This window comes from Quercus suber, unplaced genomic scaffold (assembly GCF_002906115.3).
Source record: "Quercus suber isolate HL8 unplaced genomic scaffold, Cork oak 2.0 scaffold_337, whole genome shotgun sequence".
Classification (NCBI taxonomy): Eukaryota; Viridiplantae; Streptophyta; class Magnoliopsida; order Fagales; family Fagaceae; genus Quercus; species Quercus suber.
In genome coordinates, this window is record NW_027069789.1 from 43,262 (window position 1) to 115,350 (window position 72,089).

Sequence of the window (72,089 nt, forward strand, 5' to 3'; positions counted from 1 at the left end):
TTGGAGATCAAAGAAACAAGATATAGTATCTAGATCTTTTGCGGAGGCAGAGTACAGATCCATGGCTACAACTACATGTGAGCTGACTTGGATATTGTATTTGTTAAGAGATTTATGTGTTCCACATCACAAACCAGTGCTACTTTACTGTGATAACCAGGCAGCACTACATATATCAGCCAATCCAGTGTTTCATGAGCGATCAAAGCACATTGAAGCTGATTGTCACATAGTAAGGAATAAAATCTTGAATGGAACAATTAAAACTTTCTATGTTTCATCAAGATCACAATTGGCTGACATTTTTACTAAAGCACTAGGTGTTGAGAATTTTCTAAGGCTGGTTAACAAGTTGGGAGTTATTAACATTTTTAGTCATCATATTCAGTTTCCTAATACTGCAAAGGAAGCTGATGAAAGTAAAGAAAATCAACCAAGAGCTTTGCTCTTGAGGGGGAGTGTTAAAGCTGTGAGTCCAACACAGCAACAGAGTACAGGGCGTGTGGCATGCACCAGTCATCAGGACAAGCAGCAATCAAGTGCAGCATAGAGTGCACTACATCATCAGGGCAGTGTGCTGTCATGTACAACACAAGGACAGATGCAATCCAGTGCAGCACAACCTATATTGCATCATCAGGAAGAGACTAAAAGGGTGGTTACAACAGGATTGACATGTGGGATTATAGAGGATGTGATAGAATCAATTCCACACTATGATCAGATTATTAGTTCTATGGTTTGATCCATGTACACGTGTAATAATAAGTGGGAAGTAGATTGTAACAACTTTACCTGATGATACGGAAATAGTTATTTTTCTGTTTTTTAGCTTTAACTTGTATATAAGCTACGATTAGAAGAAAATTGTATTTCATTCATTCATTATCAATAAAGCACAGTTTCTATTTAGAGAGAGAGTTCATCTTTTATAGAAAAGAAACTAGCAACATTTACATATATGTTCTTCTTGAATGGGTGTTACAGAGGTCCAAGGACAAAAACAAGACTGTACGCAGTATGTAGGCACATACTTTTAATCATATTTTTCAAGAAAAGGGGGATGCGGAGCTATAAAACAAGTAAAAAGTCTGTAGGCACATGAATGTGAGTGCACTTTTTGTGTTGTGGCTGGTTCCAATGAAGTGTGTGTGAGTGATAGAGAGTTAGTAACTTTTTTTAATAATTATTTTAGTGAAAAATTCAATGTAAATATAGTAAACCTTTATAATTTTTGAAAAATTTGAAGGAAAGTACATGATAAGAAACTACTCATATTCTGCTATGTAATGGAATCTCTCTCTCTCTCTGAAAAATTTAGTACATATGTTTTGTTTACCTCCAGTAGATATACAACTCCAGTAGATATACAAATTACATTGTATTGATGCACGAGTTTGGTTTACCTTCACTCTTTTTTTTAACTAAAATCTCTTTTATTTTTTTTTTAACTAAAATCTCTTTTTATTTTGATAAGAAACTATCATATTATCCACTAACTAAATAGTGTAGATTAAACCAACTACCACTTGTCATTTTACATTTCAAATAAAAGAAAATATCCAGTAAAAAAAATACTGAAAGTAAGCTAAAACCTTGATGCATAGCTTCATTATAATTATTATTATTATTATTATTATTATTAAACCAACTACCACTCTATTATGTAGTGGCTTGAATTGTACCCCACGGACTGACCATAGACATTCTTTGAATTGTTTCCTAGACTCAGAACAACATAGCTTGAGCTCAGACCTGAACTTTGATAGTAGCATTCCAATAATGTTGAGGTACGTGGTTTTCACTCATGAATAGAATAAATAGATTTTGCCATTTCAAAACAGCAATGAGAGAGTGATCACCCTAACCTCCCTAACCTCCCAACCAATAAATTGTTCTTATTTATGCAAATATGTCATCACCTGATTATTTTAATTTTTTATTTGTTGTGCTGATTGGGAAGTTCACTCACACATTTGCATAAATAGCATTATCTTATTTATTGGGAGGACCATATTGGCGGTCCGTAGACCTAATAATTTCTCCAATGAGAGTCTGTGTGTATTGGTTTGTGTAAATCCTAATCATTAAGATGGCAACATTCTCTATGCGTGAGTACTTAATATTAACTTAGCATCGATTGCTAGAGAACAAAAAGAAATTTTTTTTAAAAAAAAAAAGTGCAATGCAATGTGATCATTATTGAAAGCTTCTTTTCATAAAATAATAATAATAATAATAATAACAGCAACAAAATAAAAGCTTCTGCCTTCGCAATTTCTGTGGCAAGAAGCAAGCATGTCTAAAAGCTACTAGGCTAGTTCCTGAAGAAAGGTTGAAAAAAATAAATGGTAGTTTTAAGATTAATGGGGTCTTAGGATATTTATTAATGGACTATTTAAAATAATAAATATAATAAATTTTTTTTATAAAATATTTTAAAAAATATTTCATAGAAAAAAATAAATGGTAGTTTTAAGATTAATAGGATCTTAGGATATTTATTAATGGACTATTTAAAATAATAAATATAATAAATTTTTATTATAAAATATTTTAAAAAATATTTCATAAACCAATGATCTTTGGATATTTGTTAACTTTTTCTCTTAAGATTAATAACATACCTGGAGCATGAACAACAAGTTTTCTTCCTGCATGTTCACTATTTCCTTGAGCTAATTTCCAATTGCCAAGAATACCAATTACCAAAACACCGACAACCCATGCTCTTAGAACCGAAAATTATTCTAAGGCATCATCCATGCTGGTCTTTATTAATGGCGTATCATGCTCTACTCAGAAGGAAGATAAATAGCACTCTAGGACAAACAACTTCTCATAAATCAATTTCAATTGCCGTTCGTTCAGTTATATGGGCTGGACTTTTAAAAATTACTATTCTAAGTAACCTTTAACTAAAACAGAGTCATACACTAATTTTAATAACATATAAGTAATCAAAAACCATACACACAGCTTACTCAATGCTAAAATAACAACAACAAGATAATCAACTAAAACCATAATAGCATGATATAATTAACTAAAATCACAATAGTATAATCAATCAATAGGATGATCAACAAACAAATTTACAATCTTTGAACCCTTCAAACAAAATCAAACAGCATAGAAAAGAAAAATCAAATATTAGTGAACTCAAAAACAAAAGTTATAAATAGTATGAGAAAATACCCAGGAACTCTTTAAGCCTTTTGAGATTTAGTCCTTTACTAGGCTAAAGCTGAATCTCTTAAATTACCCCTGAAATTACAAGAAAATAATGCAAAAAATAAATAAATAAATAAATAGAAGCAACAAGAAACATTTAGTGAATTCAAAATAAAACCAAAAAAAATTAGGGGTTACGGTTACCAAAGACAGAATTATATAATGGCAGAGTCACGGTGGAGAACGAAGATGATTAAGGAGACTGACTGAGAGAAAAGTCTTTCTTTGTGAAAGAGAGACTAAGAATCAGAGACAAGTCTTGATGAGAGTGAGACTGAGAGCTTGTGTTCTTAAAGAGTAGAACGTTAGGTCATAGGTGGGACTGGGAGCCTAAGATTGAGAATTTGAGAGGGAAAAACTATAGATTTCTTGGCGGGATTAGGGCATGGGAAAAAAATTATGTAACTGAGGGCAAAAGATTAGAGAAAAATGGTTAGGTGGGAGCATGTGAATCTAAGATTGAGAGGGAAACTTTACCATTTGTTTGGCAGGATTAAGGGTTGGAAGAAAATGAATGTGACTGAGCTGAGTGATTGAGTGAGTTGAGCTAGAGAGCAAAAGCCTAAAAAAGAGAGAAAGAGACAAGTTAGAGTCTAAACTCAGTCAGGGTACGTTTTGTTACACAGTGACTTAACACTAACCAAATACGGCATCGTTTTGTTTTTCTTTTCTTTTTTTTTCTTTTTTTTTAACTATAATGGTAGAAGTACATTAATCAAGGGTTAACCACAGAACTTTTTTTACTTTTTGCTGACACAATTTTTGTCTTTTTTTTAATAATTCATGTGATTTTTTTCAGTTTTGCTGGTACTATTCAGAATTTTTTTGGCATGTTCTAACAAATTTTTTTTTTGTCTTTTCTGCACTTAACCAGCACCAAACGGTGCTGGTTAACATTCTTCATTAATCAAAAGGAAAAACAAAGTATAGCCCGGCCCAAGAGCTTTACAAGCAAAGGACGGCCATGAGAAAAACAATGGACCTATAGCTCCAGAAACCTCCAAGGCTTACTTTTTCTTGTTCTTTTTTCTATTTTAAATGCCAGACAGCTTAGACGAGACTTGAGTGAGACTATTCTGACTTTAGGACTGACACACGCTAACATTTTTTGATTTTTGAAAGGCACACTAACGTTATATTTTTTTGACTTCGCATGCGGGTGAGATTGTGAGAAACTAAGCCTATTGAGAGACACATTGTCTCGGCGGTGTGCATATCTCGGCGCCGACTCAAAACCGAAATTCTAGCTGCCAGTTGAGTGCCAGGTGAAATGGCTGAAAGGAACTAAGAGCATTAGCATCAGAAAATTCTAATTCAACTGCATTTTACCATTCCAAAAAGCCACTTTATCATTATACCATACTATTTTACCATTCTTCTAACATCCCAAAACTCTATTTTTATTAAAATATTATTTCTTTCCAACCCACCCTTAACGTTTACCTTCATACACAGCTTTCTCCGTATAATGCCAAAACTCAATTCCGAACTCACACTCGAAGAGAGAGAAAGCGTTAGAAGAAAGAGATACCCAAGACCAAGAGACCCATCTTCAAGCTTCAAACCAAACCCAAATCACTCTGCCTCGCTCCCATCCACGTGCCGGTGAGTTCTCCCTTGCTTCCTCTCTTTCCTCTCTTCTTCCTCATCTCCTCTTCTCTTCCATTTCCGACCTCTTCTCCTTCGTCACTCTCAAACCCAAGCCCAGACCCAGTTAACTTTTTTTAATCATATTTTGTGTGGGTGGTGGTGGGTTGTGCTTGTCCTTGTTGGTGGCTGGTGGCTGGCTTGAGCTTTGCAACTACAAGTGAGTAATGGCTCACAAACTCTGTTCCCGTCTTTTCCATTTCCATTTGCAGCAATCGTCTGTTTCTCCAAGGTCTCTGCAGTGGATCATGGATCATTTTTCAGTGAGTTTTAATTTTTTTGGGTTTTGATTGATTTTGGTGGGATTTGATTTTTGTGGTTGGGTTCGTGGGTTGATTGGAGTGGCTTTAGGTGCTGGTTGTGGATGGGTATGGGTTATGGTGTTGGTAGTGGACTGATTTTGGGTTGGGGTTTGATTTTTGTGGTTGGGTTCATGGGTTAATCAGAGTGGCTTTAGGTGCTGGTTGTGGATGGGTATGGGTTATGGTGTTGGTGGCAGATTGATTTTGGGTTAGGGTTCACGGTGATGGAAGGTAGGTGGGTGAGTGGGTTTTGGTTGATGGTGGGTATGGTTTGTGGTGGTGGTGGCTAGTGGTGGGTTAAGAAGGAAGAGAGCAGATGGGAAACAGGAAGGAAGAGAGGGAAGATTTTGTGCGAAAAAACATAATAAAATATTATTATTATTTTTACAATACTGCTACAGTACAATTCAATCTTTAGAATTGTACTGTAGCAGAATGCCAAAAAAATTTGCAATTCTTACCTTTAGCATTCCCTGATGCAATAGATTTTGAAGCTTAAAATTCTAAATACACCTTACATATGGCATTAGCATTCTCCAATGCTAATGCTCTAATTGTGGCAATAATTTGCCGATATTGTACAGGAGTGAGGGGAGACAAAATAAGAATTGTGGCAACTAAATTGTTGAAAATAGGAGGAAAAGACAAAATTGTGACAACCATTTGTTGAAAACTTGGGAAGAAATTTAATATGCAAAAATAAAAATATACCAAAAAGAGTTGGAATTGCATGAAATAATATTAGGAAAAATTGGTGATGAAAATAATCATAATAATATTCAAATTTCAAAAATATAATATAACAATTCTTGATTGTATAAAAATATTAATTATTCTTTCTAAAATGCATATGTATTTTTTTGCGTTGACAATTCGATATATTTGATTCTCAAAAATAAAAATATAAAACTTGATATATTTAAATTATCTTTTTATTAAATTTTGTTTAGTTAAAATTTCTTAATGATCATCTTAAAAAAAAATTAAGAGTCACCGCTAAATAGAACCAATGGTGTTAATGATGTGTGAAAATAGAAAGACAGTTAAAATATTAAGAAATTTTAATGTTTTAATAAAATAATAAAATCTAGTAAATACATTATTATACATGCAGGTACATCCGCATGAGAAGACAAAAAGAAAGGATTTCATTAACCTTGCAATTGATGTATTGAATGAAGCTAGGAAGTGAAGATGCATGTTGTGGAGTCGACTTCATGGTTATTTCAAAGACTCTTTGACAAAATACTATATAGAATCCTATCCACGAAGATAGCAATAATTTGTATAATGGCATTTCTTGTTTGGCTGAGCTGCTTTTTAATCTGTCATCAATGAGATTGAGCGTGATGCACAAGTAATCAGGCAAATATTTTTTACTCTTCTGCTCTCCTCGCCCGCATATTTCCCTCCCTGTTTTGGAAAAAAAAAAAAAAACACACTTAAAACACTTGTTAGGTTCTAAAGATTTTGAAATTTATGTATTTAGAACTCTAATGTGTAATGTTGGCAAATCATAATCAAAACAATATGTTTAGTCTTGTTTAGACTTGCTCAAAGTTGTGTCTTTCATGTAAAGTTGGAATCGAAAGGTTGCAGATGCATTGGTGCATTTCGGCCTGGCTCGATCGATCGAAAGAAAGACTTGATTGATCGAATCTCAGGCAGAATTTGTTTTGCAAAATATTCCAGCTCAGCCCTAACTCATTAAACGTTTTGGGTTTTCTGTTTTTACCCTAGGTATATAAAGAAAAACCCTAGCCACGTTTTTAGAGTTGCTCTAGTTGTGTTATTGCTCATACTTTTATGTTTTGTGTAAATCTCTTGTGAGATCTAGAGGATTTTTCCTTTGCACAAAGCTTAAGGTTTTCTAGGTAGAGATTACTTCAACACCTTGATTATCAACTCGGTTGCTGCCATTGGAGCTTAAAGAATAACAAGCGTGGGTGCTTGTAGCTTAGTGGAGAATCCAAGAAAGAAGAAGTCTGTGGATTCGGAGCTTGCACGTGATTGTGTCAATAAGTTCTACTGGTGGGTAGCATTAGGAAGTCAAGCGGGGAGCTTGTAAGTCCTTTTTTATGAACTTCAATTCTTTCGCATAGTGGATTCAGGTTTACCTTGAGAATAGTTAGGTCAAATCCTCCCCAGGTTTTTTACCGGTTTGGTTTTCCTGAGTGATCATATCTTGTGTTATTTATTATTCCGCTGCTTTATACTTTTGATATAATTTTATGTTTGCGATAACATAGAATTGCTTAAATTGACTAAGTTAATCACTTGGCTAATTTACTAGGTTAATCTGGTTGGTTTTAAGGGTCTAAAACTGTTCAAGTGGTATCAGAGTGGGTAGCTCTCTTGTTGGGGATTTTTTTATCTCTGAGCTAATCCTTGACCCCTGTGGTCGTGGAGCATAGACACTCTCTCGTTGTTCCTCCTCACTTTAATGAGAATAACTATGCTTATTAGAAAATAAGGATGAGAGTATTCCTGAAATTCATTGATAAGAGAGTTTGAAATTCCGTTGAGTACGGATGGGAGAAGCCCACTACTCCTATGAGTGAGTGGCAAACTTCTCAAAAAGGAGCAGTTGGTTTTAATAGCAAGGCTATGAATACCATCTTTAATGCTGTTTTCATGGAGGAATTTAAGAGAATCTCTAATGTTAAGGTTGCTCATACTGCTTGGAAAATCCTTCAGATTGTGCATGAAGGCACAAAGGCAGTTAAGATTAAAAAGCTGCAGCAATTAACTTCTAGATTTGAAAACATTAGAATGTCTGATGATGAATCTTTTGATGAATTCTTTGCTAAATTGAATGATATTGTTAATTCTACTTTTAATATGGATGAAATCTATGATCAACCTAAAATTGTTAGGAAGATTCTTAGATCTTTAACTGAAGATTTTAGACCCAAAGTAACTGCCATTACTGAGAGTAAGGATGTGGACTCCATCTCTGTTGATGAGCTTGTAGGATCTCTTCAGTCCTATGAGTCTGACCTACCCAAAACTTCCAAATCCAAATCAATGGCTCTTAAGTCTGTTGATGATGTTGAGGTTGGTGGATTTGATGATGAGCTCTCTGCTACAGAGATTGCGTACCTTGCCAAGAACTTTAGAAACTTTCTTAGGAATAACAACAAAAAGGCAAGAGGTACAAACACTGCTGAACCTAGAAATTTTAGGAAGAATGATCCCACTAAGGTTAATAACTTTGAAAAATCTAGAGATAAAGTTGGTCAATTTTCAAACAATTCTTTGGATGCTCAGTGTTTTGGCTGTCAAGGGTATGGTCATGTTAAATCTGAATGTCCTACTTTCTTGAGGTCTAAGGATAAAGCTATGACTGTAACCCTTAGTGATAATGAGGTTTCTGATGATGAGTCTGGATGTGACGAGGATGGAAATTTCATTACTTTCACTGCTACTACTGTAGTCAATGAAAGTATATCTGTTGAAGAGAACACTTCTAATGGGGAACTCTCTGAGGATGCAAATCTTCAAGAAACCTATAATAAACTTTGCAAAACTGCTACAAAGGATGTTATGAATGTTAAACTTGGCCTGAAGAAAATTGATTCTCTTGAGCTTGAAAAGAAAATTTTGCTTGTTAAATTATTTGATGCTAATGATCTTCTGAATCATGTGAAATCTGAGAACATGCTTTTACTTGATAAATTTAAAACTTTGGAACATGATTTATCTGTTGCTAGATCTGTTAGTTCTAAACTTGATCAAATGTTGAATGTTCAAAAGTATCCTTCTAACAAATCTAGTTTAGGATATGTTGAAAGCACCTCTGTGTCTGCACCTACTTTCACGAACTTTGTTCCTTCATCTTCTTCTGAACCTTCCGTGAGTGAGGTTGTGAGTGAAACTATTAAATCCCCTGTGAGTGAAACTGTTAAATCCCCTGTGAGTGAGGTTGTCCAACCTGTAGATGTTTCACCCCTTAGGAAGATTAGGGTTGATCTAGGAGAGTCCAAACCTAAAGATTCTACCCTTTCTAAGGACAAGATGCATGGTAAACCTGCTTGGGTTTGTCATTATTGTGGAAAGTTTGGATACATTCGTCCTAATTGTTTCAAGCTTCAAGCTACTAAGAGAGCAAAAAAACCAAAAGTGCCTATGCCTCAAGCACAAGATCCTATGACACTCATTGGTGAATTGGTAAAGGTTTTGAACCTTTATTCCAATCCTGGAGTTGGAAATCACTCGAATGTGAATAAGAACTCCAATACTCGTGGTGCATCTAAAAGGTTTTGGATGCAAAAAAGTCGATCTAATTGAGTATTTCTGACATGGTCCTTGTGCTTCATTGCTCATTCTTTTGTGACCATTGTTCTTTGGTTTTTGTGTTTTTGTATTTTTGTTCTAGGACTTGCATTGCATTACATTCATGCATTTCATTCTAGGATTTATTTGTTTTCTCCTTTTAAAATAAATTAAAAAAAAGGGGGGAGAAAAGCAAAATATGTTTGGCACTATTTTTCTTGATCTTTGAAAACAAGGTTTGTCAATTTATTTACACATAACATGTCTTATGTACCTTGTTTATCTTTGATGAGATTATTTATTACACTTAACTAGTTGAAACTTTGTAGTGCATGTTGCGTGAGAAAGATGTTTATGGTGTTTATCACTTTGTCTTGATCTTGAAGTCACATGTTATTTGACTGTCAGACTTGATCCTTTTGAGAAAGGCATAAATAACCATCTCACCACTGTTCACTAGCCAATCATGAACACCTTAATGCATATCATAAGATTTTGTACTCGAGAAAGTGTAGCACATGCACAAAAAAAACATAAGGTGTAGCCTCGATTAATTGTTTAATGCTTAAAATTGGTGTGTACTATTAGCTTGATGTCATTTCACATAATTAAAATTGGTGTGTACTATTAGGCTTGATGCCAATCCACAAAATAATGAGGAAAAATTCAAGAAACTTACATGATTGCAAGCTTATGTTCTAGGAGATGCGGGAGTTATATGATATAACTCTTTAAGTGATAATCTCTTTTAAATTCTATGTGATGAATTTTGTAGACTTTGTGATTGATTTCTATTCACATATCACCTCACATGCATCTTAAGTTTTTGCTAGTTGCACACACTACACAATTACTCTTTGCTAAATACTGTACATGTTATTGTGTGTGTTTTTGGTCTGACCAACCAAGTTTGAAAATACCTTGAGTATTATGCAAAACATTTTGTTTGCTTGAGAACTTAAAGGAAGAATGGCTGAAACTTTCTTTGAAGAAACTGGGATTAAAATTTGGGTTTTTGCAAAAGCATTCCATTACATCTCATACTAATGCATTTTGTTTAATGCTTTGAGGAGTTATTTTCAAAAACTGATTTGAGTTTCTCAAAACTATAATTTTTCTCAAAATACTGTGAACTGCTGCCTATTTCGATCAATCCAAGCTGTTTTTCGATCGATTGAAAATTTTTAAAATTCTTTAAAAAAATCTCGGATTGATTCGATCGATTGAATGTGGTTTTCGATCAATCGAAAGTCACGAATTAGGTTTTTTAAACACTGTTCTTGACTGATTCAAACACTTTTTCAAAAAGTTTTTTCGAACTTTTCTTCTCTCTCCGACTAGGCAAGCTCTACAGTCAAATTTTTTGTCGTTTTCCTCTGATTTTTTTGCAAAGATTCTCTTTCCTCAAGTCGGTAAGACTCTTTTGCCCTTCCTTTTGAGTTTATTTTCATATTTTCATGCATTTTTCATACATTTTACACTCAAATTTTTGGACCTTGCAAAATTGCGATTTTTGTTGATTCTAGCCCTATTTTGTGCAATTGATCAATGGGTTTTTATGGGAACATGATATAAACTTGTTCTTAATGGTTTAATTTGATCAATTTTGTGAATTATGGAAAATTGAATTTTCTAGGGTTTACATTGAATTCGAATTAAGGATTTTGTTCAATTAGGTTGAAATGATGAAATTGGCTTGTTGTTTTGATGTAATTAAGCATTATAATATGTGTGTTGTGTTATGTAATACTCAATTCATCAATCTGTTTCAAAATTTTCAAGTGGTTTTTAAAATTTTTGGGGTTTTTGTTAGAAACTCTATGCTCAAGCCAGTTTTGTGTAATTGAACTTAATTTTAACTTTGCTTACTGCATTAGTACATGCATCACGACATTGTGGTTGTTCATGCATTATATAGATTTTTGTTCTATCTCTTTTTGTGCTAACTTGCAGTCTACCCTTGGTCTTTGTGTTATTTTTGGTTTTCTCTTTGTATCTCTGTCCTTTCCTCAACACTATACCTAGGAAGACTAGGGCTCTAGGTCTGTCCCCTCGCCTACTCCTTCCCCTCCTTCCTTTGACCGATAGAGGTTTTCGAGTGAGAAAAATCAAGAAACTTATGAGAAGCTGAACCTTAAGAGAAAGATTTGGTCTGAGCGTTCTGTCATCTTAGATGAGCTTGATCCTACCATTGGGGCAAACTTTGAGCGTCGGGCTGGTTACCTCTATTGGATGTTTTTGATCCTCCTCCTCCAACTACCCTGATTAGAGAGTTCTTCTCGAACATCTCTATCCGCGTCTATGATTCCAACACTTTAGTAAAGAGTTGGATACGAGGTGTAGAGTACTCCATTACCCCTACGGTAGTGGCAATGCTCTTGGGGTACCCTTGGTCCAGCACCCTGTCTATCCTTATGATGAGTCTCCTGTTTTGAGTGATGTCATGCCTTACATCACTAGGTCTTCTATTCAGTGGGGTTTTGATCCTAGGATCACCTCGGCTGAGCTTTCTGAGTCACATTATATCTTCTTTAGGATAGCATGTCACTCTATTTGGCCCATTTCTCATCTTCACACAATTCCTCTCGAGCGGTGTGTATTTTTATATGCTCTTGTCACTAATGCTCCTATCAGTTTTCCTCATTTGTTTCTTCGTTCTTTGAACGAAGTTTATAGGAGTTCATCTTCTTCACATGCTCTTATTCATTCTATTTTTATTCATAGGATTTTACTTTATCTTGATCTCAGTGGTTTCCCTTCCTCTGAGCCTGTTCATGTGATTGCTCCTATTGGTACGTCTTTTCTTAAGTAGGGGGCTGCTCACTTTCGAGCTGGCTCTAAACACCCTAGGTCTGAGCCATCTGGTTCCGCACCTCCTCCCTCCTCTTCTACAGGTCCTGCTAGTGAGGTTGTTCCTGATCCTGATGTTGCTGCTACTGCTGATGTTCCTCCACCTCCATCGGATGACTTTGATATTTGTCGTACTTTGGAGACTGTCATGACCGTTCAGGCGGCTCATAGTCAGATTTTGGTGGACTTGCTTGACAAGATTCGTGCTCTACGTGCCATCGTAGCACATCTTCGTTCACCCTCTCTACCACCTTTTGATGATGGATTGTGATTGCTCTTGGCATTCTGTCACAAAAAGAGGGAGTAGACTTTGTAGAGAAGTTTTTGTAGTTAGGGGGAGAGTTTTTTTGTTTTGAGGAGCTAGTGGAGATATTAGATTGTATCTAGGCGTTTCATTTTGTATATCATTTTTTTTTTTGGGATATTCATGTTAGGGGGAGTAACATGGTTTTTTGATACATGATATATACATGATTTTTGTGTCTTTGGATTCACTGTTTATTAATTTATATTTATGAGATTATTCATTGGTATATGTTTCTATGTGAATCATACAAGAATGTTATACTTATTTATTTACTATTTTCTGTCACACATGCGTTTATGCGTTTGTTGAGTGTTTCAGGAATATACAGGTTGATTCAATTGAGCTGCTGTCTACACTTGCAACCGATGGATAGTAGTTAGGATTGAATTTTTTTTTTTATGGGCATTATTTATGTAAAGGGCTTTCATTTGTAAACTTTGAGCTTTTAGTTTGTGTTTTGTCATGGATTGCCAAAGGGGGAGTTTGTTAGGTTCTAAAGATTTAGGAATTTATGTATTTAGAACTCTAATGTGTAATGTTGGCAAACCATGATTAAAACAATATGTTTAGTCCTGTTTAGGCTTGCTCAAAGTTGTGTCTTTCATGTAAAGTTGGAATCGAGAGGCTACAGATGCATTGGTGCATTTCGTCCTGACTTGATCGATCGAAAGAAAGACTCGATCGATCGAATCTTAGGCAGAATGTTTTTCTATAGAATATTCCAGCTTAGCCCTAACTCATTAAACGTTTTGAGTTTTCTGTTTTTACCCTAGGTATATAAAGAAAAACCCTAGCCACGTTTTTAGAGTTGCTCCAGTTGTGTTGTTGCCCATACTTTTTTGTTTTGTGTAAATCTCTTGTGAGATCTAGAGGAGCTTTCCTTTACACAAAGCTTAAGGTTTTCTAGGTAGAGATTACTTCAACACCTTGATGATCAACTCGGTAGCTGCCATTAGAGCTTAAAGAATAACAAGCGTGGATGCTTGTAGCTGATTGGAGAATCCAAGAAAGAAGGAGTCCGTGGATTCGGAGTTTGCACGTGGTCATGTCAGTAAATTCTATTGGTGGGTAGCATTAGGAAGTTAAGCGGTGAGCTTGTAAGTCCTTTTGTATGAACTTCGATTCTTTCACATAGTGGATTCAGGTATACCTTGAGGATAGCTAGGTCAAATCCTCCCCAAGTTTTTTACCGGTTTGGTTTTCCTAGGTGATCATATCTTGTGTTATTTATTATTCCGCTGCTTTATACTTTTGATATGATTGTATGTTTGTGATAACCTAGAATTGCTTAAATTGACTAAGTTAATCACTTGGCTAATTTACTAGGTTAATTTGGTTGGTTTAAAGAGTCTAAAACTGTTCAACACTTATGTGACAAGAAATGACATAGCTCATTCATTGAGCTCTTGAGTCTTTGACAAAAACGTGTGCTAGAATTCAAAGTTCTGGTTTTTTCACATGAAATCTTTTACTGTTTAGTTTTGTGCTTTACTGTCTACATTTACGTCATTCTCAGCCGTGAAGTATGACAGTTTTTATTGAAAGAACAAGGAAATTACTTAGTCTTTTGGCTAAATATTGAAAAAAAATTGAGTTTATTTGTAATATATACGAGTACTGTTTAAAGTTATTTGGAAGATTGAGGAAAGCATTTTTAATCATATGTTTTCAGTTTTTAAACAACATTACACATATTTCTATACACTTTTTCACCTACACATATATCAAAAAAATACAAATAACATTACTCAAACTCTTCTACCAAACGGGCCCTGCCGAAATTCTAACAAAAAGTATGAGAAAGAAAAGTTTGAATTTCAATAATTTCATTACCGAAATTCTTACTCCCCAAAATTACTGCCCAGCTGCCAAGTGAGTGTCAGGTGAAGTGCCCAAAAGAGAAGTGGCTAAAAGGAAACCAATTGTGGCAACCAAGTTGCTAAAATTGTAGGGAGATGAGGAGAGAGAAAATAGGAATTGTGGCAACCAAATTGCCAAAACCTTGAGAAGAAATTTTATATGCAAAAATAAAAATATATCAAAAAGAGTTGGAAGGGCATGAAATAATATTAGGGAAAAATGGCGATGAAAATAATCATAATAATATTCGAACTTCAAAAATATAATATAAAAATTCTTGATTACATAAAAATATTAATCATTCTTTTTAAAATGAACATATATTTTTTTGTGTTGACAACTCGATATATTTAAAAATCTTTTTATTAAATTTTTTTTAGTTAAAATTTTTTAATGATCATCTTAAAAATATTTCTAGAGTCATCACTAAATAGAATGGATAGTGTTAATGATGTGTGAAATAGAAAGACAGCTAAAATATTAAGAAATTTTAATATTTTAATAAAATGGACAATGACGAATATCGGCAAAAGGGTCGTCCATATGAAAGACGATCCTAGCCATGTTCATGACAAAAGCTGAGAACAAGATTCCATCGACGTAAATCGCCTTCATGGACAAAGGAGACCACTACTCATTAAAGAATGGATAAATGCCCACAAGATAGCTACTAACCAATAACTGCACCGGAACAGTTACCAAACGTAATGATTGCCCAACGGCTATCCGTTACACGATTAAGGAAATCATCAGTGTCAATCAATGCTACATTACTCTTAGGAGAAAAACGTCTGGAAACAACATTAACAAACATAATTGCACCCATCCGTAACAAGCTATAAAAGGGAAAGGAGAACTCAGATAAAAGGGCATGTTACAAATTCTGAGCATTGATTCATAATAGCTTTGGGGGAATTAGAAACAATTTTTGCTAGCTTAAGCATCAAAGTATCTTTGATTAGCGCCACGCTGAGAAGATCCCCATTGCTTTCTTTTCTTTATAACAGGTAATGAAGGTCGTCCATTGGCATAGACGAGGAGCATACTGACAAGGTTCATTTTTGGCTTCATTAGTTTGGCGTCATTTGTAGGAAACGCAGCAAGTTAACTCTTACTCAAACCATCGTACTCCTACTGATAAAGTTCCTGTCTCAAGATGGACAATGAAGCAGCAATGCCTCTAGACCCCATGGTGATGGCTCAACAAATCCAAGCCTTGACGGCAAATGTGCAGGAGTTAATGAGGCAAAACGAAGAGCTAAAACGACAAGCTCATCTAAAGGGCAGTAACACTTCGCATCATCGGCGGAGTCATAGCGAGGAAGCCAGTAGCCCTGGAAAGCAAGGGAAAAGATGCAACAGAGTATACTGGACAGTCTACACCCGACAACGACTATGTGATGCAAAACCCGCAAAAAGAGCTTGACAAAGTAAAGAACACCATGAAGGGGAAGACAACAATGAACTTGGATGGCATGCTTAAGCGAACAGATTCGCCTTTCACACCTAGTGTCTTGGAGTGCCCCCTACCTCCAAAATTCCTCCTGCCGCAGCTAAAGGTCTATGATGGTACGAAGGATCCCCTTGACCATATAGGGACATTCAAGACCATTTTGAACCTGCAACAAACCCCATATGAGGTTATCTGTAGATCATTCCCTGCCACCCTTAGAGGAGCTGCAAGGGTTTGGTTTAGCAAATTGCTAGCGTCTTCCATCGCAAATTTCAAGCAACTCAGTGACTCGTTCGTTCACCATTTTATTGGAGGACAGCGTCACAAAAAGCCAACCTCTTACTTGTTAACAGTAAGGCAACAGTAAGGAGAGAGCTTGAGGGATTATGTGAAGTGGTTCAACAAAGCAATATTGGAGATCGATGAAGCTGATGATCAAGTCATCATGATGACCTTCCAGGCGGGGCTCAATAATCCCAACCTCATCTTTTCATTAGATAAGATACCGCCAACTTCCATGATGGATCTATTGTTCAAAGCCTAGAAGTATATGAATGGGGAAGACGCCCTTACGACCAAGGGACTAATGGGAAAACGGAAGAAGGAAGAGACCGGCAAGTCTCATGGTAAGAAGAAGGATCGCAAGGACTCATACTCAGAGACTAAAGCCAGCAAGAGTAGTTCTGATGCCTCGAAGAAATAGATGAACTTCACTCCGTTAGTTATGCCTGCAGATAAGATCCTGATGCAAATAAAAGATGAACTGAGGTTGAAATGGCCTAAGCCATTGAGCACATCCTCGAGGAAACGTGACCCAAAGAAGTACTACCGTTTTCATAAGGATCACGGCCATTATACTGATGAGTGCCGCGATCTGAAGGAAAAGATAGAAGAATTGATCCAACGAGGAAAGCTCCAAAAATTCGTTAAGAAGGACCACCAGCCTCGATCAAAGGCTAAGGATAAAAACCATGACGATGCGAAGGACGATGGATAGGACCTTCCAAAGCAAGTTCTAGGAGAGATACGGATGATAGTAGGAGGACCCATATCTGGAGGGTCATACAAGTCTTTGAAGAAGACGTATTACAAGCAGATCAATAGTGTCCATATGAGACATCCATCCTTGAAGTATCAACGGATAGACAATGACGATATCACATTTTCTGAATAAGATGCAAGTGAGATAAAGCAACCCCATGATAACCCACTCGTCATTTCATTAGGAATAGAAGGATTCACTACGAGGAGAGTATTAGTTGATAATGAGAGCTTGGCGAATATAATGTACATGACGACCTATCAGCAGTTGAGAATGGATCCCAAAAATCTCAAACCCTTTAATTCTCCACTGCTCAGTTTTAGTAGGGATAGAATTTATCCAAAAGGAATTGTCACATTATCCGTCACCACAGGAATGCAACCGGCGCAAGTGACGATTCAAGTTGATATTCTGGTCATCGATTGCCCATCATCCTACAATGTCATTTTAGGACGACCTACTTTAAATAGGCTCAAGGCAGTAACACCGACTTATTGCCTAAAAATGAAGTTCTCAATTCCAAACCTGGTAGGCCAGATATGTGGAGATCAGCTCCTGGCCAGGGAATGCTATCAAGTTGTCTTGGCTTCGAGGGAAAATCATGCATGGGTAGTAGAATAGGAACCAAAGAAGCTATCCCAAGAGCTGGAAGAGGTGAACCTCATGGAGGGAGACACGACAAAGGTAACAAAAGTGGAGACGGGACTCAGCCCCATCTTGAAGAGTAGGATTGTGGAGTTCCTCAAGCAAAATCTGGATGTCTTTGCTTGGACTCACGAAGATATGCCAGGAATAGACAATGAGGTGATAGAACATAAGTTAAATGTCGACCCTACCAAGAAGCCCGTTTAGTAGAAACGACAAGTTTTCACCCATGAACGGAATAAGGCTGTTATGGAGGAAGTAAAGAAGCTTCTAACTGCTAGGTTTATCCGGGAAGTCCATTATCCTGAATGGTTGGCCAACGTCATCATGGTCAAGAAGTCCAACGAAAAATGGCGCATATGTGTAGATTTTACAGATCTTAACCGAGCTTGCCCTAAGGACAGCTTCCCACTTCCTAGGATTGATCAGTTGGTGGACTCAACAACTGGCCATGAATTGTTGACTTTCATGCATACATTTTCAGGCTATAATCAAATTCGCATGAACAAGGAGGACCAGGAGAAGACTGCATTTGTCACTAGTCAGGGGCTATACTACTACAAGGTCATGCCTTTCAGCCTGAAAAATGCAGGAGCCACTTTCCAGAGGTTAGTAAATCTGATGTTCTACAGACAGCTTGGAAGGAACGTGAAGGTTTATGTAGACGACAAGCTCGTGAAGAGCAAAAAAGTAGAGCAGCATCTAGATGACCTCAATGAGGCTTTCAACGTGCTGAGGAAGTATCAAATGAGGTTGAACCCTGCTAAATGTGTATTCGGAGTATTATCCAGCAAGTTCTTGGGTTTCATGGTCTCGCAGAGAGGTATAGAGGCTAACCAGAGAAAGTCAAAGCTATATTGGATATGACATCCCTGAGGAGTGTGAAAGAGGTTCAAAGACTGATGGGGCGCATTGCAACCTTGAACAGGTTTGTGTCCAAAGCGATGGACAAGTGCCTCCCATTCTTCAAAACGTTGAGGCAAGCTTTCCACTGGACAGACAAGTGCGAAGCAACTTTCCAAGCTCTCAAGAGTTACTTGTCCAAACCACTATTGTTGAGCCCGTCCGTCGAAGGGGAGGATTTATTCCTATACTTAGCCGTCTCTCAAATAGCAGTAAACTTAGCACTCATCAGAGAAGAACTCCAGGTTCAAAGGCCAGTTTACTATACAAGCCAAGCTTTCTAGGGGGCAGAAGCAAGGTACCCTAGGATAGAAAAGCTGGTCTTTGCCTTGATTGTTGCATCAAGAAAACTCCGTCCTTACTTTTGGACACACACGATACTAGTAATGACAGACCAACCATTGCGAGAGGCCATGGGTAGGCCAGACGTAGCAAGAAGAATGGTTCAATAGGTAGTAGAGTTAAGCCAGTTCGATGTTGATTACAAGCCTAGGACAGCAATCAAGGCTCAAGCATTGGCAAATTTTGTCGTTGAATTCATTACGGCTTAGCAAGATCCAGAATCAGGATACTGGACAATGTATACAGATGGCTCAGCAGTGTTTGGCATAGGCAGAGTAGGGGTGATTCTTTTTTCCCCTGAAAAAGAAATTCCCAGCGACGAATAATGAGGCAGAATATGAAGTTGTTTTGACGGGTCTATGACTGGCAAAGGCTCTGGGGGTGAGGAACCTAAAATTGAACTTTGATTCAAAACTCGTGACCGGACAAATGGACAATGAGTACGAGGCTAAGGAGGATAGAATGAAGAGGTACTTCGCATTGACTAATCAGTTAATTTCTAGCTTTGATGATGTCAAGATTACCCAGGTACCCCGAGAAGAGAATTCTGAAGCAAACGAGGTTGCCAGACTAGCGTTGTCAGAAACAAGCGAAAGATGACCTAATTTGTTAATGGAAGTGCAGTATCTCCCAAGCATTGAAGGACTTGAGGTGAGTTGTGTGCAGTCAGGAGAAAGCTAGATGGATCCAATAGTCACTTATATCAAGACTGGCAATCTCCCATCAGATCTGACCGAAGCAAGAAAGATGAAGATCAAGGCGTACAGATTTACGATCTTGAATGACAAAACTTTATAAAAGGAGATTTTCCCAACCCTACTTAAAGTGCCTTGGCCCAAGAGATGTTGAATATGTTCTAAAGGAGATTCATGAAGGATTATGTGGGAATTATTTTGGCCCACGTTCGCTCGTTAGACAGGTTATTCGTGCAGGATACTTCTGGCCAACTATTCAAAAGGATACAACTCAGGTCATCCAGAAGTGCGACAAATGCCAACAATTCAGAAATGTGCAACATGTGCCAGCAGAGCACTTGACGAGCATAACTTCACCTTGGTCATTCTCCACGTGGGGAATAGACATAATGGGCCCCTTACCTCGTGGTAAGAAGCAGGTAAAATTCCTAGTCGTTGCTATTGATTATTTCACAAAATGGGTAGAGGTAGAACCTCTTGCAGTCATAATAGAGTCTAAGATATAGCACTTTGTATGGAAGAACCTTGTTTGTTGATTTGGCGTACGACGGGTCATCATCTCTGACAATGGACGACAATTTGACAGTCACAAGTTCAGGGATTTCTGCAAGGAGTTGGGGATAAAGAACCATTATTCTTCACCTGGTCATCCACAGGCCAATGGCCAAACAAAGGTCTCAAATCAAACTTTACTTAAGCTAATCAAAACATGACTTGAGGGGGCAAATGGGGCATGGCCTGAGGAGCTCTTAGATGTGCTTTGGGCTTACAGAACGATGGTGAGAACCCCAACAGGTGAAACACCCTTCAAAATGGTGTTTGGGACGAAAGCAATGATTCCTGTGGAAATTGAAGTGTCGAGCATTAAGAGGGCACAGTATGGCGAGAAAAAAAATGACGAGGGTCTTAAGTTGGCCCTAGACTGTCTACCCGAAGTCAGAGACGATGCAGCCCAAAGAATGGCAGTATACCAGGAGAGGATGACGAGGTATTACAATCAGAGGGTCAAGCTAAAGCGCTTCAATCCTGGAGATCCGGTTCTGCGAAAGGTTTCACAAGCCACCAAAGATCCAATTAAAGGGAAACTAGGCCCCAACTGGGAAGGCCCATACAAGATCGTCCGTTATTCAAGAAGAGGTAGTTACTATTTAGAAGATGAGAAGGGAAAACCTTTGCCTCATCCATGGAATGTAGAACACCTCAAGAAGCATTTTCAGTAAGGAGAACGAAGATTCAACCCTAATAAGTTTCAAGATTCGGAACATCTTGTTTATTCACATACAGATAAGCGAGAAATCGGTTTTTCATTATGTACTTGTTTTATTTCCTATTTAGTATTGTTTTACTTCTTATTCAGTACTTTATATGTAACACTTTTGTGTTTCCATAAGTTTACATCCTTGTAACCCATCTTTATAAGCAAGGACGAATAAAATAGACCGGATGTTTACAGAACTGCTTTCATTGTATATAATGGCAAACACCTCAAGGCGAACAACTTCCTTTAAACTGGAAAGAGGAGGAAAGGATAAAAACCTTCATCAGAACAAATGACAAGGTTAAAAATCCCAACACAGTGATAAAACTCATGAGTTTAAATCACAAAGATAAAAACCTTCATTAGAATGACTGACAAGGTTAAACATCCCAATACAGTGATAAAAACTCACAAGTTTAAATCACAAGGGTAAAAACCTCTGTCAGAACAAATGACGAGGTTAAAAATCCCAATATAGTGATAAAAACTCATAAGTTTAAATCACAATGATAAAAGTCTCGTCAATACAAATGACGAAGTAAATACCCACCGAAAATGATAAGTTTGAATCATAAGGGTAAAGACCTATGTCAGAATGACGAGGCCCACACTTAGTGATAAAACTCGTCTTATGTGACGAGATTAAAACAAACGATAGGAGTGCTAAGTCTACGATAAGGACCAAGCTCAGGCCTTGATCAGTATCAAAAACATTACAGAGATGAAAGATTCAGCAAGAGAAGTTATAGCATATAATTGTTTGAACAAAGTAATAAATAGTTTGTTGGATGGCCCCAAATCCTAGGGGAAACCCAGCACTTTCAAAAGAAAGAACTACCTTAAAACCAGAGATAACTAGTGTTTGTTAACAAAGGAAAGAAATCCCAAAATACAGAAGAGGAAAACCTATTGTTTTCAAAAAAAAAAAAATTATGAAGGAAAGGTTGAAGATTCGTCAACCACTTTATCTCCAGCTGCTTTATCTTTCTTTGGTGCTCCAAATTCAACTTCTTCCAATTCCTTCGCTTCATCCTCCAAAACCTTAGTGTCAGTTTTTTCGAAATCCAGACTAGAAAAATCTACAGCCAGGCTGTGGTGTTTCATGGTCCAACGACGCAGAAGTTCGAAGCCCTTGAAGTATTGCATGAATTGGAGGTCTAAGAATTCTTTTGATTGCTTGAACTTTTGAATAACCTTCTCCCTCTCGTCATTAGTCTTCAGTAGGGCAGCTTGGATCTTCTCGTCCTTTTGAATAACGAGGGCCCCGCAAAGATTCAGTAAGCTCTTTCACTTTCTGGTTTGCTTCATTCCTCTCATTCATCACAACAATTAGATCTTTCTTCAATTGAGAACATTCAGCCTCAACGGACTCTGCTTTTGATGTGGCCATCACGACCTTTTCCTCCACATTCAAGTAGTCCGTTGTAATGCGCAATGACTCCCCAAGTACCTAAAAAAAAAAACAAAAAAACAAAAAAGAGAGAGAAGAGTCATACACATCCACATGTACAAGTAAATTGAGAAAGAAACATGAGAAGATCAAAATGACATACTTGCACCAGCTTGTGAATGTGTCGACTGACGAGTTCGTGCAAAGGAATGGATGACAAACCCTTCAGTTTGTCACTAGTGATGACATTATGCGCACGGCCTAAGGCTGTAGTAGGGTCGTCCCATACACTTATCCCTATTTTACTCTTACCCCTTGCGTGAGTCACCGAAGGAGTAGCAGTAGTCACTTCCAAAGAAGGAGTTGGAGAAGGAGAGGTGACATGGGCAGACAGGTTTGGAATTGAAGCTTCAACTTTGTCGTCACCTAGCTTTCTCTTCTTTGAGTCAGAAGTCAAGTTGGCTAAGGGTTCGTTCTTCAAGTTCTTAATGTGGGTGTATTTGTCTTTGTTGTACCGGGTGGCCATTTTTGCTAAAAGAGAAAGACGAAAAGAAAAGAAGTCACCCCAATTAGACAATAGAAAAAGACAAGAGAAATAAAGTCATTGACAGACAAACTTACTTTTCTCTTCTCGACGAATTTTTTCCAGAACGTATTTTGAGGGTTCAGGGCCTAAGAAACAATCGTATAAATGACGAGGGTCAACTAGGTCGTCAAAATCCTCTATCTCGCGAGCATAAGAAAGGGCAGCTCGAACTCGATGGAGATATTGATCTTCAAGGATAGGACGATCAAGATCTGCAAACCAGAATAAAAACATTGTCAGACGAATAATCAAGGCACGAAAAAGAACAGAAGGAGATCACAGAAATACGCCCCAAGCGCTAGAACTTCCCATTTTTGTAGCAATCTCAAGACTTCCCCCTAAAAATCGTCAAACAAGGTTTCCCAACCCAATCCGGAGACAAAAAAGTACCGTGATTTCCAATCATAGAAGGACGAAGGGAAACCCTTCACAATCCTGGATTTCCTATCCCAGGGTAGGAGCTCAAAACACCTATAATGGGTAGAAGACTTTAGACGATACAAAAATAAGAACTCGTTTACTGTGATCATCTCTCCATCACAGGCAGACACCCAAATAACCATACAGCTTATGACTGTCCTCCAAGCATTGGGGATGAGCTGACCAAGAGCAATCTGAAGTTTGTTCAAAAGATGTAAAATGAACGGATGAACAGGGAATCAAAGGCCACATAAAAATTGAGCCTCATAGAAACAGACTTTCTCGTGAGCAAAGTTGCAAGCATTCTCACCTAGGCGAGGCAACCTAGCAGAAGTGTTTTTAGGAAACTGAAATCTCTTCCTAGAACCCTTCAAATGACTCTCTTTTAGGCAACAAGACACAGAAAGGGCATGCAAAGGATGTGAGGAAGAAGATAAGGGCAATTTAGAAACTTTCATATCAACCACTTGGTTCAAAGACTCAGCATTGGAAGACAACCCCGTCTCCAACTCACTGGACCTAACGTCACCTGTCCTATACTCAATAGGATTTATCTTAGAGTGATACCTAACAAGAGATTGATGAATTAAAGGATAAAGGGTGAACAGAACAGGCCTAAGTGCTAAATAACGAGACACAAATAGACCCACTTGGGGACGGCGACCTGAGGAATACTCTAAGAAAACTCTTGATTAAGCAAAGAAAAAAGAGACCAAGGGGCACTCTTGGCGAAGAAAATCAAAACCAACCATGAAAGTGCAAAAAGGTAGAACCTTACCAGAGACTTTTTAAAGAAGAAGATCACTTGGCGCTTCAAAAATCAGAACAAATAGGGCGGAGGAAGGGGAACGATTTTCTCTAAAAGGGAAAACCCAAAAAGTGCGCCAAAATCTAGGTAGCCTCACACGCACTGTAAACAAGAAACCAACATGCGCCCCTTCCTTGAAGAGCAGTCACCTCTCATTTAAAGCGAGATACCAAAATTTACCAAAATTTCAGAAATTGCAAAGCCCCGAGACCATTCACATTCCAAAGATCATTCGAAGGCATGATAACCATGGAATGAGGGGGCAACTGATGAATATCGGCACAAGGGTCGTCCATATGAAAGACGATCCCAGCCATGTTCATGACAAAAGCTGAGAACAAGATTCCATCGATGTAAATTGCCTTCATGGACGAAGGAGACCACTACTCATTAAAGAGCAGATAAATGCCTACAAGACAGCTGCTACCCAATAATTGCGCCGAAACAGTTACCAAACATAATGATTGCCCAACGGCTATCTGGTACACGATTAAGGAAATCATCAGTGTCAATTAATGCTATGTTACTCTCAGGAGAAAAACGTCTGGAAACAGCATTAATAGACATAACTACACCCATCTGTAACAAGCTATAAAAGGGAAAGGAGAACTCAAGTAAAGGGGCATGTTACAAATTCTGAGCATTGATTCATAATAGCTTTGGGGGCATTAGAAACAATTTTTGCTAACTTAAGCATTGGAGTATCTTTGATTGGCACCACGCCGAGAAGATCCCCATTGCTTTCTTTTCTTTATAATAGGTACCAGAGGTTGTCTATTGGCATAGACGAGAAGCATACTGACGATGTTCATTTTTGGCTTCATTAGACAATATAATAAATAATGGTTATGTAAATTTTTTTTAAAAAGTAAGTTCTTATCTATGTTTTTGTTCAAGCTAATAGAAATGTTCTTAGCAATAAATTCATATTTATTAATTTTTAAAGAAAATTATAAAATCTAGTAAATACATTATTTTACATGTAGGTACATCCGCATGAGAAGACAAAAAGAAAGGATTTCATTAACCTCACAATTGATGAATTGAATGAAGCTTGGAAGTGAAGGTGCATGCTGTGGAGTCGACTTCATGGTTATTTCAAAGATTCTCTGTCCCTCCGTATATAAACATTTGTGATCACCAATTCTCATTATTTAGCGCCCTCGAAAGCTGTTAAGAAATGTCATTTTTCATTGATTGGTAGGTATGCCAGTCTGTAGCAAACGCCAATGGGTTATTTCAAGGATTCTGACGCTGCTCTAAAACAAGAAGATAGCAATAATTTGTACGACGTTGGGACGGTGAGGTGGGCATTTTCTGTTTGGCTGAGCTGTACGTTCAGATCGACTATGAGATTGAGCGTGATGCACAAGTAATAAGGTCTGATCTTTTTTATTCGTTTGATCTCGCCCACACATTTGAAGATTTTCTGTTATTTTCGTCAAACTTCCGAGTTTTCACCCTATCGGTCATCTTCTCACTGAAAATTTGTCGGTTCATGTGATAATAAATTGTTATTTATAGTTTCTTGATGATATAATGAGTTATTCGTAGTAAAAATTCATAAAATTTTGAAGAAGTGAAATGTTTTAGTCATAATTTTACAACATTAGGAAGAATAAACTAATAATTGTATCAAATTATCTAAGCTTTCAAAATTTGTTTTGTGAAAATACTTTCAAAGAATGCTTATTTTATTTTATTTTTAAAATATAAAACCTGTAATAATTAGGTAATTTATTTGTCTTTTAATATTTTATTTCATATATTAAGAGACAAAGAAATTATGTAATTTTTTTTGCATCACTAGACTTTTCCTTTTTACACTTTTGCTCCCGGCCACATATTTGATTCGAATGTGAATCATGTGATTTAACTAAATGTAGTTTTTCTATTATATTTCTTTAAACTTCCCCAATTTTTACAGAAGTCTTTGCCCATTAATATGTAATAAGTAATCAGTTTTGTAATATTTTTATTACTTTCTTAATTTATTAGAGATAATAAAAATATTACAAATTTGATTACAAACAAATAATGACAACTGTATAAAAATAAAAATGTTATATAAATATAACAAAATAAAATAGTCACATCTACCTACATTGATAACATATAATGACAAATGATAATGAATTATTTTGTAATATAAAAACTTGTAGAATGAAATTATAAAACTTAATGTAATTACTTTTTTTTCTTTTTTTTGTGTTAACAACTCAATATATTCAAAAAAAAATTTATTAAATTTTGTTTAATTAAAATTTCTTAATGATCATCTTTAAAAAAAATTCTAGTCACCACTAAATAGAGTGGATGGTGTTAATTATGTGTGAAGATAGATAAACAGCTAAAATATCAAGAAATTTTAATATTTTAATAAAATGGACAATATAATAGATAATGGTTATGTAAAATTAAAAAAAAAAAAGTAAATTTTTATCTAAAATAAAAATAAATTTTGGACAAGTTAATACAAATGTTCTTAGAGATGAATCCATATTTATTCATTTTTAAAGAAAATAATAAAATCTAGTAAATACATTATTATACATGCAGGTACATCCGCATGAGAAGACAAAAAGAAAGGATTTCATTAACCTCACAATTGATGAATTAAATGAAACTAGGAAGTGAAGGTGCATGCTGTGGAATCGACTTCATGGTTATTTCAAAGATTCTCTGACAAAATGCTATAAAATCCTATCCACGAAGATAGCAATAATTTGTATAATGGCATTTCTTGTTTGGCTGAGCTGCTTTTTAATCGGTCATCAATGAGATTGAGCGTGATGCACAAGTAATCAGGTCTGATATTTTTGGCATTTTTGCTCTGCCCTTGGCAGTGGAATGTGAACAGTGCATTTATTGCTGAAGAGTGTTGGTAAAAAAGAAATAAATGATGTTGTGATGTGGCCTTGTATCGTACCATTAGATTTTGTAGATGTCACCATTTACCTGTTTCAAAACAGGAGAAAACATGAGCCACTAAAACCAGAGAGGAGCCGGCCCCTTGTCTTTTTTTTTTGAAAGGAAACTTTGATATATTTCACCAGAGAAACTGAAATTGAATTATAACAAAGAGAAAGTCAAAGAAACAAGAAATCCCAAAGGGAACATTAACACTTAGACCGATCAAGCAGAAGTGCTTGCTGCAGAAAAGGAGGGTCCGTCCCAACCCATGTTTGAGAGGTTTCTGCAGATCTGGTTACCTTGGCTAAATCGTGCGCAGCTCTGTTGTAGTCCTTTTCAGATGTCTTGCATTCCAGCTACTGAAGGAACCTAACATTGCAAGAGAGCCTTGTATAATGGGGCCAATGTCTTCAAAGCCTGATTTTGAAACTAAGGCTTGGACAACAGCAGTAGAGACAGACTCTAAAATTACATTTGACAGCTTCAATTCACAAAAGCCAACGCAACCCCTTCTTAAATGGCAAAAGCTTCAGTTACTTCCGCTGAGAAGGTAGCCGGTAGAATTTTCCCCCTTGCTGCAACAACACAACCTCTGCAGTCCCTGATTACAACTCCAACACTAGAAGGCTTTCCATTCTCTTATGTTGCTCCATCTACATTAATAAAGAAAGAATTTTGAGTTTGAATTGAATATAGTCGGCTACGAGGAAAGAAAGTATTTAATTATTTATTTATTACGAAAGTATTGGGTTGGTTCCAGAGTTGGTGACTTTCTTAGAACTTGAAAGTTAATTCAAGCGCAGGTCGCGACCGTGTCTTGACTTGACGAGAAAATCAATTCAAACTTCAAAGTCCCAAATCAAAGCTTCTGAGAAGTTGTCATCAGGGTTCTGATCGAGTTCCGACTATATAATCAGTTACCGGTAGATGTCTTTCGGATTCGTTCATATGTTGGTTTGAGTTTCACACCTTGTGTTTACAGTTATTTCTTTTCTATATACATTTTACTGATGCAGAGGTCAAGAGCCTCGGCCTTCAATTTGGTGTATCCATATCTTTTACTTCTAGCTAACAAAACCCTTCAAACGACTTCATTTGCAGCAGCCCCTGCCCCTCCAGTTTCAAGGACGTCTTGTCTTGGTAAGTCTTATCTTCTTTCTGCTTCATATATATAGGATTTTAGTGCCCCACAATAATATACCATATTTTGAAAAAAAAAAAAAAAATCTAAAAACGAATTTATTAATGTATGCCCTATATATATATGTCTGTCTTTAAGCTGTTTCTTTAAGGGGTATTACCCAGGCCATAGTTTTAAAGTCCTTTGGAATGAGTCGAATGACATTATTATTATTTGTTTAAGTAGGATTTGGATTGCTGTATAACTTAACAATAATGTAGAAAGCGCTAACAAATAAGGTAAAAAAGCTCAACGAAAAAAATAAAATAAATTAACATATGTCACAAACTTAAATTCACGTGTCATGATTCAGTTAAATAAATTAACATACATCACAAACTTATGAGAAATGTTAAGTTCACAGTATTTTCACAATAAATTTTATATGACATATTGTTACAACTTGTTATTAATAGAATAAAAAAAAATCTTATTAGAAAAAATAGAGTAAAAAAATTATTTAAAAAAAAAAAAAAAAAAAACACTATCTAACTAGCTAGTGGAGGCAGCCAGTCAAAACAACCCATAAAGAATGGCATCATAGGAATTAATAGTCTTTATTTATTAATTTTTTTTCTTTGGGGAACCGTGGCCCCTACCCTTAAATGTGGCTTGGCCAATAATTATAATTATTTTTATTATTATTTTTCTCTTGTATTAGTTCATTATTTTCTAACTCCTATATATTACTTTTTTTTTTTTATGTTCATTTGTGAGATTTTTATCTAAATATTTTGTGTGTGTGTGTTTTTTTTTTTTATTTCTAGTAAAAAATTTATCTAGAGATTTTATTTAAAATTAAATTATTTTTTCTATTTTTTAAAATTTACTAGTAGATATTTATAATTTAAAATATTTACAAATAAAGAAACAATGTCTATAATACATAAGTATAATATAAAAAATAAACTAAAATAAAATTTAAAGAACAATAAAATATGGGCCAATCTGTGATTCACCATTTTTTTGCAGGCTAACCCGACCCAACTAACTTGTGACCCAACCCTTTTTTTTCTAACATTTGTTTCCTTAAAAAAATATTTAGCTTACATGTCTAGGTGCTAGGTGCATAGATATAAAAGCACAAAGCATAACACTGTCATTAACTAGCCATTTAGTAGCTATTAAAAAAAAAGAGTAAAGTTAATTAAAAAAAAGTGTTAATTAAAAGAAAAAAATAATACAAAGGGCAAAAACATCTATAACTACACGTTTACACTACTAAATGTCTAATACTAAGTTCAATACTAAGACTAAAGGTCTGTTTGAATGGAGGGGTGAAGGAGGGGGAGTGGAGGGGAGTAAAGTAGAGTTAGTTAAAAATAAGCTAATTTTGTACTAAATTTACTCTACTCTACTTCCCCTCCCTTTCCCTCAATCCAAACCGACTATAAGTTATTAACATAGTCTAACTAGCACCAAATAAAACTAAAATAAAAAAATAAAAATTAAAGGCCAAAAATGTCACGCCCCAAACCCGATACTTGGATTTGTGACCATGACCGGCATGCTAATATTAAGCCTAAACCTAATATTAACAAGAACCAACTTAAATTTTTTTTCAAAACTTTTACAAAAGATTTCCTCTTTCTTTTCATCCTTGTTTCTTTTCTTCTTTATATAACTTTTCACTTGACATTCAAAGCATCTACACTATACTCAAAGAATAATATAATCCACTAGTTACTGAAATTCTAAATCTCACATAATATATCTCTTAATATTGTAAGATACACAACTTTCTTTAGATCCTCAAAATACACAATACTACAAAACTAAACATCGAATTACTAATTTGTGATCTATACTTTTACAACTAAAACCAGCTCCTTCCAAAACTCGACTAATGCTCCCTTTGTTCCAAAATAAAACCTGCTAACTGAAGGAGTGGAAGGGATGAGCTACACAGCTCAGTAAAGGTAAGATATATAAGAATTCAATAAGGATGTATGTAAATCAATTCATTTCATTTTACAATTATTCAGATAGGAGAACCTTTTTTCATGCATAGTATTTTTATACTATTTATAATAATAACTTATACGCTCTTCGTAAAAATAATTGTTATCCCTTTTCTTATAAGAATAATATTATCAAAGCCTTTCGGATTGAATTTCTTTCATTTCTTACAAAGTTACCGTATATATATATTTTCATTACAAAAATGATCATTTTAACTTAAAATCAAATAATCGGTAACTTTATCTTAAACTGGAAACATCTTAAAGAATAATAAAACTTTCCTTCATAAACTTTTTCTCGTAAAATATTATAACTTTCATAATTTTAAACTTAATGTTTCATAAAGAAAATAGATATCTGATAACTTCTTCACATAAACTTGTACTTTCATCAGAAACTTTATCTTTATAGCACAGCAGAACTTCAGAAACATTTATCTTTAATGAACAGCTTTCTTTTCATCAGAAACTTTTTTTCATGAGAGCTTTTAACTTTCCACAATGCATTTAACAAAATAATTCTCTCATCATTAATAACATAACATCGTTGTTCATAAATAACTTATTGGTTAGTCCATAGATGATAAGTCTGTACATATTTGGGAGGCTTCTAGCACCACGGTACTCGGCATCCAGCATTCCCCACAATGCCAGGTATTCTTGAGATCATATCATAATACATATCTTCCAACCATAGGGGTAGGTTGGCTTCCCCCACAAGTTGGCCGTAACCAACAAGGGGCGGGTACAGTAGAGCCAGTCCCACTTATAATGGCCAATTAGATAACGTTTTCCATGAAAAACTAGTAATTAACTCCTATTAGCAGAGTTTAGATCACCAGAGAACATAACCTGAAAATATTTCATACTTTACATTATATTGAAATTTCTTATTTTGCATAATATCTTATAATAATAGCATTTCCATTCTTTTATTTAAACATTATGTTCGTGGAATTAGTAATAGCATCAATATGCTTAAATCATATACATAAGGTTTCGAAAGCTCACGAACATATCGTTGTCAAAATAATGATTATATGTCATATCTCTAATCAAAACCTTTTAATGTATCATATACTTTAAAATAACCTCATGACTTACCAAATGCCCGTATAACTTATCCTTTACCTGAAAACAGAGGAACCGAGAGCCTAAAGTCGAAGGAGCTTAGACCTGGCAACTGTTAACACTTAAACCATAATCAAAGCTTATTACTATCAAATATTTCCTTAACATAAACTTACACATTCATCTCAAAGCCTATCTCTTAGAATCACGGAAATCCTAATTCCCACCTCAAAGAGGTTCCCACAAACATATAATGCACACATCAACAAATGATGTACCAACTTAAAGAAATGCCATCATTCTCATATTTATCTCATAACTCTAGAAGAGCCAGCTTCATTTCAAAGGGTACTTTGAGCTTAGGACAATAATGCATGCATAAATATACATTGTTTTAAGCATTGTCATGTAATCATATACACTCTTAAGGAAACATACAGCATGCTGAATAAAACATCTTCATAAATACAACCGTCGAATGGTTTAGAACCCCTCCTTTGAGTACTAAACCTTGAACCAAGGTATACAAAATTTAGTTATGATCCAAACATACCAAATGATGAGCATAATAAATTATAGCTCAAATCATTCACCCTAACTTTAGAATTAAATCCTCAAAGCTAGGCATGTTCCTTACTGTTCACTGTTTTATTCTAGCAGCATATGCCTCATTTGTAAAATACAAACGGGCTACCAAAACACATCCAAAATTCATGAAATTTTACAGAGAAACTCCACTGTATGTCTATTACATACCATAAAAATTTCATAGTCACAGCATAAAACCATAATTTATTACAAATCATACAAGGAAGCATGCACGAATTTGTCCTGACAGAATTTCTTGCAACTTAGAAATTAAACCATTATTTTTATATTGATCCAAATGCTGTGAGACCAATTCCATAACAACCGTATATGTCTTAGCTTTCATAGAAAATAACCCTAGCATCCAAATTCACAGAGTATGATTTAATACATATTTGTCTTTTTGTAAACATCAAATCTGTCACAGAGACAGCTTCAGTACATAATCTTACAAAATCATCAACAAATAGAAATAGGCCTTAATTTCATTTAGGTATTTTTATACCTATACAATACATATTAAAATACCCTAATAAGCATCCAATAGACCATAACACCATCACTCTTTCAACTTACAAAAACAGAATCACAAGTTCAGTCTCACAAATCAGAACAGAGGATAAAGAATGAAAAAAAACAAACAATTATACTATCCAAATACACAAAATCAGATGAGGTTTAATTTACTTACCCACACACTTTGAAGATGAAACCTTAGTGTTTAGGCTCTTAATTTCTTCTTAGAGAAACTAGAATTTTCAGTGAGAGAGTGAGAGCTTTTGGTAAGATGGTGTTGCCGTGTGAGAGGGGAAGAAGAAATAAACAAGAATAAAGAAATAGAGAAAGAGGGGCAGAACTTTCTGTCTCAGCAAAAGAAAAGATAAGAAAGAAGACTTTTGGAGCAGCAAAAGAAGATAAGGAAAGTGGACATTTGGGGTGTTAACCGGGGTTTGAGAGAAATGACCCAAGAGAGCTTCCTAGCTCTTTCCTTATGAGAAAAGTGAGTAAAGTGTGATGAATTTTCTGATTTGTGTGTGTGTACCCGTGGAAAATAGATGGGGAGATAGCTTCTTGGATGTTCTAGTGTCTTAAGAAAGTCAAGGAAGAAGTGAGGTGGCTCTTGGTGATTGCATGGCCAAGTCTTAGTCTTTGGGGTTTGTCATCATACATGAAACTTTGGCATTGTGTGTTTTGAATTTCCATTGGTTGCATGTGGGTGGAATTTCTACTATACTATCTCATGCATCATGCCTAATTCAAACATCAACTATGTATTTAATAACTTAAACCAATTAATATAGTTTGGTACATACTTATACCTAGTATATATTTATAATACAAATAGCCATTTCATTATTTGTTTTCTTTACAATTCTTATTCAAAGGTATTATAAAATAATATACTTATTAAATACGCTTATATTAATTTTAGAAAGTAAGTGACTTAAAATAATAATTAACTATTTAAACAGATAGTTTAACTATTAATTTGGGGTCGGGATGTTACAAAAAGGTCATATCATTAGTAGTGAACTTTGAATCTGAAATGTGTAAACTTAAAATATATACATTTTTGTGCTCCTTAGAATCTATCTCTCTCTCAAGTTGTAAATTCGTAATTAAAAGCATTTTAGCTGTGAGTTATTAACATTGAAGATTTTGTTATCATGACTATCAAAATTTGAAGGATATGGAAATCTCTGTGTGTGTGTGTGTGTGTGTTTTTTTTTTTTTTTTTTCATTCACATGTATAATAGTAACACAAATAGTGGGTTCCAGTTAGCTCAACTGGTAAAGTCTCTGATGATTGTATAAGAGATTTGGATTTCAATTCTCGTCTACACCAAAAAATGATTGATGTCTTGGTTTGATAATAAAGACCTATCTTCAAGAGCGAATGTCATAGGTTGAAACTCTCTAAAAAAAATTAATACATAGTCTAATAATAGTAGGTGCCCACATAATAGAAGAGAAAAAAAATAAAATAAAACAAAAAACAAAAACAAACAAACAAACAAACGACAAAGGCAGTAGGTGCGCACTTAAAATGTGAGAGACTTTACCATGTAATCATGTACAAATATTATGGCTTGTTTGGAAGTTTAGAGAGGGAGGAGAGTAGAGGGGAGTAGAGTAATGGGGAAGAGAGTAGAGAAGAATGATTTCCCTCCACCTTATTTGGATTTTTTTAAAATTAGTAAGAGGGAAGGGAGTAATTAGCCCTTCCTCTTGTATAATTTTGTTAATATAATAAGGGTAAATTAGGTAATTTACTTGGTCAATAGTTTATGTACTTTACTCCCCTTCCAAATCTCTCCAATTTGGAAGAATTAAAAATAGGAGGCTAGAAGGAGTTGAAACCCCTCCAAACTCTTCCAAACCTCTCCCCTTCTTTCATTAAAAAACTTCCAAATAAGGTAATTAGATTACTCTCCCTCCTATTTCTCAAAAAAAAAAAGATTACTCTCCCTCCTACTCTACTCCCCCTCATTTTTTAAACATCCAAACAGGCCATTAAAGTCTTATTCCGCTATTAAGAGGAAAGTGAAAATTAATGTTGATTTTGTACACGCCTAACATTATTATTATTATGTAAAACAGGTTTCAATTGACTACGTATTGTTTTCAATATTTGGTAATATTTGTTCAACTACGTTTGCGATAAGTTGTTTACTTCTGGATGAACTCTTCAGCACAACAAGGTGCATGATTCCTTTCTTTTTTGTTATTTGTTCAGGAGATAGATTTTCATTCTTGGTCAGAAACAGGACGCTTTCAACAAGTTCCATGTCAATAGAGAAACAAGTCATGTGTCAACAAAGAGTTCAACAAGTCGAGCTACTAAGTTCTGTAAATGATTTATATGGAGGAGTTGTAGTGAACATTGAGAAGCCTATGGATTCTGAGGTCTTTCCTCCTTTGCTTAGAGCTTCAATGTCACACTGGAGGCAACAGGTATATATTATTTTAATCTTATCGGTTTATTTTATGAAGTTGCTCTGCTCCTGTAATTTTATGAAGTTGGGATGTAATTTGCAGGGGAAGAGAGCTGTATGGATCAAATTGCCCATCGAACATGTAAATCTTGTAGAAGCTGCAGTTAAGGTAAGTATAAGTTTCCAATGTTTATAAACTGAATTATGAACATTCTTAGAATGTAAAACTAGTTGGCATGTTCCCTCCCAAGATACAATGGTTCAACTAAATTAAACTTTTAATATTTTATAAGGAAAGTCAAACAAATACACGATATAATTCTTTTTTAATATTCATGAGACATCTCTTTCTGTGTCTCTCTCTTCTCCAAGCAAAAACACCCAACCCACCCCTCTTGGCCACCACCAACCACCATCCACTCAATGTCACCACCCAAGCCAGCACGCACAACAAACCCACAACCAATCACCCAATCGATCAACCATGGCAACAACATGGCCTCAACCCACGGCACAACTCACAACAACCAACCACCAAATCAGTCAACCCATGCCCATAAGCCAAATCCACCCCAATCAACTCACACCCACGACCATAAAACCACTCAAGGATGCCAAAATCCACCCACAACCCAGATCCGATTCTACAACCCAGATCTGATTCTACGACCCAAACCAGATCAACCCATACCCACAACAACAAAACCACAAAATAACTCAGCCGTTGTAATCGTGGTGGACAACCTCACCTTCTTTACCCGTTGTTGGGTTATTGTGGATTGATGGGTTGAGAAACATAACTAGGGATTTATTTTTTTTCCTTCTTCTAGTCTTGGATTGGCTGTGGTGATGGCGATGCTTAGGACAACCAAAACAATTGAATAGTTAGGAAAATAGAGAAATATGCCGTAGGAGTTGGTGGATTGAATTGGAGTCGGCATTGTTTGGTCTCGAATAATATTATCGTTAATATTATCAATTTCAAATAGTAATCACACACAAAAACACAAATATTTGCTTGAAAAATCCTTTCTTCTTGAAGGCGAAAAAACAACAGAAGAAACTCTGAATCAATTTCATTATTATCAAATCAATTACAATATTTCTTGTATATGTCTCATGGTTAAAGAAGAATATCTCTTTGTTTTTTTTTTTTTTTTTTTTTTTTTTTTTTTTTTTGTGCTCTCACATACATCCTCTTTGTATTTTACGAATGCAACAACACTTTGCTCTCTCCTCCTTGGCTATCTCCTTAAAGGCGGCAACCCTTTGCTCTCTTCTCGTTAGCTATATTTCCTCTAAGGCGACAACCCTTTTCTTTATCTTCCTTTGCTATATTCTTGAAGGCGGAAACTCTTTACTCTCTTCTTCTTGATTACTTCCAACCGAAAATCCTTTTTTTCTCTCTTGATTTCACGCTCTATTTTTCCTCTCCCCATAGGGAGGAATCTTGGGCTAAAGCCATCAAATTTTTTGGAGCATGATCTATTTATAAGATTTCTTTTCATATTCTCTCTAAGTCTAGGAACACATTACTTCTTTAATAAGCAATAAACTTTCATCCCACACAAAAAAATAGTCTTTCCTTTCACACAAAGGAAACCCAAATTAAATTTTCCTTCTTCAAATAGGAAACTTAATTGACTTTTCAAGTCACAATTGGAATTTGAGGCAATTTCCCAACAATCTACACCTTGACTCAAATTCCATTGATTGTCTTCAACTGTCTTCTTTTCTCTTAGGATAACTCCACCTTAGTCAAAGCAATCCCTTCTCTTTCATCTTAATTCACACAAAAAGTCATCCACTAAATCAACCAAGCTTTGATACCATTGTTGGGTCCCAAATAATATTACTATCAATATTATCAATTCAAAATAGCAATCGCACACAAAAATACAAATATTTATGTAGAAAACCTTTTCTCCTTGAAGGGAAAAAAACACGAGAGAAACTCCAAATCCGTTTCACTATTTCTTAATCAATTACAATATTTCATGTGTATGTCTCACGACTAAAGAAAAATTTCTCTTATCTTTCTTTGCTCTCATATACACTCTCCTTGTGTCTCACGAAGGCGATAACATTTTGCCTCTCTTCCTTGGCCATCTTCTCAATGGCGACAACCCTTTGCTCTCTCTTCCTTAGCTATCTCCTCTAAGGCGGCAAGCCAAAAACCCTTTTTTTCTCTCTCGATTTCACACTCTATTTTCCCTCTCCCCATAGAGAGGACCCTTGGGCCAAAGCCATTAAATTCTTTGTAGTATGGTCTATTTGTAAGACTTCTTTTCCTATTTCCTTTTAGATTAGGGACATATTACTCCTTTAACAATGAATAGACTTTCCTTCCACACCAAGAAATGGTCTTTCCTTCCACACAAAGGAAACCCAAATTAAAATTTTCTTCTTCAACTAGGAAACTTAATTGACTTTTCAAGTCATAATTGAAATTTGAGGCAATTTCCCAACATGCACTTGACTATAGATACCAATGGCCATTTTTCTTTTTATTTTTTTATCATTCATCAAAATATCAACTATCTCTGAAATGAGTACAAATCCTAGTTTTAATTAGCTTAAGAAACCCTAATTGCCTTATTACAAAAATAATCTTACTTCCAAATATTAAAATAGTAATAGACTAATAAAATGAAACTAGTAGACCTAAATCATAAAAGTACAATTCACTTGCAAATATAAATAAAAGAGGTATTACGTTCACAACATTTTCATAACAAATCATAGGTGGTTAGTTATTATTTGTTCTAATTTAAATTTTCCATTGAAATTACTTTTCTACCCCACTAATAACAACCCATAATAATCTGCCACATAAGATTTGTTGTGAAAATGTTGTATATTGTGGACATAGCAATTTTTTTTTATATAAATAATATTAAAGAAAAAATTTTTATTTATATCCCAATGTCCTAGTAGTAAGTGTACAAGTCACTCTTAGCTATTACACCTTATTTTGCATTCCAATTTAAACTAAATAATTGGTATAACATAAGAAATTTAACCATCTACTTATTAATTTGTATTAAAATGCACCAAAAATAGGTGTATAGTCCTTCTAAATTATGCTTCATAATCTTATTTGCTCGTGTTATAGGAAGGATTTCGGTATCACCATGCCGAACCAGATTATTTAATGCTTGTATGTTGGCTTCCTAAAACTGCGGATACTATTCCTGCAAATGCTTCACATCGAGTGGGTGTTGGTGCTTTTGTTATGAATAGTAAGAGAGAGGTATGTCTTTTGGATTAATTTCTGGCTTTCCCCTACCATTACATCAAGGAAGAGGCACTGATTTGGGAATTGTGGGTTTGCTCTTGTTTTTCCAACAGTTATTATATATATATATATATGTGATTTGAAATGTCAAACAGTAATAATGATAGTTGCTATTAGAAAAGAATACAACATGGATCAAATGATTGGCTTCATTTTTCACAAGCAAAGGAAAGTGTTTGTCACTTCTATAGTTTATCTTAAAAGGACTTGACAAGTTTAAAATTGGACTACTCGTAATCAACTTAATACATGCCCAATGTGAGACTCAACCAACCCACAATTATATTCAGTCCAATACCAATCCAGAAAATCTGGGGTATCATATTAACTGGGTTTGAACTTCTTATAATTTATAAGATGCTTTGTTAATACTTCATGTAGCTGTTTCTTTTATGCAAAACAACTTGCTCCAGTGTCTTTGACTTGACTATCCCAATTCTTAAACACCAAAAATTGAATACGAGCTTGCTGTGATGTTTCAATATATCTGATTACAAAAATTGAATTTATCTTATTGTAGGTGCTTGTAGTTCAGGAGAATAGTGGATATTTCAAAGGAACAGGCGTGTGGAAGCTTCCTACTGGGGTTGTTGATGAAGTGAGTATACCTTGAGTGCCATTCTTTAGAAATTTTTTGGAAATGCTGACCTTTGATAATTCTCCATACATAGGGTGAGGATATTTGTACAGCTGCAGTTAGGGAAGTCAAAGAAGAGACAGGAGTAAGTAATAAAAACATAATTTGTGGATTCAAATGAGTATGATATTTACATACATGTAGGTTTACACATGACAATGTAAATCTAAGACCATTGCTTTTATTTTGTTTTAGATTGACACGGAGTTTGTAGAAGTTTTAGCATTCAGGTAAGAAAATCGCCTTATTAAATTGATTGCTTTCAATATAATTTGCACGTTCCTCAATCTCCTTTTACTTTTGGTTTCATTATTATATCTCCCTCTCACACAATATAGGCAAAGCCACAAGTCATTCTTTGGCAAATCAGATTTGCTCTTTATTTGCATGTTAAAACCGCGTACCTTCCACATTGCGAAGCAAAATTTAGAGATTGAAGCAGCACAGGTACTTTTCGAATGCAATAATACCACAAATGCTGTTATACTTTTCACAAACTTGGATTAGGGATTTAAGAATCAAATTGGATTAGTTTTGCTAAAAAACTATATTGGACAAGCTTCACTGTGGAAATAAGCAAACAATTTTCTAAATTTTGTCATTCATACTAGCTTCTTGTTTACTCTTTGAAATAAGTTTTCAAAATCATAGCCAGATGCAACACCATAATATCGAATCTAATTCATGTTCGTATTTGACAAAAGAAAATAATTTACATAAGGAAAATCAATTGTGTTGATAAGGCTTGAGTCAGTATTAGAGCATCAGAATAATGTGTTTTTTCCAGCATATGCTTAGGTTGATATAATTCCTATTGGAAACTTCTTAAGCAAGGCAGGCGAGTTGGATTTTAGTACTTTTATGATGACTCCATTTGTTGTTAATCTTTATTCAAAAGATATTTAGTGAACTCTTTACATTTATGGCCCTGACTAGCACGAACTATTTCACATCTCCAGTTCTTGAAAAAACCTCGTCCTATCCATGTATCTTTGATGCAATATGCCTTTTCAATTTAAACTTGATACACATTTATAGCCAATTAAAAACCATTAAAGGTGAAAATTCTTACTATTCATGTGCATTTGGTGGCAGAAGACATTAACTTGCCTCCTTTGTCTACTTTATTGCACCTTTGGTTTAGCAGGAATAAAGTGGCTTATCTCCTATTTTCCCATTTTGGTTTGACATGGCATAACTTAATATTAATCTAAATGGAAAATCATGAAAGTTGGATTCATATTGGGTCTTCTACAATTACTGAAATATGGTAACATGGTTTTCTTCTGTTCATTTTTTTCTTTTCCAATTCTCTAGTGGATGCCAATTGAGGACTATGCGGCCCAACCTTTTAACCAAAAACAAGAGCTCTTCAATTATGTTGCCAAAATATGCTTATCAAAGTCAGAAAAGAACTATGCTGGTTTTTCTCCATTGGCTGCTACTACAGACTCTGGCGAAACAAGCTACCTCTACTTCAATAGTCAAGATATGAAGCACCTTGTCACTTCAAAATCAAATGTATAAAGTCATATTTGATGTGCACAATACCATGATAGAAACCCTTGAAGGGTGTCATACCGTATATAATGCCATACTTAGTTTACAATTCTTAATTGTGTAATACCTAAAAATGTGGAGTTCTTTACAACAAAATGAGTCAATAAAGATATAATTTGTTTTTATTTTTATCTTTTATGAATAATAAAGATGTAATTTGATATTTATTTATGCACATTGTTTTAAGAAATATTCAATGTTTTGTTTGTTTATGCGATATATCTTGCAATGTACGTATAGAATACATTCAATTTTATGTCCTTAAAACATACATTTTTTATTTTAATAAAAATTAAATTGTCACAATGTTAACACGTAATAGGCTGTGGACCTTCGGTTCACCTTGTTAGAAAATCTGATTTTGCATCTCATACAAAACACACAGCGGAAGCAATGATCACGGATCTACTTCATTCATGAGAGATAACATGTAACTTTGAATGCTAGAACAAAAAATAGAAAGCGTATCTTGATGCAGTGAAATTCAAAACAAAAGATTAGAAGTACTTGAGAACACTTTTAATCTTCACTCTAATTCTACTAATGCCTAAAAAGCGTGGTCTCTCAATCAATACAAGGGAGAAAATAAGTGAGTGGCTTTCTCTCACACATACACACCATTTCACAATGATTGCTCTTTATCATGTTACTTACAAAATTTTGTATGTCTCTCTCTTTATATATAACTAATTATCTAATTGGTCTAGCTTTTTAAGCATTTCCAATTGGGCTTAAATGTGTGGCTTGGAGTGGGACCAAAATGGACCAATAAGATACTAGCTCCAATGGGCTTTGGACTTTTCTGTCAACTCTTGATAAGTCCAAAATTACTATTAAATATATTTAATAACACTATATAAATATAGTTGCACTATAGGCCTTATTTATAAATTATATCCCAAGACTTTATTATGCATACAACATTTTCATAAAATATTCGTGGTAATACAAAGTCATGAATGTAGACTACCACTTTAAAAATTACTACTTTGAATACTCGGTTTAATCATTTAAGTTATTCATCATATATTTATGAAATCCAATTCCATAAATATATATTTTAGTAACTCCTTACTAAAGTGGTTGGGCCCAACTCTCTGAATAACCAAACCCATTAAACTTATCTCAAGGAAATATTTTGTATTTTCGTTAAGATACTATGAATTCCATGTTGAGAATATATGTTCCATCAACACTAAATATGGCTACCCAACATACTGAGGTTTTGATCATGTCTTAAAGATCTCATTCCTAATATATCAAAGCAACCTACACCTCATGATCAAGTCCATTATTCTCTCAGGATTAAGAGTTTATGTAAATAGAAGTAGTGAGATTTATTATTCATTTGATAGTCGTTAGGAGAATAATAAATCTCACAGTAGTCCAGTTCAATATGTCTTAACTCTTAAAACATATCAACATATTAACTAGAAGTCTTCACTTCCATGATCAAGACAAATCATCTTGCTGATATGTTATAGTCTTCGCAAATGAAATGCCCAATTTTATCACCGACTACGAACTACGTTTTGAGTTTATAAGGAACTTGTAATNTCATGTGGAGCTACCCGTCATACTAGACCAAATTGCTATAAGTGGTTAGCCACTCAACAGAGCAATGGCGTGAATAGCATCTGGAAACCATAATCAGCTTCAATCCTCTCTTGCTCCTCTTGGAGATCTTCTGAAAGCCCTCATGTTCCTTTCGAACTTGAACGGGTTAAATTCTTCCCCCTCACCACCGGTTCAAGGATTCAATCAAAGGAAAGGCTCTTCCAAGGTGTGGAAGAAAAAGGACTTTAATTGATTTCATCACTTTCTTTTTCCTTTTGTTTCTCTGTGTTTTGCATTGCTTGTGTGTTCGTTTTTCTGCTGAGTCAGTCTAGTTTTTGCATTATTTTGTTAACATGCTTTGTGTGTTACTTTCAGTTTTGTTTTTTTTTTGTTTTAAAATTAAAAAAAAAATGAAAAATCAGAAAAATACAAAAAAAAAAAAAAACAGTGTGTTATGTGTACTTTGGTACTTGTGTACCTTGGATGGCCAATGAAACAAAGTTTTCTAAACTTTGTATCTCTTGTAGCTTAGATGAGCATCTCTATGCACAACTAAGTCAAGTGAGCTGTGTGGCTCTTGTTTGTGATGAGTAAGATTAGGTTATCTCTTAAAACTTAACACTCATATCACTCTTTTTGACGGGTAGGACTAGAAAATCCTAAGAGAAAGGCATAAATAACCATCTCACCACTGTGCCCGCCAATCATAATATGACACCTGTATGCTTCGGCATAGCAAAAGTGCAGTGTCAAAGACATTCGTATGCTTCAGCATAGCAAAAGTGCGATGTCAAATGCTTAACATCTTGGGTATTTCTTTTTCTCTCTTTATATACCCATGTATGATATGCTAAAATAAAAGAAAACATGCAAAGAAATTAAAAAGCAAAAGATTAAAAATGCTTTATATATGGTTGCAAGCGTGTATTCTAGGAGATGTGGGAGTTATAGGATGTACCTCAAGGTGATAGTCCCCATCAAACAGTTATGATTGTGTGTGAGTTAAAAGTTATTTTCTCATATCTCAGATCGTCATAACATTTATACACATATGCAATCTTGCGATGTTTTTCACACACAACACGCAATATTCTTTGCTACTTTTGATACATGTGCAGGTACAATGTGATTTGGCCATCACAAAGGTTTTACATGTGCTAATGTATGCTCACTAACTGTCATAACTTGTTTTTGAAATATAAAATTGGTTAGACTTGTTTAGTGTGTGTGTGTGTGTTTTGCATGATCCTTGTGCTTATTTTTCTTGTTGAGAGATGTTTTTGAGAGGTTTTAGTTGAGTGGATCTTTGGTTGAGATGTGTGTTGGATTGCATTCATGTCTGTGTTTTTCCTTCTCGAAAAACTGGTTTTTACTGCTGGCTCGACACCTCCCTCGATACCTCCTCGATACCTGTCATCTGTCGAGCTTCTCAAGTTGTTTCTTATCGCAATCTCGACACCTCTTCGACACCTGATGGATCGATCGAGAAAGTCTCTGTCCCTCGATAGATTCTCGACACCTTATGGATCGATCGAGATTCACCTATGCTGTTTAGTCTTCTTTCTCGACACTTGTCTCGATACCTTGTGGATCGATCGAGATTTCTTCTGTCTTCTCGACAGCTTCTCGATACCTTGTCGATCGATCGAGCTTCTCAAATCTGCTTTTGGCCTTGTTCCTCGATACCTCTCATACCTGATCTGTCGAAGGCATTTTCCTCGATACCTTCCTCGACAGCTTCCTCGATACCTCTGACACCTCAGCTGTCGAGAATTACTGAGGTGCCTATTTAAGTGCAGATCGCGATTTTCACTCATTTCTCTCGATCTCACTCGATCTGTCCGTGGCTTCTCATCTTCCAAACTTGTTTTTCTCACTCAATCTTCAACCCCACTTGGATCTTGCTCATTCCTTGCTCAATCTCTTGGTAAGATCACTTTTCCCTTCCTTTTTCATGCATTTCATGTTTGAAAACCTAGTTTTTGGGATTTTTCATAAAAATTTGGGTTTTTCAAAATTGTTGAGTTTTTCTTCAAATTTTGGGTTGGGTTTACACTTAGATGATTTCAAAATGTCATACATTGCATTTCATTTGCATTATAATGATATTTACATGCATTTAGATGTGTGCTTTATGTTTGTGTGCTGCTAGGATTGGATTGGGCTGAGCCCATGATGTTTTTTTTTTCCTTTGCATGTCACATGCTCATGCATTCCCATGCATACGTACTTGTTGTTCAACATATTTGATATATTTGAACTGTGTTGGGACTTTTCTATTGTCTCCCTCTCTATCTTTTTCTCATTCTTTTACGTTAGTCGTGTCTATGGCACCCAAACGTAAATCTACTCCTGCTCGGAACCCTTGCGTTCTGGAGCTTCTACTTCTTCAGATACTACTCCTTTTAACATTCGGTTCCGTGATGGAGATGCTCATAAGGCATTTTCGAGAACTTTTCTAAACGAGGTGTTCATTCGGAACGCCAAGTTATTCTGGCGGACTTCGCCGATACTGACCTTCCCTTTGTCATTAACAGTAGGGGATGGGGGTCACTGTGTGACATCCGGTCACTTGCCCTCTCGTGCTGATACAGGAGTTCTACTCCAACATGCACGGGATTGATCTTTCAGTACCTCATTTTGTTACTCGCGTTCGAGGTATGCGCATTCCTGTCACACCGCAACTTGTTACGGATGTGCTTAGAGTACCTAGGATAGAGTTTCCAGATTACCCCTCTTGCGAGCGTCTGAGGACTGTGTCCAAAGATGAGCTCATCTCTGCTTTTTGTGAGCGCCCTGCTGATTGGGGTGAGCATCAGTTCACATCATGTAGGCCTTTTGCTAAAGGTCCTAGATTCATTAACATGGTGATGACTTTTGTTCTCCATCCTCTTTCTCACTATAACTCTATCACAGAGTCTCGTGCTCGATTTTTGCTTTCTTTGCTTGAGCATCTTACCATAGACTTCCCTTCTCACTTCATCCGCTCTATCATAGAGGTCTATCTTGATTCGGCGTCCCGTGATAAGCTCATCTTTCCTTCTGCTATCACGCGGATTCTACGCCATTTTTCTGTTCCCTTTCCTGTGTCTAACCACTTCACACACATATCTGCCATAGATGCCGCTACCGTAAAACGTAGTGAGGCGCAGTTCAGGTCGCGACAGCCAGGTGCCACTCCTCCCTCCCGTTCGGCGCCATCCAGATCCGTTCCATCTACATCTGCTCCTTCTTCCTCTTCGAGCGATGTATCCCTTGGTGATATTATGGCGCAGCTGCAGCGCATGGACACTCGCCTTGATACACTATTTGCTGAGTTCTCTGCTGAGTTGTATCAGGTGAATGTTCGTGTGGGTCGTATTGCACGACGGCAGGCGATCATGGGTGGATTTGCTCCAGAGGCTACTCCTTCATCGTCTACTCCAGCAGCGTCAGATTCTGAGGATGATGAGGATGATGATGATGGGGATGCTAGCTCTGCCGATGAGATGTCTACATGACACTCTACCCTTTGTCACTCGTGACAAAAAGGGGGAGTAGTTTTGGGCTATAAGAGTAGTCATCTTAGGGGGAGAGTTAGTATAAGACATTTTTGATAGGGGGAGTGTTGTCATATTTTTGAGGGATGTAGTGAGGCTATATGTATTTTTTCTTATCTCTTAGATACATTGGTTTTGTATATGAGGTCCTTTGACCATTTTTACATACATTGTACTTATCTTATCTCTTATATATGTTGATGTATGTTTCTTTCACCTCTCTCTTCATGTGTTGTTTCTTTTCTATCTTAATACACATGTTCTTTATACTTGTATGCAATCCATTTATTTCTGTTTCACACAAGATGCCTTGATGAGTTTTGTTTAAAGTGTTTCAGAAATACAGGTTGTCAAAGTCTACTTATCATAAGCTCTCTTCTTGCAAAGTTTTTCAAGAGTTTGTGTTAGGATAGATTTTATTATATTCAACAAGTGCATATGAGTTGAGTGACTTATGACTTCTCTCATATGCTCATTTGTTTGTTATGGTTTTGTCACGGATTGCCAAAGGGGGAGATTGTTAGGACATATATGTTTTAACTTGTTTAAGAACATATGTCACTTAGTTATGTAAATTGGTTAATCCTTTGACAAAACGCACTCTGCTTGTAATTGGGTAGTTCTAGGTGTTTTTAATACTTCAAGAAACAATGTTTCAAGGTCAAGTGTTGAAGTCATCAAGTCTGTCCAAGAGAAAGCAAGTTGAAGTGCATAGTTTTTAAAGCTCGACACCTCTCGACAGCTACCTCGACACCTGCTATCTGTCGAGATTTAAAAAGTCAGATTTCCAATCTAATTTTCTTGGGATTCGTGAATATGTTTTTGGGCTTTCTTTTCTTCTAACCCTAAACATATAAAAGGATTATTTTAAGAGCCGTTTGGGTGACACAAGTTGCATTATCATTGAGCAATCTCTGTTTAAGCAAATTGTGATCAACAGACGAAGTTCTTGACCTAGTTCATCTTCCATCAAGAAGTTGCTGTGTATTTGCACCATAGGGTTTTGTAACCAAGAATCTTCCTGCTATTCATCATAAAGGATGATCTGAAGAACTTTACAGCCAACCATTCTTCCTCAGTTGGTGTTCTGAAGTCGCGTACTTGGATCCACGCATTGGTTAGTCACGTACTTGGGAGCCGTGCATCAAAGGTGGAGACTGTCACTACAGATCAAATCCAATTGGGTATTGGGGTAAGGGTTCAACTATAGGTTGGTAAGGTACTTGGGATTCCTTTACTTGTAACCGCTTGATTTGATAATAGTGGAGTTTCAGGAGTGGTGACCTGAAAATCACCCGGTGGGGTTTTTGCCATTAGGGTTTTCTCCATTCGTAAACAAATCACCGTGTTATTTATTTTCCGCAGCATATTTAGTTGATTGGTGATTTGTTTGTGCTTCCATAAAATTGCATGATTAATTGATTAATTAATTACTTGGGTAAATTAATTAATTAGGGTTAATCACAAGGGGTCATTCAGATTGTGACCTATCAGCTTCAACTTCTCAATAGTGACACCCTTAGTCAACATATCTGCTGGGTTTTTAAATCCACATATCTTCTCAAGTGTTACCAACTTATCTTCAACAAGGTAACGGATAAAGTGGTATTTTGTTTGTATATGCTTTGACTTTGAATGAAAAGCTGAATTTTTGGCAAGAAAGATTGCACTCTGACTGTCACTGTGTAGAATGCCCATCTCCTACTTCTTACCCAATTCATCTAAGAAACCATGTAGCCAAATCATCTCCTTTCCAGCTTCAGTTGCTGCTACATACTCAGCTTCTGTAGTAGACAAAGTAACAATCTTTTGTATATTTGAAGCCCATGATATAGCTGTACCACCCAGAGTAAATACAAACCCAGTAGTACTCTTTCTACTATCAATATCGCCAGCAAAATCAACATCTACATAACCTTGCAACTTCAAACTTGCACTTGTGAAACAAAGACATGTATCTGATGAACCCTTCAGATATCTCAGAATCCACTTGATTGCCTCCCAATGCTACTTTCCAGGCCTACTCATGAATCTGCTCACAACTCCCATTGTATGTGCAATGTCTGGCCTTGTACACACCATAGCATACATCAAGCTGCCAATAGCTGAGGCATAAGGCACCTTGCTCATATGGTCCCTTTCTTTTTCTGTCTTCGGTGACTGTTCTTTGCTCAGTTTGAAATGACTACCCAAGGGCGTGCTCACTGGTTTAGATTCATTCATGTTGAACCTGCTGAGAACTTTCTTCACATACTCTGATCGTGAAAGCTTCAATGTACCATTAGTCTTGTCTCTAATGATTCTCATACCAAGGATTTGCTTTGCAGCTCCCAAATCCTTCGTTGCAAACTGTTTTGACAATTGCTTCTTCAGATTATTAATCTCCTCAATGCTAGACCCTGCAATGAGCATATCATCCACATACAACAGTAAAATGATATAAGAATTGTCAAAGAATTTAACATAGCAACAATGATCAGCTTCACATCTCTTGAATCCAATTTTATGCATAAAATTGTCAAATTTCTTGTACCACTGTCTAGGAGCTTGTTTTAGGCCATACAAGCTCTTTCTCAGTTTGCAGACTAGATTCTCTTGTCCCTGAACAATAAACCCTTCTGGCTGAATCATGTAAAGGTCTTCCTCCAAATCACCATGAAGGAATGCTGTCTTCACATCTAACTGCTCAAGATGTAAGTTTTCTGCGGCCACCATTCCCAGCACCAGTCTAATTGTTGACATCTTCACAACTGAAGAAAATATCTCTGTGTAGTCAATGCCTTCCTTTTGCTGGAACCCTTTAACAACTAATCTGGCCTTGTAACGTTTGCTACCATCATGCTCATTCTTTATTCTGTATACCCACTTGTTGTGCAAAGCCTTCTTTCCTACTGGCAATTTAGTCAGTTCCTATGTCTGATTCCCCAACAAGGAATCCATCTCATCCTTCATGGCTTTCCACTTCTTAAAAGTTTCAAATACATCAGATTTATTTTTCAGAAAATAAACTCATACCTTTCTGCTTGAATCATCAATGAAAGTGATGTAGTACCTTGAACCTCTAAGGGATGCAACCGGAGAAGGCCCCCACAAATCAGTGTGTACTAACTCCAATTTTTCTGCCTTCGGTGTCCTGCCAGTTTTCAAAAAACTCACCTTTTTCTGCTTTCCTAAGATGCAGCTTTCACACATGTCAAAATCAATGGACTTCAATTCTGGTAGTTTTCCTTTTGACAGCAGCATCTTCATCCCTTTCTCACTCATGTGACCAAGCCTGCGATGCCATAGGCGTGTATCAGTACTTGCATCAGCAACTGCAATTGTGTCTCTTGGACTTGAGGTCATATAGAGAGTGCCAGTCTTCTTTCCACGAGCCAATACTCTAGCTCCCTTTGTAACCTTCCAAGTACCACCAACAAATAGTATTGCATGCCCTTCATCATCAAGTTGTCCAACAGAAATCAGATTCCTCCTTAGGTCAGGAATATGTCGAACCTTCTCCAGTAACCAAACAGACCCATTGGGTAACAATATCCGGACATCTCCCATACCCACAACATCCAGGGCTGAACCATCAGCCAAATACACCTTACCAAAATCACCTGCAGCATAGTTCTGTATGATTTCTCGGTGTGGAGTGGTATGAAACGAAGCTCCTGAATCCAAAACCCAATCATCAAGTGGACTGTCTACTGCAAGAAGTAATGCATCCTGTACCTCTTCTGTTACAGCATTAGCAGAATCATCTTCATTCTTCTTCTTAGGACTTTTGCATTGGTTCCTAAAGTGACCTATTTTCCCACAATTCTAGCATTGTACTTGTTCGCCTGATCTAGACTTACTTCTGTTCCGATTAGAATTTCTGGATTTTGATCTGCCCCGATTTGAGTTTCTGTTATTACCTCTGCCTCTTGTCTCAAGGTTTAGGGCAGAACCAGATCCTGAGGTTTCACCTGCATCTCTTCTACAAATCTCCTCAGCCAGAATTAAATCTCGTATATCATTGTACTTGAGTTTTTCCTTTCCTGTAGAATTACTTACTGCCATCCTCATTGCCTCCCAACTGTTTGGCAAAGAAGCCAATATGATCAGAGCACGAATCTCATCATCAAAATCAATTTCTACAGACGACAATTGATTTGTGATAGTATTAAATTCGTTCAGATGTTGTGCTACTGATGCATTCTCTGCCATCTTCAAATTGAGCAGTTTCTTCATCAGATGCACCTTGTTGTTTGCTGACGGCTTTTCATACATATCAGACAAAGCCTTCATCAAATCTGCTGTGGTCTTCTCCTTTACAACATTATGTGCAACAGACCTAGACAGAGTTAACCTGATAACTCCTAGTACCTGTCTGTCAAGAAGAGCCCATTCATCAGCCTTCATCGCCTCAGGTTTTGTCCCCAAAAGAGGCAGATGCAATTTCCTCCCATAGAGATAATCTTCAATCTTCATCCTCCAATACGCGAAGTCTGTGCCATCAAACTTTTCTATTCCAGACGTCTTTCCTGCTTCCTCTGCCATTGCTCCCACTCAAACCTAACCCTAGGCTCTGATACCAGTTGTTGGGAATTTAACCAAAATTCCAACCTGTGAGAAACAAAAAAATAGAGAAAACACACGTCAAAGAAAAACAATTACACGCACAAGACAGTATTTACGTGGTTCGGCAATTTGCCTACATCCACGGAGTTGCAGAGATATCACTATTATCAGGGAAGAATACAGAGTGCGGCTACAGTGTTTTTTCTCTCTCCCTAAAAACACAACAACAATAGTGATAACAAACCCTAATTATAAAAGCGGCTTTTATATCCTACTTACAGGGTTATAATGGGCTAGGCCAAAAAATAGACTAGGCTCCACAAAGCCCAACAATACCAACAAAAACGCTGGTTGGAAGCTTGTACATGGCTATAAGTTTGATCGCCTCCACGAGGAATGGAAGGCGTCCAAGGAAGTCTCCTCTGTAGATGGATTTTCAACCGACTATTGCTACATATTATTGATCAAGTACCTTAGAACCAATCGACACAATTGGAATAAAAAATACATTACAAACAGAGACAGTAGCACTATGTTTGTGACATCGTACTATTTTATTCGAGTACATGAGTCAAACAGATATATGCATCCAGAAAGAAAGAACATATTCCATATGTCACCCAACCGAATAAAAGAACACACATATATCACTTTGTATAAGAAATCGTACAATTTTATTCCAGTCATTTGCATGGTAAGCATCTGACTATTACATATTATTATCAAATACATTAGAACCAAGAGACACAAAAATAATACACACAGTAGCACTTTGTAACAAAGCGTACTATTTGATTCTAGTCTTCTCCAGAGCAAGCATATGACTTTTATTGATCAAACCCATAGCAACACATTAAAGGAACCAAAAAAGAAAAAGAAAAAGAAGTAACCTGGTGAGCCAAATGGTAAATTGAGACATCATGTCTAAATACCTCTTTAGGCTTTTGTCCAACACCCACATCATCCTTCATGGTCAAATAAGTAATGAAAGGAAGTGGTTCCCATGGATGGCGTACGAGAGACTCATGGATGACGCATTGATGAAGTGAAAAGCCCATTAGTCAAGGGGGAGTGAGTAGGACTTGTTCAAAGCTCACAGAGAGGCAGAGACTCACGTGGTGCTAAATAATGGTATGGTGCGAGGTTCCCATGGACATGAACGTGCGAGGTTCCCATGGATGTGCGTGCAGGGTTGACACGTGGTTCCCATGGATGACGTACGAGAGACCCATGGATGACGCGCTGATGAAGTGAAAAGTCCATTAAGCATGGGGGAGCGAGTAGGACTTATTCATGGCCCACAGAAAAGTCTTGAAGCCCACAGAGTGACAGAGACTCACACGTGAGGGGGAGATTGTTGGGTTACACGTGTGAGTGAAGTCCCACATTGAATAAAGATAAGAAGAATAAGTGGTTAATATAACATAATTGAGCACATACCCATTGGGCTTAGGCCTTTTGGGTAAAAGTGTGTTTCTATATGTTATATTAATTACTCAAGGAAGCTCCCTAAGGTGTTTATCTTCCCGACATAAGGAGATTTTTAACCCGTGGAAAACAAGTCAACTTAAAATTCGAATCAAGAAATTACAAGTTAAATATGTGTTTGACCCAGTGATTTGATAGGTTGGAACACTTTTTTTTTTTTTTTTTTTTGGTAAACTTTAAAAATCAGTTGGTCAAAGTATTAGTATATGAATATTTAGAAAAATATGATTATTGCTAGAGGGGTTTTTGGCCTTTGGTCAAACGGTTAAGTTGAAATCCATCTTTAGGAAAAATGAGTTAGATATGCGTTTGATCTATAGACTTGGTAGGTTAAAACACAATTTTCTATAAACTTAAAAAATTATTTGGCAAAAGTATTTTCTATGAGTGATATTTGGGAAAATTTGAGTATGAGTAGAGAGGATTTTGGGTTGTGAAAAAAGGGGCCAACTTGAAATCTAGCTTAGGAAAAATGAGTTAGATATATGTTTGTTGCATTAATTTTTTTGTAAACTTAAAAAGTCAATTGGCAAATGTATTTTGTGTGCGTTATATAATTATTTAGGACTTATTTGTTGTTATTGTGGAAGTTATTTGACTTGAATTGTTGTATATATATTGGTTGAGAAATGCTAACGAGTGCCCTTATGGCACTGATTAATAATTTATTTAAAAAAAGTTTTTATGAGAAATGAAAAAAAAAAAAAAAACTAATATTTTGATAGCTTTTTTTATTTCCTATAAAAGTGGTATCAAAACTCTCCTAAAATAGATCATTAACCAATGCTCTAAGGGCACTTGTTAGTATTTCCCATATTATTTTAATCTTGTGAAAGAATAAGAATTTCTTTTTGGATGACTTTTTTTTTTTCTTTTTTTGAGAATATTGTAAACTTTATTAAGAAGAAAATAAATTTAGTAAATCATGAGTAATAACCGACTCAATCAGTGGTGAATTTTCTTCTAAGTTACAAAATTATTAGTATTGTCTATCTCTTTGGCATATTTTGCCAAGATATGTGCTTGTTTATTCCCTTGCCATTTCACGCGAGAGAAACTGGCTATTGGAAAAAATATGAGCCTAGTTAACCAATAGAGTAAAATCAAGAGATTAAAACTTGTCAATGATAGAAAGAGCCAAGGCATGGAACTCAATCCACTATCCTAAGAAGTGATTTCGCCCCACTAGATGCAATTTATCCTTGGTGCAAAAATGGCTTCAGCGATTACCCCCAAGATTCAATGGCAAGCAATGGTTGTGTGCACTCACAAACCAAAGCTTTGAACTCATATTAATGCCCATAAAAGTAGAAAGGAAGAGTAAGACACACAATTAGGAATTTGATTGCTATTTTGTATGTATTAAGAGACATCCTTACCTCTGCTTTTATAAGTGTATGAAAAGATTGACTAACAAATCTTTTTAAATTTGCCGTGATAAACGTCCCCCAAAAATTTCTCATTTTAGACTTTCCTTCAGCATCTACAGAATTAAAGGTTGATTGTTGTGAATTCAGCATTGTGTTGAAGCAAAGGAAAGAGCATGTTTTAAGATAAAAAAAGGAATAGATGAGAGAAATCGGTGGACCAAATTGGTTTGATGACATATGGGAGAGTTTAATTCTCACCTACCACCCTCAGATGAAGTCAACTTGGGTCTTAAATGACCTAGCTGTTAATCATTCATTTATTTTTCCTAATTTTAATTTGAAACTTTTCCAACACTGGCCAGCCGAAAAACGTGGGGTTTCTTCCTTATCCCTTCCAAGATGTTTGAAATGGTAATCGGTGGAACACATCAACCCATGAGGGCATCAACTACAATTTTCAAATCACATTACCTCACGTAAACCAACATCTCTGACAAAAGAAATCTCATTCTACATAGCTTCTGCTTCAATCTCCAACAGCCATACAATAGTAACAATATATATTGAATGGAGCAAAAATATGCGTATCGTATGGGTATCTCCTTTATCCTCATATATTGGTATATGTTGTAAGATTCGTATTATATCATGAGATTAATAATTATGTGAATTTATTTTGGGATCATGCAACTTTGTGAGATTGGCATCTTGTTGAGCCTAACAACTAAGAATATATAGCTTATTAAATTGTTTTTTTTTTTAATTAGAAATATGTTTGCAACTTGTGTATACCTTTCCTATATATGCTCTTTTTGTCCGTCTTCTCTTCATGCCATTTATTTGATTATTCTCTCTCTCTCTCTCTCTCTCTCTCTCTCTCTCTCTCTGTTTATTGTTATTTATTCGTGAGAGTCTGAGTCATGAGTGTTGGATATATTTCAACAATTTACTTTTGTGATAAAGCAAAAGGAACAATATACAGATCTAAGAATAAACAATAACACGAGTATATGTGATAGGCAAAAGCAATAAACAATATTGAATATATATAAGAAGAAATCTGCAAATAATTAAAAACTCATAGACCAAATGATTGAAGAATGAATGATTCAGATCAAGTCTTATGTTTGACACAATCTTCTTAAAGCAGATTTCACCCCTCACAAAATCACTGTGGTGCTTTGAGACTCACGGACGTCTGCCTCCGAAGATAAAATGATCTACAACACGAAAACGAAGCACACAAGGTCGTGCTCTGTGAACTACTCAATGTCTCTTTCTCTCTCTTTGACACAAAAATGAATGCACAAAAATATTCTCACTTGGAGAGTTTTCTGACAAAGTAGTATTTTTATGAATGAAGGACTATGAAAAATTATATGTTACTAAAATAATAAAATATTATTATTTGGAGAAGTAGGCCCAATCCACATATGCCAATAGCCCAACCCAATGTCCAACTGATGAGCATATACACTCATATATTATCTCTTTCCTTTCCTATGTGGGACTCAGGATTTTTACCACTTTTAATAACACCTTCAAGTGAGCATAGAAAACATCAATTTCTTATTCACATCATGCTATTTTTCCAACAATCCACTACATGAATAGAAATTGATAAACATAATGCAAATGATGATGCAAACACAGAAAGAGTAGAAGAAAAGTTACTGTATCGGGAGAAGTAGCTTGTGGCTTTCAACTTTCCTTTGTGAAAGACTATCAGATATACTAGCTAATCAGTGAACACGATGTTTCTGAACTGTCGGTCGTTTGTGTATACTAAGACAATAGAATTCACACAGCTCCTTTTCGAACATATTTCATTCATATAGTTGTGTTCATTTCAGCCCTAAATATATCCTGGTAAATTCATGAAGTGCTTTAGAGAATTCAGCCTTAAAAACTCTCATGGAAGCGGCCCACTTCACACTCATATAGATGATTCTTATTAAGAGTATCCTGCTATACCCTACTTGGAATTCTAAAATATAAAAATCATTAAAAGCAAAGCTAGCCCTGAACATTATTTATAGGCATCACTATTTCATCATAAGAATGGGTAGGAGATGTATTCTCCATAGTGATAAAAACTAGTCTCCACAATTTTGTTGTCCCCTTGAAAACCTAGATCTTAGGATCTCCAATCAACTAGGTGGGGTTACTGTCATGGAAACTTTAGGTCATAGGCTTTAACCCCATTCCCTTTGATGAACACGCAGTTTATTTGCTCTCCACTCAAAAATTGATAACAGATCCGTTTTATAATTTGGAAATACTTCCATTTGAGAGCAACTGCCTCATGGTATTATGTCTCCAACAAATATGTTGAGACCTACCATAACTCTGTGCCCTACCAATATATACAAATAATTGGCATGATTATCCAACAATGTATGTCTATTTAGATTTATTGACTTCCCAAAAAATCCATATGCTCTTTGCATAAGGTGTTCTCACTAGACTGTCATCACATTTCTCATGTGATTGAGACAAGACAAGTGTATTAAATGTATTAGAAATTTTCATTTCTTGTATCACATCTACAACACTTACACGAGCATATCCCATAACGACATAGCCTCTTGTGATATGCTTCACATCACACACTAGTCACATTAAATCTAAACTCATTTGACATCATCTTATTGTCAAATTTCTCATGTCATTACATTGAAACTTACTTCAATCTATACAAAGATTCAACAAGCCTACACACTTTGTTTCCTTGTACAAGAACCACAAATCCCTTTGGTTTATTGTGTATCAAGAAAATTCATATCTTCCTTTTCTTTATAGCCTTCTACAACAAGTCTTTCCTTGTAATAATCAATAATTCCATCAATTCTCAAACTCTTAGGTGGTAGATCCACCAATTACCATGCGTAGATTTCCAAGATGGATTTATTGCACTATTGACAATCTCTTTTCCAAGAAGGCACTTTAGGATTTTGCTTCTTTGAAACCTTAAGTTCATCTTCTAATATATAAATTAGAAAATTTGGACAAAACAACCATGACGTTTGTCCTTTTACTACGCTTAGGCTCAACCTCTCTTCCATCAACTCTTGATCATGAGAGATACTAAATGTAGACTCAAAACTTTCTTTAAAAAAGTTTGACACTTGAAATATATTCTAATTAATTGTCAGGCATATAAAAATAATAGATTCATTAATTAGAAAGCATTGTGCATTATTGTTATGACCATAACCAATGAAAACACAATCAATGGTTCTTTATCATTTAGGAATAGGAACCACAACCTCCATCAAACACCCCCACATTTAAAGAATTTATAGAAAGGCGATCACTCTTTCTATAATTCACAAGGTGTCTAAGTGGTTTTCTTTATAAGGCATCTCAATGAACAAATAATTGGTGGAAATAATAGCTCCCCCCCACAAGTTCTATGATAATTAAGAACTTATTACTATCATTGAGTTATTTCTCAACTTCATTCTTATAATGAATGAATATCTCTAATGCCTCGTCCTTGCTTATTTAATAAGCACTCATAACAGACTCTTGTGCATTCCAAAACATTAGACAACTTAAGCATATCAACTAAGGCATGTAACATATACTTCAACCAAAGAAATATTACAAAACATATATTGAGATTAAACACATTAATATCCAATCAAGCTCAAGCATGCCCACAATACACACACACATATATACATGAAAGTAATTAAATAAGGCTATATGTGCTCAAAAACAACAATCATGTGTCCTTCATATCAATACAAACAATTGAGCCTTAAACTTTATAAATAAATAATACTTTTGGCCAAGGGGTGAATTGTACACTCTCTAACTTAGAGTTAAACCCCATAATTACAGTCCCACTAGCGTGCAATTGGTCTTATTCTTGGGCTTATATCCACACATGTGAAATTATTAATAATAACTCTCATAATGCTATTTTAATTATCAAATAGAGGACCACTTGATGAATTAGTAAAGGCTAACCAAAAACTAAAAATGGCAGCCATGCCCAAAATTGAATGCATTTAAATGGATTCAAAATAACTTTGTCTCCAATAAAATTCCCAATTTCCTTTATTCATCTAGCCCATACACCATTGCACATTTTTTTGATAATCACCATTGCACATAAAAAGCCGAGGACATGTTACTAGCATTAATAACATTTTTAATTGCCATTTACATCTACCCTTGATATCAAATAAATATCATATGACCATATATGTATTATGTTGGGAAATTTAGACCCCGGTTGATAGAATTAATAAGTTTTAAACCCAAGTTGTTAATTAGATTAATTATGAATAAAACTTGTTAAAACAAACAAACATCAATATCATGTCAATAATGAATACAGTGGAAAAGTAAATAAGACAAGATATGATGACCCAGGAAAACCAATTAAACCAACCAGTTTCACAGTAAAAAACCTGGGGGGAAATCTTCTTGAAAAGCAATCCACTATAGTAAAGAGAAGTTTCAGATCTAGTACAAAACATTTGTCCCTAGACTCTACAATCCCTGTAGATGAACTCACAACAGAAACCTTCTACTGCTTCAGAACTTCTGAACTCTTCAATATATGAAAGCCACCCTTTGATGTTGCACGGATCCCAATACGTGACTAACTCTTTTGCATGAATCCTAGTACGTGACTCACTCAATCACCAACTAGAAGAAGATGTTGGCTGCAAAGTTCTTCACTTCATCAATAATGAAGATCAAGAAGCACTTGATTACAAAACCCTAAGGCGCAAAGACGCAGTAGCTTCTTTCAGAGAGAATAAGGCATCAATCACCTTTTTACATATGTTCTCCTTGTATTCTCTTATGTGACGGCCTTTAAAATAAGCTTTATATAGGTCTAGGGTTGTGAGAAAAGAAACCCTACTCAAATACATAAGCTTGACTCAAAAACAAAAATCTGAATTTCCGTAACCTCGACAGATAGCAGCTATCGAGGAGGTATCGAACAGGTGTCGAGGTTTAATGAATCTCAACAGATATAGCTATCGAGAAGGTATCGAGGGGACAGAAGCTTTCTCAATCAATCAACCAGCTATCGAGAAGCTATCGAGATTGCGATAAGAATCAGCTGAAGAGCTCGATAGATAGCCAGGTGTCGAGGAGGTGTCGAGCAGCTATCGAGCTTTAAAATTCAGCACTTTCTCACTTGATTCTTGGATAGACTTGCATGGCTTTAACATTTGAACTTGAAACAAAGTTTTTTGAAGTATTAAACACATCCTAGATCTACCCAAATACAAGTAAAGTGCGTTTTGTCAAAGGATTAGCCAACTACATAAAATAGTGACATATGTTCTTAACAAGTGAACCACATATGTCCTAACATATTACTCATAGATAGATTACATGCCATGAACTAGTACTATTACAAATTTACAATCTGCCCAAAATCCAATGCTTCCTCTAGCGGGCCATTGCAAACATGGTAAATAAATCTTATACAGTTGAACGAATCAAGTTTGGAATATTACAAACAACCAAAAGCTACTATAATTGTTAAATAATTATAGTTCAATTGATACCAGATTGAAACTTAAATAAATCAAATCTGGTTCTTTGAAGCAAATATAACGTTTGGCATACAATATAATGATTACATATAATGTATAATATTGCTTTCACAAAACATTAAATGCCCATAAATTAACGAAGGCACACAAATTAAAACAATCAGATTTATGCAATATGAACACACTAGCAACAGAGTCTAAATAATACCCAGCCAAGCTAAAAAGACAAAAAGGCTTAATATTATATAATATAATCAAAACCACCAACGCTGTCAAGCATGAAATCAACTTTATCCAATGCTTATAATAAGAGTAATTCTTGTGCCACATAAAGTGGCACAAGAATTTTTCTTATAATAATATCAAAAATACTAAACCAATGAAGCTATACAAATATCTACAGTCAACCCACAGAAACAAAAATCTAAAAACAATAACAACGGTCAAACCGACACCAAAATGTAATGGAAGACAAAGACCAATAACTTTATAGAAAAACAAAGAAGATAGATATTCACGATCATGAGAGCCTTATCCAAGGGTGGTTTCGAATCCTCAAGTTTTGGGCACATCTTTAGGGACATCAAGCTTTTCTCACTACAAAAACTTGGGTCTATAGCCGCGTTTTTTAGGGACATCAAGCTTCTCTCCCATGTTTTCCAGAACTTTTCCTTTTGTCATACTCGTAGGCATGGAAATAAAGTAGCTCGTAACTTAGCAAGGCATTTTCATGTTTGGGTGGAAGACTTACCCCCTGATAGTGTTTCTATGTACCTTTCTGATCTGCCTTAATATATTCATCCCCCTCTTTTTGTGGTGGCTTCTCAAAAAAAAGATAAACACAGTGTCAAAAATTAAAATAATAAAATATTATTATTTAAAAAAGTAGGCCCAATCCACATATGCCAAAATGCCAACTCAGTGTCTAACTCATGAACATATAAATTAATATATTATCACTTTCTTTTTTGACGTGAGACTCAGGAATTTTACCATTTTTAATAACATCTTCAAGTAAACATAGAAAATATCAATTTCTTATTCACACCATGCTATTTTTCCAACAATGGACCGCGACAATATAACTAAAGTATATATTGTTATATAAGTAATGTTTTTATCTGAACACATGTAGACTCATCACGGATCCAAAAATAATGATCTGTTTAAATTTGGGTAATTTCAACCCCTTTCTTTCTTTTTTTCATGTCTTTTTGAAACCTGTGGGTAATTTCAACTCTTATCCGATTATAACTTAAAGTTCTCCAAGTGGGTCAAACTCATACCTAACCTAAACCCATGTAATTGCCAAGTTTTTATAATCAAAGTTGATACCAACTGCATGATTATCCTCTCAACTTCCCTCATACTTCTCTTCCAAAAAAAAAAAAAAAAAAAATACTTTAAACGTTTAGGACCGGCCGGTCTGGTGAAGCTTGTTGCCAAAGTTATCTTAAGACTTAGGAAAACAAAATGAATATTTACGTTTCACATGTGAAAACAAAAATGCTGAGATTTCAAACTATTGGTCACTTTCTTGGAACTTGAAATTCGATTTAATCGAAATTTAACAGCAATTGCCAACAAAATCCATTGAAAGTCACAAACCAACAAAGCCTGCCGGGAAATTGTCATCCTGATTCTGAATTACGACTCTATATAATCAGCTATTAGTACGTCTTTCTAATTCATGTTGCTTTGATATATTAAAAAACCTGTGTTTATATCTATTAGCTCTTCGAAGTTCAAATTAACATCTTCATTTGCGGCAGCCCCTCCCTTCCAAAGAGGCCTTGTCTCGACTTGGTATGTCATCTCATCTTTTTGATTCTTCAAATACTAGGACTTAGATTGGGCTCGATGCATTCAGTGTATTGAACTCGTTGAAATAATGACATGTAGCAAAAAAAATAAATGTATCATCATTGTGACGGTTCAATAAACTATAGGATCCAAAACTTTGCCCAATCTTATATATTTTCTTTAATCTGTTTTATTCATGTGGATTTATTTGGAATTGGTGGTACGTTGCCAAATATTATAATTATTTTGATTGTCATACTTCTTTTTTAATGTTTCATTATTTTCTAACTACTTTGTATTAGTTACATATTCCTTTGTGAAATTTTCATTTCAGTTTTATGTTGTATCTTTTATATATTTAGTAATAACAAATTTATCCAAAAATTCTATTTAAAATTAAAGTAAATTTTCTACTTTTATTTATTTAATTTTTTATGTTTTCTAGTAGACATTTTCAATCTTAAAATATTTACAAACAATGAAACAATATATATAATATGAAAAAAATAAAATAAAATAAAATTAAGCGTAAAACAAGAAAATTTAACTTGTCAAAGACTCTATTGCAATTTTACTTAAGATTAGAATTACCTAATAACCTGAACATGCAAAAGAAAAAAAGAATTCAATACATAACTCAATTAATTAATACTAGCCCATTCAAGTTTAGTTTCACAAATAGAACTAGTTGTCATGGTTTAAGCATAAAATATACAAATATATATATATATATATATAAACTAGTTGTCATGGTTTAAGCATAAAATATACAAATATATATATATATATATATATTATTTTACAGAATTTTACTTTACCTTAAGGCAAATGAATGGTATTTCCCATTTTGATTTTGGGGGGAGGGAGAGGAACAGGGAAAGAGTGTTTAGTGTTTGATTGTCTCAAAGATTACGTTGTTAATGTAGACAATTTTTTAGCTTACAAAAATTAAAGTCTTCAAATTTGAGAGGAAATTGAAACTTAATGATGACTACATAAAGTGGTGAGCCTTGGAATATTTTTTAGATTAATTATTAAGAAATTTAAATTATAAAAGTTAATAAAAAGAAAACTTGAATATATCAACACCACTAAAAAAAAAAAAAACCCTTTAATACATAAAGTTTTACAATTCCCTTTACTAATAAAATTAAAAGACCAAAGGGACAAATAAGAGATAAAGTGAGAATGGCAATTGCTGATATTAGAATAATGAAGTGAGAGAGAAATTGAAATGATGACAGATAAAAGAAAAATGGGGGGGAGAGAGAAACACATAATATATGTTGCGAATATGAGTTGAGCCAAGTCATTAAGGAGAGTAGAGCTATTGACATCATTGAAGAGAACTCACGACCAGATTATCTTTGTTGGTACAATTCTTAGAATTATTAAGTTAGAGTGTTCAATATTTTTTTTTAGGATAGTCAAAATAAGTATAATTATGTACATAGAATTTTTTAGTCTTTTTGCAAATATAAATATATTTTTTTTTGACAAGTTAAGTTGTTGTGTGAACCATACATCCTGGCTTCAATGGCCCTTGACTTGATACATCCATAACATCGTGGTGGCTCGTGACGTGGTCAACTCATTATTATTATTATTATTATGACAAAATAAACAATGACCTTAAAGTACCTACATGTTAAGCACATTTAATGTTGTGACCAAAAGTATCTCTTTCCCTAAAATTTATAAAATTAGTAAATTCATCAGCTTTTGTTTGCAGTTTTTCTTTTATGAATAAAAAAAAAAAAGATAAAATATCGATTATGAAGTGACAGCTTAAAAAGAAAAAAAAAAAAAGCGAACATCAACTAAGCATGTGGTGGTGCCAAATGCCAAATATTGCTTCGTTTATCTGATAAAGTAATAAGTATACGAGGCAATCGAAAGAACTTAAATCTCAACAATCAGTCTAGCATCAACAACTTCATTAAAATCGGGTTTGGTTTACTTTTAATACATTTTTAACTAAACATATCTTTTTATTTTAAAAATACAATAATAAATAGTAGTGAATTTTAATTCCCGCCTTTTATCAAGCTAGCGGTCCTTTAACAGCACCAGCATTATAAATTTCATTGCTTTTTTTTATTTTTATAGTGAGCTCTATTTTTATAGTGGGACGGGTGGCTGGCAATATTTGAACAGTGGAGAAATTCATCACCCAAAGAAAAATCAAGCACAACCCAGTTGAATAATAAAGCTAAGGAAAAAACAACAAAAAAGAAAAAAAAAATGTTTAATTCGTTGGGTGAACTATGTTGAGGAGGTCATTTTTAAGAACGGTTCAATTAGCGAACTTATATTAGTTTTTATGTGGGTTTGGATGCACGTTGCTCCACGTTGTTGCTTTACATTTCCTGCGGTTTTTTTTTTAACACTCGTTTTGAGGACAAAGGCTACTATTTATGCTACTGTTTATGAACAGTAACAGTATTTTGCTAACTTTTAGTTTTTCATCGGTTTGTGGGTCTCATGCACTGTTTACAGAACTCACAAAATTCACTTTTTAATAACTTTTTTTATTAAAAATGGGTCTCACAGCACTATTCACATATTTAAAAATTATTTTGCTACAGTATTTTCAATTTTCAATTTTCAGTTTTAACAAAATAAGTTCTATCCAAATGGACCTATCTAAATTTATCAACAATATCATCTTTTTTTTTATATCTAGCTACTACTAATAATCTGTTACGTAGTGTACAATTTTTTGTGAAATTTTGCGTTTATAAATTTTATTTTTAAAGATAATATATATTAAATAGGGTCAGTGGGGCTCACATATCACCTACCCCCTTTGTAATATGAATTTTCAAATATTAGCTAGTTATAGGGGCATAGCCAGGATTTTTAACTCGGGGAGGCCGAATTACATTCTTGTACATTAGTCATAACTCATATATTTATGTATATGTATGTGTGAGATAGTTAGAGTTAAAAGACATAAAGAAATGAAGCTTAAAGATTAAGACTGCCACACAAAAAAAAAAAAAAAAATCACTAATTTAAGCAAAACAATAAACTTTTAGCGATTGTCACATTTGAACATGTACAAATATAGTGCACTTTTGTTTACTTAAAAATAAATAAATAAATAGCATCTGGACAACTTTGTATTTTTTTTTTTTTTTTTTTTGGTTTGAGTAAACATGTGTTTTGTTGGTTAAAGTCCACTTGAGAAGCTAAAATATTGTAATTGTAAAAATAGTCATATTTCAGAATGAATGCTATAAAGAAACTAACATTGTATGATGCATAAGACCCACAACAATATAAACACATATGACAATTACTCTAGTCAATTGCTGAACCAAAGACTAATGACTGAAAGGTAACTCATACTTTTACTTTGTTTTAGTCATTTTATATGCCATAATTTGCTAGACAACCCCACTTAGCTAATTATTTTCATTAGTTCCATATACCTTCTTTAATCCTAATAGTTCCATGCTCTGGATACATCTAATCGTCAGCCAATAAAATTGAGACATACTTATGGTATCAAATATTTTTTATTACTCTTGCTAGTGTGTCATTCTATGTAGTTTTGAGAGATAATTGCCTCAGCTCTTTGATTGATCATGTGCCTCTGCCCCTGGCTAGCTAGTATTTGAAAACTGCGTTGAATTTTCTATCTTTATATATATATATATATTTATGAAAGTTGTTTACTTTTGGATTTGCTTTTCTATCTTTTTATATTTGAAATTTGCTTTCTTTTTGTTATTCGTTTAGGAGATAGATTTTCATTTTTAATCAGAAGCAGAGAAGCAAGTCATGTCTGAAAATAGAGTTGAACAGGTTGAACTACTAAGTTCAGATAATGATTCATATGGAGGAGTTGTAGTGAAGATCGAGCAGCCCGTAGATCCTAAGATCTTTCCTTCTTTGCTTAGAGCTTCAATATCGCAATGGAGGCAACAGGTATATATATATATATATAGTATCTTTTAATCTTATCAGTTTATCTTCGTGCGTCTAGTATCCACTTGATGTAGAATTAGCTGACAGTACCTCCTATTATGTTATAAACTTGAGATGTAATTTGCAGGGGAAGAAAGGTGTTTGGATCAAATTGCCAATTGAACATGCAAATCTTGTTGAAGCTACAGTCAAGGTAAACACAGTTTTCCAGATTTATTATTATTATTTTATTACAACAAATTGGCTAATACTTAAAGGAGGTTTTTATTTATTTAATTTATATTTATTATTATTTTTTAATATGCAAAACGGCATTAATATACCGTAGGACCCACGGAGCTTACGATAAGACTTATTCAAACCAAGACCTCGCATCATATGGAAAACACCAAAACGAAACACGCATACGCATTTAACAATATATATATGAAGAATCACTTTCTGAAAAGGAAGCAAATTATTTTGCCCTTTTGCATATGCGCTATTGCAGAAACCACAAATCCATGGACCACAAACCTTAGCCACTGAATGTCTGAATGGCGCATATATGCTATAAATATCATAAACTGTGGAACACTAAAGGAATAGAAAAAGAGCAAATTTAGAGAGAGATAGATTGAGGAAGACGAGCGAAAGAGAAACCTTGGGCTTTTCCTAAAGGTAGCTTCATTAATAAAAACTAATAAATTCATTGTGCTAAGTAATTAGATCCTTAATTCTCATTCTTATCTACCACAGTACCATTAAGAAATTTAACCATCTATTTATTGGTTTCATATTAAAATGTACCGACAATCAATCGATTTATAGTCTTCCTAAATCAAGATTTATAATCTTGTTTGTTGATTTTACAGGAAGGATTTCGGTATCACCATGCTGAACCAGATTACTTAATGCTTGTATGTTGGCTTCCTGACACTGCTGATACTATTCCTCTAAATGCTTCACATCGAGTAGGTGTGGGTTCTTTTGTCATGAACAGTAAGAGAGAGGTATAAGTTTTGGATTAATTTCTGGCTTTCCCTTACCATGATTGGGGTCGGCCTTTAGGCTAGGCTATTTGAGCCAATGCCTAAGACCCTATTATAACAAAACCTCTTATTATTATTTTAATAACTATTATTGTTAAAAAATTTCCATAAATAGGTTGTTTATTCTTTTCTCCACCCCAATATGACCACAATATTGATGACAAAAAGAAAATCTAACCCAATTGAAAATCTAAAATGTTTAAAAAGATATGTCGTAAATATGATGATGATGGTGGTGTCATTATTTTCCTGTAACAAATTCAAGTTTGAACTTTTGTTTTAAAAAAAAAAAAAAAAAAAAAAATCCACTGCATCATGCATCACCTTATCCAAATTAAATAAGAAGTCAATAATTTAAAAGTAAAAGAAAACATAATAGATTTTATGTTTGAACCATGATATCTGATTTTTAATATAAAATTTGTCTTGGTTTGGTTAGTATTAATTGATTCATTGAGTTACATGATAGATAAATTTGAATGATCGATTCTATGATCTAAAATCTATCTTTGTATAAGTAGATTGATGTTGTTAGGTGATTCTACATTTTTAAAAATTTTTTTTTTTTTTGATACCTTCATACTATAATTTTATATTGCAAACATTTATTTTATTTATAAATATTTTTTTAATTACAAATTATTACTAATATCAATTTGGATATGAAAAACTTCTTAAAAAAAAAAGAGAAAAGAATAAAAATTAATTGACTCCCAAAAAGGATCCTTGATATAGCTATTACTCGAAAAAAAGAAAAAAAGAAAAAAAAAAACTTATATAAAATCTCATATATCAATGAGAAATTCATAAAAACTACTTCAAAGATTATCTCATAGTATATAGGAAATAATAATGAAAATAATCATAATGATGTTCAAACATGTAATATAATATGACAATTCTTGATTATAGAAAAGAATAAATTCCTTTCAAATGCATTTATCTCTTTTACAATTTTATTAACAAATCTTGTTACAAAATCACACCTAAAATGGGATAAGTGATAAGAAGATTAAGTAAACTAATCATATTATCAATTGAAAAGTAGATGTTAACAGAACCTAAATAAACAAACTTAGTAATTAATTTTGCATTTTAAACAGTAAGAAGAATAGATTTTAAATTAATAATAATAATAATAATAGATTTTAAATATAAAAAAGCCCCACCAATAATGTCTCCTTAGGCCTAAAATGGTATATATTGTGCAGGCCTTGACCATGAAATCAAGGACGAAGCAGTAATTTGGAAATTCTGGTTTTGCTCTTGTTATTCCAAAAACATAAGCCATATATTGATAGTATAGTCCAAAAAGACTACTCACATTTCTTCACCCCCCCCCAAAAAAAAAAAAAAAGAAGTACTAGTCAAATTAAAATTAGTACTACTTGTAATCACTTATGCAACCTAGATCAACTTAATTCATATCCAAGGTGAGACTCAACACATGTCCACACAACCCTTATATCCAATCCATTATTTGTGTTTGATCTTCTTAAAATTTATAAGTCACCTTGTTCATACTTCGTCTAGCTATTTCTATTAAGCAAAACAACTTGCTCAAGTGTATTTGACTTGGACTATTTCAATACTTAAATACCAAAAATTGAATGGCCTTGTTGTGATGGCTTAAAAATTCTAGCAACTAAAATGGAATTTATCTTATGGCAGGTGCTTGTAGTTCAGGAGATTAGTGGCAAATTCAAAGGAACAGGGGTGTGGAAGTTTCCTACTGGGGTTGTTAATGAAGTGAGTATGCCCAAGTGCAATTGTTTACCAATTTCTTTAGAAAAATTTTTAAGTGTTCACCCTGGATTGAAATTTTCATACGTAGGGTGAGGATTTTTGTACAGCTGCAATTAGGGAAGTCAAAGAAGAGACAGGAGTAAGTGATAAAAATGCAATTTGTGGATTCAAATGAGTATTATATTTACCTACATGTAGGTTTACACATTTCAATGTAAATCTAAGACCATTACTTTTATTTTGTTTCAGATTGACACAGAGTTTGTGGAAGTTTTAGCATTCAGGTAAGAAAATTGCTTAATACTATCTAGTTCACATGCATTTGTAGATATTATTGTTTTAGATGTATGAATAAACAATAAATAGTCTTGCCTGTAAAAGCAAGTTTACTAATGTTGCATTATGAAAAATTTATAGCAACTTGTTACACTAAAACTAATATTATTGTATTAATTGTTTTCAATATAGTTTACATGTTTGTCAATCTCCTTTTGGTGTTTCATTCTAATTTCTCTCTCTCTCTCTCTCTCTCTCTCTCTCTCTCTCTCTCTCTCTCTCTCTCTCAATATACAGGCAAAGCCACAAGTCATTCTTTAGCAAATCAGATTTGCTCTTCATTTGCATGTTAAAACCCCGAAACTTTGACATTGAGAAGCAGAATTTAGAGATTGAAGCAGCGAAGGTAATTTTTTTTTTAATAGCAATACTACTACAAAGACTGTTTTTCTTTGCATCAACTTGTTTTAGGGCTTTAAGAATAAAATTGCATTAGAGCAACCCTCAATGTGCAAATAGGCATATATTATTCAAACTTCTATCAATCATACTAGCTGCTTAAATTCTTCCAATTAACTTTTCGAAATCATACTAGCTGAATGCAAGACCATAAGCGAATCTAATTCATATGTTGTAGACAGGTTCTAGTAAATAAGTCCTATTGGGAACTTTTTAAGCAGGTCCTATGGATTGATCTTTAGTACTTGTATGATGACTAGCGTGAATTGTTTTGCATCTCCCATTCTTGAAATCCTCCTCTAATTCATGTATCTTTAAGGCAATGTGCCTTTTCAAGTTGAACTTGAAACGTATTCTGAGGAAAGAAAATGCATTTAGAGGCAATGTAAAACCATAAAAAGGCGAAAAATATCTACCTTTCAAGACCATTTGGTGGTAGAAGACATTAACTTATTATGTCCTATTTTCCCATTTTGGCTTGGCATGGCATAATTTAATATTAAAGCAATGTAAAATTCAAGAATTTTGACTAATATTGGACCTTCTATAATTACTGAACTATGGCAACATGGTTATCTTATGTTCATTTTTTCTTTTCCAATTCTTTAGTGGATGCCAATTGAGGACTATTCAGCGCAACCTTTTAACCAGAAACAAGAGCTCTTCAATTATGTTGCCAAAATATGCTTATCAAAGTCACAAAAGAATTATACTGGTTTTTCTCCACTGGCAACAACTACAGGCTCTGGCAAAGTAAGCTACCTCTACTTCAACAATCAGGATAATAACCACCTTGTAACTTCTGATAATCAGCCATTGAAAGTCTGATGTGATGTTTAAAAAACACTATTTGCATGAGTTGTGACAATAAGAACTCTATGATAGAAACGCTTGAAGGGTTGGCCGTACTGTATAGATGTACATTTCTTTACAGTGATATAATTCAAAATGTGGATTTCTTCTCAGTAGAGTGAGTCAATAAAGTTGTAATTTGGTTATTTTTTTGGGTGGAGGGGGGTTGGAGGCTAATAATAAAGATGTAATTTGATATTTATTTAATACAAAGTGTGATAATAAAGATTCAATTTCTTTTCGTTTACCATATATCTTGCTTGCAATAAGCAAGAGTACAAAATACACTCAATTTTATGCCCTTATAAAAAAAATAAAAATAAAAACATTATGTGTAATGTATTATCAAGAATCTTACGGTTTAGTAACATTATCCAAATCTTCTTATGAGAATCACTTGTAAGGGAAAAAAGAAAAAAGAAAAAAGTGCAATGTACAAACAAATAAGTTGCATTACTTTAGAATTAATGAAGGTCCTTAATACTGTTGATAAATTCTGTTTCACAAACCAAAACGTGTTGTTTTCTTATATTGAGATACTGATAAATGCTTATTCATTATTGTATACTAGTCATTAATTCCAAAAATGAAATATTTATGAAACATCCTAAACAGTTTTTTTTTTTTTTCAAAAAATTCCAAATAGATAGAACTCCTACAATTACAGTTACTTATTACACAATCTAGAAACTGTCCTATAGGATATATGTCCTACCTATTTCACAAAAAGCATGAATTTGTTCTAACACATCCAAAATCTCCTTCAAGCATGGTTCTTACAACCCAATTGATGCTAGCAACTGTGAGTTGGCAAACTCCGCAATCAAATCCCTAATCCATTGTTTGTGACAGGAGTGTAACACTCAATAGAGCATGGCAGCCATCCACAATGGGTTTCCTTGGCAATGAATTAATTATGAACTATAATAGGAGAACCATGACTATCTCTAAAAATAATGCTCAAACCTGCATAATAGATGGCTTTGAAAAAAGGCTAGTGCCATGTCCAGTTTTGAGATGAGGAGAGTTGGGCTCACTTAATATTTTACCTTATGTTTTTTAGGACAGTAGAGTTTAAAGATATTTTGGGCTGGTAAACAATTAAAGTTATTTTGGTAATAAGTGGGATAAGAATAAGTTGTCATCGGGGAAAAAAAAAGTATTAGTATTGTATTTATCCTTACTTGTGAGTATTAAATATTTATCCTTATCAATTCCTTTTGAATGGTTCAACAATCTTCCCTTGCTCAAGGCCACATTTGGTCTTTCCTTGACTGGCTCTTCATTCACCTCCTTAAAGAGAAGTTCTAATTTCATACAACACTGGAAATTTCATGTAGAAAATAGCAAGCATATCTTTGGAAGTCTATATTCAATATCTAAAAAGGCTAGTGTTCATTGAACTTAAAACAGAATTACAAAACCTTATATGAAAAACATAATAGTCCAACAACAAATGACAATGCACACTTCGATGCAATGTACATTCCTTGTATGGCCAAAATAAAATAAACAAACTGCTACTCAAAAACAAAGCAGGATTGCAATAGCATATTTGCTAAACTTTTTTTTTGCACAAACCCATAATTGAGATGTTTTTTTGTTTGGATAAAATTGCCCACCTGTAATTTAAATACATACAAAATCATAGGCCCTTTGTTTGTTCTTTGTATAGTACTTTAATTATTAAAAGAAATACATAATTTTTCATTGGGATAAGTTAAAAATTAAATCTATAGAATTTAGGACCTTATCTCCTACAATTGGTGAATATATACAATACCTACAACGTAACAACTGTCCCAGTAACAAAGTGTGAAATAAATTTTTTTTTTTTTTTTAACATACACACACAAGCTCTAACTGACAACTAACTTATCAAACCCTAAAAACATTCATTCAAGCATTTATTGTCAACAACCAAACTACTCCAACGCTCAATAATCATGACCAACCATAGCCTACCAAATTTGGAAAAAAGAAACCATTTTCCCATATACTTTTTTCATGAGAAGAAAAGAAAAGAAAAGTTGTGATCTCTCTCTCTCTATAATTTGCTCTCTGATTTGTTATACCAATGACATATATTCAAGTGAAAACAATGTCTTGAGGGACCAAATAGGATCTAGATTTGTGACACCAAGTGGGTGGAGATTGTTTATAACATTGTCATTTACAGATATTGTTTTGAAATCTAGACCATTCAAAGAACTGTAGAAGGGAGATGTTTAAGGTTTTTAAAGTCGAATTGAGGTCGAACCATGATGACATCATTTTTAATTTAATAATTATTTAAAAAAAATAGATTAAATTAGTAAAATATACAAATTGACTAAAATAATTTAAATAAGTATAAATATCTATATTTCAATTTTTTTTATTTATATGTATATATATCATAACTTTCATAAGACAAATAAGTAATATTAAATCAAAAGCAAACATAAATAAATAATGAGTATCTCAATCAATGGATATAAATATATATATATATGAAATTAATATACTTAAACTTTTTGTTAGAGTTTAATATTCTACTACTTTTTATGCAAGTCTTTATTTAAATTATCTTAAATCATGTCTAGCCCATTTGATTAACCAATATTTTTTAGGTGAAAAGCACCTTTTAGTCTCTACATTTTCAAGCGATTCCCATTTTAGTCTCTACATTTTATTTTTATCGCTTTTAGTCTCTATTCTGAAAAATGCTTCCCGTTTTGGTCCATGCCGTTACTCATTTAACAAGATTATCCTACATGGCAAACGATCCAACAATAAATGCTGACATGTTCATTAAATTAATATTAAAAAAATTATTTACATTTTTAAAAATGCCACATCAGCAATTTAATTTTAAAAAAAAGCCACGTCAGATAAAAATAATATAAAAATTTCTAACATAATTATTTTTTAAAAAAAGAAAAGAAATTAGTTAAATTAATTTTTTTTTTCTTTTTTTGGAAAAACATGAAGAACTCAGAACTATGTGTTCTTCATTTTCTTTGTGTTCTTTGTGTTCTTCCCCAAAAGATTGACTCATATTCTTAGCAAATTAATCATTATTTTTTTTCCTTTTCTTTGTCTTCCTTTTTTTTTTCTTTTTCTTTTTCTTTTTTTTTTCATGTATTTTCTTGGCATCCAAACCCAAAAAATTTTCACACACTCAAAAGAAAACCTTTGAACCAGTTCCCCTCCCTTCTAAATCTCAAACTTTCTCTCTCTAAATTGATGGCTGAAACCAGTGGTAACTTTCTCTTAAAACCCATAGGCTAACTAAATCGGCGGCTTCAAATCTGGGGTTAAAGGTGTGTTTTTTGGGTTTGAGTTTTTTGTTTTTTGTGTTTCAAAGCATAAGAGAATCTTGTTGACTGTTTGTGTTTTGTAAATTTTTATGGGCATGTCTTTTTATTTTGTAAATCTGAGTGATTTTATAGGTTTGGTTGCTAAGATGCAAGAAAAGAAAAGTAAATTTTTAATTTTTTGGGCAAGCTTAGTTGGGGAAGAAAATGAAGGACACATAGTTCTGAGTTCTTCATGTTCTTCCAAAAAAAGAAAAAAAATAATTTAACTAATTTCTTTTCCTTTTTAAAAAAATAATTAGGTTAGAAATTTTATATTATTTTTATCTGACGTGGCTTTTTTTAAAAATTAAATTGCTGATGTGGCATTTTTAAAAATGTAAATAATTTTTTTAATATTATTTTAATGAACACGTTAGCATTTAGTGTTGGATCATTTGCCACGTAGGATAATTCTGTTAAATGAGTAACGGCAGGGACAAAACAAGATCTG

At 34.5% G+C, this 72,089-nt stretch overlaps 3 protein-coding genes and 1 long non-coding RNA gene across 9 annotated transcripts; 2 read left to right on the forward strand and 2 right to left on the reverse strand.

The window, feature by feature from the left end:
* Nucleotides 1-21,657: 21,657 nt before the first annotated feature.
* On the reverse strand, nt 21,658-24,596 carry LOC136061637 (uncharacterized). Its single transcript, XM_065759660.1, has 7 exons — nt 24,470-24,596; nt 24,198-24,348; nt 23,488-23,776; nt 23,355-23,403; nt 22,825-23,001; nt 22,367-22,734; nt 21,658-22,263 (listed from the first exon to the last, which is right to left on the reverse strand). The coding sequence occupies exons 1-7, from the start codon at nt 24,594-24,596 to the stop codon at nt 22,024-22,026; spliced, it is 1,401 nt and encodes a 466-aa protein (XP_065615732.1). The 3' UTR covers nt 21,658-22,023.
* Nucleotides 24,597-29,793: 5,197 nt separating this feature from the next.
* LOC136061645 (uncharacterized) lies at nt 29,794-32,864 on the reverse strand. The gene is made up of 2 exons (XR_010623481.1): nt 31,176-32,864; nt 29,794-30,923 (listed from the first exon to the last, which is right to left on the reverse strand). It is a non-coding gene; the product is annotated as an uncharacterized LOC136061645 (long non-coding RNA).
* Nucleotides 32,865-34,418: 1,554 nt separating this feature from the next.
* Nucleotides 34,419-40,336, forward strand: LOC112011623 (nudix hydrolase 7). Of its 2 annotated transcripts, XM_024043990.2 has the most exons (8): nt 34,419-34,685; nt 34,770-34,835; nt 37,782-37,919; nt 38,485-38,562; nt 38,636-38,686; nt 38,797-38,831; nt 38,940-39,048; nt 39,919-40,336. In XM_024043990.2, the coding sequence occupies exons 1-8, from the start codon at nt 34,437-34,439 to the stop codon at nt 40,126-40,128; spliced, it is 936 nt and encodes a 311-aa protein (XP_023899758.1). In that variant the 5' UTR covers nt 34,419-34,436; the 3' UTR covers nt 40,129-40,336. The 2 variants fall into 2 exon arrangements, with proteins under 2 accessions (XP_023899758.1, XP_065615738.1); XM_065759666.1 differs by lacking the exon at nt 38,940-39,048.
* Nucleotides 40,337-59,890: 19,554 nt separating this feature from the next.
* LOC112025068 (nudix hydrolase 7) lies at nt 59,891-68,544 on the forward strand. 5 transcript variants are annotated; one of them, XM_024057736.2, is made up of 9 exons: nt 59,891-60,000; nt 63,745-63,933; nt 64,061-64,126; nt 64,788-64,925; nt 66,636-66,713; nt 66,799-66,849; nt 66,960-66,994; nt 67,284-67,392; nt 68,055-68,544. In XM_024057736.2, the coding sequence occupies exons 2-9, from the start codon at nt 63,787-63,789 to the stop codon at nt 68,271-68,273; spliced, it is 843 nt and encodes a 280-aa protein (XP_023913504.1). In that variant the 5' UTR covers nt 59,891-60,000; nt 63,745-63,786; the 3' UTR covers nt 68,274-68,544. The 5 variants fall into 5 exon arrangements, with proteins under 5 accessions (XP_023913504.1, XP_065615742.1, XP_065615739.1 ...); XM_065759670.1 differs by lacking the exon at nt 59,891-60,000 and adding an exon at nt 63,399-63,507 and having other exon boundaries at nt 64,788-64,832; XM_065759667.1 differs by lacking the exon at nt 59,891-60,000 and adding an exon at nt 63,400-63,507.
* Nucleotides 68,545-72,089: the final 3,545 nt, after the last annotated feature.

Bases quoted from the DNA above. Each gene is read 5' to 3' on its own strand.
- LOC136061637 (XM_065759660.1), bottom strand. From the start codon at position 24,596: ATGGGTGTAGTTATGTCTATTAATGCTGTTTCCAGACGTTTTTCTCCT. The intron at 24,349-24,469 runs GTAACTGTTTCG...TCTTGTTCTCAG, and splicing joins TTGGGCAATCATTATGTTTG to CTTTTGTCATGAACATGGCT. The intron at 23,404-23,487 runs GTCTGTTTCTAT...AACAAACTTCAG, and splicing joins GCAACTTTGCTCACGAGAAA to ATTGCTCTTGGTCAGCTCAT.
- LOC112011623 (XM_024043990.2), top strand. From the start codon at position 34,437: ATGATTCCTTTCTTTTTTGTTATTTGTTCAGGAGATAGATTTTCATTC. The intron at 38,687-38,796 runs GTAAGTAATAAA...ATTTTGTTTTAG, and splicing joins AAGTCAAAGAAGAGACAGGA to ATTGACACGGAGTTTGTAGA. The intron at 38,832-38,939 runs GTAAGAAAATCG...CACACAATATAG, and splicing joins GTAGAAGTTTTAGCATTCAG to GCAAAGCCACAAGTCATTCT.
- LOC112025068 (XM_024057736.2), top strand. From the start codon at position 63,787: ATGTCTGAAAATAGAGTTGAACAGGTTGAACTACTAAGTTCAGATAAT. The intron at 64,926-66,635 runs GTATAAGTTTTG...ATCTTATGGCAG, and splicing joins TCATGAACAGTAAGAGAGAG to GTGCTTGTAGTTCAGGAGAT. The intron at 66,850-66,959 runs GTAAGTGATAAA...ATTTTGTTTCAG, and splicing joins AAGTCAAAGAAGAGACAGGA to ATTGACACAGAGTTTGTGGA.